This window comes from Xenopus laevis, chromosome 2L, assembly GCF_017654675.1.
Source record: "Xenopus laevis strain J_2021 chromosome 2L, Xenopus_laevis_v10.1, whole genome shotgun sequence".
Taxonomy (NCBI): domain Eukaryota; kingdom Metazoa; phylum Chordata; class Amphibia; order Anura; family Pipidae; genus Xenopus; species Xenopus laevis.
In genome coordinates, this window is record NC_054373.1 from 52616291 (window position 1) to 52688379 (window position 72089).

Consider the following 72089-nt stretch of genomic DNA (forward strand, 5'->3'; position numbering starts at 1 on the left):
GTTCATATCTCTGATTTGAGTGAAAATATTAAATTCCAAGCAAACACTGACACATACAAATTTGCTATGACCAGGTGAATTCCTTGGTGGATCTTTGGACAAGGATATATTTTTTTAAATATTCTAATATTAACAGGCAACTAAAGCAAACCCAATCTAGACCATTGATCCTCAATAAATCAGCTGAGATAAGGCTCTCCTCATCTCTACTTAGGTCGTTTATATAAGCACCATCCCCGTGCAGATTTTATTTTTAATTATGTTAATTGTGTAAAGTAATTCTGTTTTCATTTGTAATTATAGTCTGTTTATCAGTAGTTCTCTTTTTGTATGGACTTTGAAAGAAAAAGTGTAATTTAGGAGTAGTTGCAAAGATATGAATAGGACTGAGGGCAGTGAAGGAGGCAGCAAGAAACACTCTAGTATCATTTACATCTGGATCCACATTGAGCATGGTAAGTGTGTAGATCCACATCGAGTTATCCATGCCAAACAAGGCCATGTACATTATAACCAACAAGATGACAGCTCGTGATGCCTTGTATTCAACTGTCCTACGTTGACCTTTGTCAGAACTGCGCTTGCCTTTCATCGATTTTCCATGGAGGAACAGAACATACACCATGTACATACTGGAAAGAGTCATCAGTCCAACAAATATAATTTCTCGTATTGTAGATAACAAACCATTTAACATGTAATATGAATAGTTCATAAAATCAACATCACAATATACTAAGCGCAGTGTGTACGGTGAAAGTGTTTCATTGGTTGTTGCCCTTCCAAACAAAAGTGAAAAATGGTAAATACCCATATTCATAGCCAAGAGTAAAAAAAGAATTAATGGTATAAAACGACTGACCATTACTTTGAGGTTTATCCATTTTCCTGTGGCCGGAGCAATAATTATACATTGGTGACAGCTAAGGAAACTGGTTATACAAATGGACATGGCTCTGCTTACTCTGAAAGTAAATATAACTAATTTGCACTGTTGGTTGTTGAGTAAATGCTTTAGTCCAATGGAAAACAAGGCTTGTGGTACTATACGAGAAATCAAAACAAAGAGATTTGCGAAAGAAAGTGAGATTCTTATTATGTTAGCTGGTAAGAGCCTTTTCTCTAAGAAACCAATGTGAGCAAATCTTAGGATAAGTGAAATATTGGCAGGAATCCCAATTATGATTAAACAAAGAAATCCAGCAGCTTTAAGTTGCGCATTTATGGCCATGGCACTTTAGGCACACTTACTGCACTGAGTATAAACGGAGTCTTCTTAGGATTTATGACATGTTGCTTTGAAAATTGAATGTGAGTTGTTGAAGTCTTTCTGCTTTAGAGTCCATCAGTAATATAGACAGATTAGCCAGATTCACTCCAAAGTATTGTATCACTAGGAGGAGAGATAAAGAACTTTACACAAACATTTTTTAGAATTTTTGATACTTGCTCCTTTAAAAAACATGCTATACAATAGAAGCTGGGGGGTATAGTAACTAAAGTGCGAGTATGCCACTGGGGGGCATAGTAACTAAAGTTTTACTTACTTGAAAACAAAAGTTTGCCTCAATTCTCAGGTGTATTTTGAAAACAATATCTCATATTTACCAAAAAATAGTAGTACACTGTTGAGAGAGAAAAGTGGTGAATTGACTGAAACAATTCATCAGTATACTTTCCCCATACATAAATAAATTGTAAAATGTCATAAAGAAATTACATATGTGGGATATTAACATGGAGGAGGTGACATAGATCATAAGTAGGGATGGCCGAATTTGACCTGTTTTGTTTCACCAAAAATTTGCTGACGCCCATTAAAGTCTATGGGCATCAAAAAAATGTTGTTGCGTGGCGAAATTTTTTTTGGTGAAACAAGGCGAAACAATTCGTCCATCCCTAATCATAAGTTGCAAAAGTGGCTGTTCTAACTTTGCCAGCCTGACAAAATCCATTCATGCTCTTGGTAAATTGAAGATTCACTCGAGAAATCTTGTCTGACAAAAAGATTTTAAATGTGAATGTGAAGAGAATGTTCACCAATGTGAATTTATTTTGCCAAAACTTGTGTCTTTCAGTAAATTACTGATGACATGGCAATTTTATATTTTTGGTGATAAAAACATCACATTTTGCTCTTTTGTAAATAAAGACTGTTGTAGTAACTAACACAAATGAACAGTACCGGTGACAAAACTAACAGTGTGTGTTATGTATAAATGTGAAAGCCAATTTCAAAACCGTATTTATGCAAAAAACAAAAACATAAATGCATAAAAAGGCTCTTTAGAACTCATGGGTGATGGCTCATTGGACATTTTATCACATACCCTAAAATTCTTTCAGTGCTGGTAACAAAACATCTAACATACCTTTGTATTTAAGTCAAAGTGAATCTCTGGTATTAAACCATTTGAATCACATAACTGTGTGAAAATACAGGAGAGGTCAATTTAGCAAGATTAAGCAATTAAAATGGTTTATTGTTAAAGATTTACATTGGCTTCAGTACAAAGTTCAGTAAGTGCGACATAACAGCCCTTGCGCCATCAACCTTGACAGAGTCTCTCACTGTTTATTGGTTTTTGTCTTTACAAAAGTACATTTAATAGTATAGTTATCCCCAAATGGTCTTCTATAAAGAGTCTAGGGCTAGATGAGAAGAGTATCTATACGGTAATAATACAAACAAGTGTATGTTTGTTGGCTGGGGCTCCCAGCTTTCTCACTAGAGCTCTTGAGATAAGGGTAATTGCACACTGGTCTTACTACTCAGTCACACTGGTTGCTGGGGCACTTGATTTTAAATGCACTACAAATTTAGAATGCTCACAAACAGTGTAGGTCGTACAATCCGGGGCATTGACGTGGCACACGAGCTTACATATTTTGGCCAAAGTGTGGTACTTACCCTCATTTTTTGAAATAATTATTTTTAAAGGCAAACCATCTGCTGCCAATTTTTCTCTTTCTCTTTGTGGCTTTTTATCATTGATAGCAGCTGGTCAACTCCAGATTGTGAGTTAGACCGAGTGCTGGCACAAGGGTGCTTCTAGCAGCTGGTCAAAATTTTTTTCTGTGTTTCATGTACGAATTGTAGCCAAATTGTGCCTATAGCTGCCATTCACCCTTTAAAACAGGAAATTATTTACAGGTGTATGTTAAGTGGCTGAGGTTTAAAAGCTCCCTACTTTCTCACTAGCACTCCTGAGTTAAGGGTAAGTGCACTATGGTCTTAATACTCAGTCACACTGTTTGCTGGGTACTTGATTTTAAATGCACTACATACTTTGAATGCTTGACGTGGCACGTGAGCTTACATATATGGGCCAAAGTGTGGTACTAACACCTAATTTTTTGTAATAATTATTTTTAAAGGCAAACCATGTGCTGGCAATTTTTCTCTTTTCTCTTTGTGTACAAATATTGGCTTTTTATCGTTGATAGCAACTGGTCAACTCCAGATTGTGGGTTAGACCAAGCGCTGGCACAAGGGTGCTTCTAGCACAGCATGGGTTAGACTAAACGCTGGGAAATTTTTCCCTGTGTTTTGCGTAATAAATAACTCAGTTATTCTGAAGAACCTTTTCACGGAGACATGTTCTATAATGAGGTTGTGGTAAGAAAATTACCAACAATCTTAGCACTTTATGTATCAATCACTGTATGTTCTATTGTATTGTTCTACTGAACAGTAGCTCTATTTAAATGCAAACATGCATACAAATGATTTTGGTCCTGTACATTTTTTAAAATGATGAGCTCACTACATGTGCTTAAACCTTGAACCATTCTTGATATACATTGAACATATAGTTTTATGGGTTTATTCATCAAAATTTAAATAGGTGTAATGCTAAAGGTTTTCTCTACGTTGAATAAACTCACATTTTTTAAATCCAACTCTATTAAACGTAAAAAATCCAAATATAAAAATTTGATTGAAAAAAATTGTGAAAAAGTTTGAATACCTCGAATTTTTCGTTTTCAGTGGCTTGAAAAATTTGAAAAACTGGCATTGAAAAAATTAACTCAGTTTGCCAAAGACAGTTCCCATTGACTTCTACATGAACGCAGCAGTATTTAGATTTTATTTTTATATTGGAGTTACACATTTTTTTTTGTCTAAATAAATATTGTACAAATGATTTTTTAAAAGAAGAAATTGAATTCTTATCATTACCACCAATAGAGAATTGGGTTCAAAGCAATCAAAAGCAGGTGTACATTTTGGAAATAAATGAAGGGGTGTTTTATCAGATCCCCTGTCAGAACTGTCCCTGCCACACTAAATCATGCCTCTCAGTGTTACAGAATAGTGGTGATGGGGTGGGGGTAAGTGCAGCAAATGTGCAGTAATGCTGCACAACAGAGCCATATACAAGCAATAAGTACACAGCACCACATCACCCTGCTGGTCCACCTTAACCTAATTTGCAAGCTAGTGGGCATCCAACGAGGTTCCCATGTACCACCTCCATCATTGTAAATACATTGCTGCCAAACACAGACATTCAAAAGCACAGGTGTTTGCATTTTGGAGTGCAAAGACCTGCTCTTATAGGTTCTAAGCACAGGCAGGGTGCCTAGTGAAAAACACATAGCTGTTTGTTGCTTTTTTTTTGCACTTTGCACTAATGGGGTTGTTAATCAAAGTTAGAATTTATCTCATTATTCTATTAAAAAAGTCTGACCAACTGGCGATTGGACATTATTTACCATAGAAAAAGCTTGCTAAAATTGGTTTGAGCAAAAAATCGGAGAAAACGGATTTTCCAGCCAAAAGTCTGATTTCCCACCAAAAAGTCTGATTTCCTGACAAAACGTCAGATTTTTCCACCAAAATTGGATGCTTGGCTCCAAAATTTGAAAAAAATCATATTTTTGGCCGAAACTCAGCGCTACCATGATATTGAAATGGGACCTTTGCCATTGACTTCTACAGGACAGCTTGGAGATGGCGGATTTTCAGATTCAGACTATTTTCAGCCTCGGGTATAATACATTTCCGAAAAAAATCTGATTTTTTTTGGTAAAAAAAATCTGAATTTTTCGTGATTTTTGTTTTCGGAGTTTGATAAATAACCTCCTAAGTATATAACCTGTAATATTTAGAATACAAGTTTCATACTTGCCTGTTCTTTTGGAAGTCTAGCAGATGCATTGTAGTTAATGAATGAATCTGCAGGTTTTTATACCTTAGTACATCCCTCATGCCTCAGTAATCTAAGTCATTAAAACTTTGGGGACATTTATTTTAATGAATGTAAAGTCTTTTTTTCAAAGCCATGGAGAATAGTGACAAATACAAATAGTGAACATAGTATTTGTACCTGGATAGAGAACTGGCTAAAAGATAGACTACAAAGAGTGGTGGTAAATGGAACATTTTCTAATTGGACCAGTGTTGTTAGTGGAGTACCGCAGGGCTCTGTACTAGGTCCCTTGCTTTTCAACTTGTTTATTAATGACCTGGAGGTGGGCATTGAAAGTACTGTTTCTTTTTTTTGCAGATGATACTAAATTGTGCAGAACTATAGGTTCCATGCAGGATGCTGCCACTTTGCAAAGTGATTTGTCTAAACTGGAAAACTGGGCAGCAAACTGGAAAATGAGGTTCAATGTTGATAAATGCAAGGTTATGCAAAAATAATATAAATGCAAGTTATACACTAAATGGCAATGTGTTGGGAGTTTCCTTAAATGAAAAGGATCTAGGTGTCTTTGTAGATAACACGTTGTCTAATTTTGGGCAGTGTCATTCTGTGGCTACTAAAGCAAATAAAGTTCTGTCTTGCATAAAAAAGGTCATTAACTTAAGGGATGAAAACATAATTATGCCTCTTTATAGGTCCCTGGTAAGGCCTCATCTGGAGTATGCAGTTCAGTTTTGGACTCCAGTCCTTAAGAGGGATATAAATGAGCTGGAGAGAGTGCAGAGACGTGCAACTAAATTGGTTAGAGGGACGGAAGACTTAAATTATGAGGGTAGGTGCTTGCGAGGGGACATGATTACACTTTACAAGTACATTAGAGGACATTATAGACAAATAGCAGGGGACCTTTTACCCATAAAGTGGATCACCATACCAGAGGCCGCCCCTTTAGATTAGAAGAAAAGAACTTTCATTTGAAGCAACGTAGAGGGTTCTTCACAGTCAGGACAGTGAGGTTGTGGAATGCACTGCCGGGTGATGTTGTGATGGCTGATTCAGTTAATGCCTTCAAGAATGGCTTGGATGATTTTTTGGACAGACATAATATCAAAGGCTATTGTGATATTAAACTCTATAGTTAGTATAGGTATGGGTATATAGAATTCTAAATTATAAGTAGGGAGGGGTGTGTGTATGGATGCTGGGTTTTCATTTGGAGGGGTTGAACTTGATGGACTTTGTCTTTTTTCAACCCAATTTAACTATGTAACTATGTAACTATGTTGCCTGTCTGTTTAATATATTTTGCACTGCTTTTATAATACTGCTGTTGTTTTCTGCAGTCCTATTCCTTGTAGTGATTTAAAATGTTCAGTCCCAGTCTCCCTTCCTAAGTTTCCTAGTGCTACTAAAGGGTGAAGTGGCCATCGCTAGTGAAAATTTGCAGGGACATTGGCAATTTACTAACAGGCATAGAGGACAAATTGCTAGCAAAAGAGATTGTCACTATCGCAGTTTTGCACCCTATCGACAGGCGCATTTTCACTCAGGCGAACGATTGTTACTCTGCAAATTCACATCTTATATGTATGCTTTATATGGGAACTTATGGCTGTAATTGCTATATAAAACCCTGGCTGCCCCCTTAAGTGTCTTCTGATGGCAGAAGTGTTGGGTTATTCATGGCAAGCATGGCCCTGCACATTGTAACACCTTGTAAACAAGATCACATGGCATAAAGCCTTATACTCAATAGTCATATATTCCTTGTTAGAATGGCAAATTGCCTTCAATGCATTTTCATGGTGGAAAAGAACACGCAACATGTTGAAAAGAGTCATCAGTCCAAAAAATATGATCTTTTGTACTACAGACACTAAGCCATTTATTAGGTAAGATGTATCATTCTGGAAATCAACATCACAAAGAAATCCACAGTGTGTGTGCAGTGTCAAGAGAGATTAGGTAGTTGTAATGTACAAGTGCAGGCTGTCATGATGTTCACACTTTGCAACCCCACCCTGTAGAGGTGCCCTAGTGAGAGGGGGTCTTTGTGCTCCAAAATGTAGAGCAGGAACTGCCCCTTCCTTATGTCACTGTCTGCATTTGGCAACACTGTATTTATGAGGAGCCGTGTAGGGGAAATATGTAGGCATCCTCTGTCCAACCCTCTAATGTGCAAGTTGCTCTGGTGCATAAATTAGAAAGTGCTGGGGGGGATCATGGTGCTAAGGAGTCTTGTCCTTACTGCTTAGGACAGGGTTGCCTTGTGTCCAACAGCACTACACCCTACACCTTGAGCAAATACTTAGTGCTCTGAATCTTTTGTAAATGAGCCATAAAGTGTTATATTAAAATATATGTAGGGATGTGATAATTTAGACACCCTCACATAAAATTGGCAGGCAAATCCTCAGTATTATAGACACCTAAATGGGTCCTAATGGGGACCTGTGTTCATGCTCTGCTTATGTAAGCCCCTGTAGTTCTCACATTGTACTCTAGATGGCACTGTGCTATAGTATAAGGGTCTAGGAAAGCATACAGGCTGGGTCCATTACTTTAGCCCTTACCCAGCAGGCAGGAAGGGATAGTGGAACCTAGCTGCTTTGGCCCGAGTAAAGTGGATAACTATACTCATTAATAGATCACTCTAGGAGTGATGGATAGGTTATTTTGATGAGCAGCTCAAGGCTCCGACGAGGAGAGTCAGAGGGATTAAGATCCCGGGTACTAATTGCCCAGAAGTAGGGATTATGGGGCAAATTCACTAAGATTCGTAGTTGCGCCAGCGTCCACTTCGCCGCACTTCGCCAGGCGTATTTTCGCCAGCGCTCCGCAATTTCACTAAAATCCGAAGTTGCGCTCAGCGGAAGCATAAGGTTGCGAAGTTGTGCTAGCGTTAATTCGCCAAGCATAGCAAAGTTACGCTAGCGATGATTAATTTGCATACGGCGCAAAATTGAAGTTACAATGGATGTATATGTAGCATCACTACACAAACCTGGGAAACCTTCAAAACAGCAAATAAAATTTTTATTTTGCCCTACACATGTGCCCACTGTATAGTTAAGGTGCCATGAGTTAGGAAATGTAGGGGGGAAAGAGGGTAGCCCCAAATTTTTTTTCGATCTTTCTCAGCCTATCACCCATAAAAAAAGAAAAAACACCAGCGTTTTTTGGCGAAGCAAGTCTGGCGTAAAAGGCAGCGTTCAGAAAAATTCACGCGTCAGTGAATTTGCGTAGTTATGTCCATTGTGCAAATTCGCCAGGTGTAAGGGTGTGAAGTAACACTATCGAATTTACACCAGCATCCATTAGTGAATCGGCGAATAAACGAAAATGCGCTACGCTAGCGAATTAACGCTAGCGTTAGGCGCTTCGTCCTTTAGTGAATTTGCCCCTGAGTGTACAGACACCAGGGATCTAGTAGGTCTCCTGGGTTCCACTTAGGGAAAAGGCTGAAAGCTGGGGGTACCTTCGAAATTGCTGCTTGTCTACTGCTGTAACTGTTCCTTGGCCTGCAGGGATCAAGTGTTCTCTGGTGCTGTGAGTATAATGCTACCCTTTGTACTATATGTTCTCTATATGCTCATTCATGGATTGACCTTGTAAATAAATAATTTCCTTGCTTAAGCATAAAGAATCCAATTCTTGTGCATTGGCACACTGTTACAGTTGTACTACACCCTGACTCCACACCGTTGCGAGGGCTCACTCCCTGAAGGAAAGGTCTAATCTGTGGCACAAATATATGAAAGTAAGCTTATAATAGAGATGGTGTCACTCAATTTATTATAGCGCTACATATACATATAGTTTGATAATATCTTTGGAAGCAAATAAACCCTTTTTGCAGAATGTTAAAAATGTATTTGAGATAGAGCAAGCAAATTCACTGAACATTCTAAATACATACTGTAAAAATATGAAATGTGATGCCTGTTGAAGGGGACATATAGCATACATTTTCACAATGCATCAAACCATGTAAAATAATGTAAAATAGAATAAATAGTTTTTATTTTAATACCTTTTGGATAGGGATGTAGCGAACTGTTCGCCGGCGAACTAGTTCGCGCGACGTTCGCCAATAGGCGTTCGCGTCAAAATCGTTCGACCATTCGACCATTCGATCGCTAAAATCGAACGAAAATCGTTCGATCGAACGATTAAAATCCTTCGATCGTTCGAATCGAACGTTTTTCGGATGTTCGAAGTTCGCAAACAGTTCGCGAACTGTTCGCATTTTTTGCCGGTGTTCGCGAACGGCGTTCGCGAACACATACTCGGCGGTTCGCTACATCCCTACTTTTGGATCAATAACGTCTGTATTCGCTTGAAAACTGTGCTCATCCCTCCTCCATTGCTACTTCCTGTCCTTGACTTTCCAGTATCAGACTTTGCAGCCACCGGCTCTTTCTGCCTAAGCTATACAGCAGCAGCCAGTGAGGGAGGAGTGGGCATGTTTGTGATGTCCCACTCAGTCCTTCCCTGCAGGCTTTTGTTAAAAATTTCTGCTTGTTTTCCCTTCCCTGAACTGCTCCTTTCCATCCCACTCTGTCCTGTTCCTTTCCCCCCTCCCCTCCCTGAATTGTTCATTTCTCTCCCTCTCTGCCCTGTTCAATTAACCCCTCTCTGTAGTGTTTGTTTCTCTCCCTCTCTGCCCTGTACATTTAACATTTCTCTGCCCTGTACATTTAACCCCTCTCTGCCCTGCTAGTTTTCATCCCCCTTCCTTCACTGCTTGTTCCTTTCCCTTGCCCTGCAATAATTGAGGGGAAAAAAAAAAAGCAAACTTCTGTATAAATAATACATAATCTGCTAATAAAAGTAATTTATTCTTTTCTGGGGGCAATGTGTATTACCAGTTAGTGTAAATACCATAGTCATTTTCTACACAGTATTATGTTGTATACCAAAAGCAATCAACTTGTTTCAGTTTTCCTTTGTAACTCCCTGCATCTGTTATTATGTTATACAATTCCAGAACATCAGCTGCATTTATTCCCTTGCAACTCCCTGCACCCAAACATAAATTGTTCCATAACAGCTGCATTTTTACCTTGTAACTCCGTGCACCTGATCATAAATTGTCCCAAAACAGCTGCATTTATTCCCTTACAACTCCCTGCACCTGACCACAAACTGTTCCACAACGGCTGCATTTCCCCTTGCAACTCCCTGCATCTGATCATAAATCATTCCAGAACAGCTGTATTTTACCTTGCAACTAATTGCACCTAATTATAAATTTTTCCAGAACATCTGCATGTATTCCTTGCAACTCCCTGTGCCTGACCATAAACTGTTTCACAACAGCTGCATTTTCCCATTGCAACTTCCAGCACCTGGTCATAAATTGTCCCAGAACAGCTGCATTTCTTCCCTTGCAATTCCCTGCAATTAAACATAAATTGTCCTATAGTGCTGCATTTATTCCCTTGCAACTCCTTGCACCTGATCATATATCAATATGAACAAGGTCGGACGGGGGCCCGGGGTCCACCAGGGCTTCTGTCTCACGGACCCCGTCGGGAATCCGAGGGCTGCTGCCTCACTTCCTCCTGTCCCTCCCCCTACGTGTGTGCACTCGCGCATGCATTTCAACGCATGCACTGTTTGGTTGTGGCAACAAGATGTGCTGACGCACATGTGCAAGTGTGCACTTGCACACATGAGTGGCAGCGTGGTTGCCGGACAGGAGGCCCTGAGGCAGTAGCCCTCAGGGTCTGGAGGGAAGCCCTGAGGCAGAAGCCCCAGGAACAAATCCAGGTGGCGGATCTGGGCTGGCGGGGCCACCGGGTTTTTTCCCCAGCATCCCGTCGGCCCAGTCCGACCCTGAATGTGAAGGAAAACAAACCTACAGCTGCTGTTATGGAATATTATAACAGTAAATACTAATGTACACTGTTTGTATAACTTTTATAATATAATAGAGGTAGAGAGTTGTACAGTGTATAGCAATGCATTATGGACTAAAGACTATGTCCAGCTAGGCAGGTATATTTGTGACTGACGCCTATTTGCTGTGGAACACAAGAGCATACTGTTGTACTTTAAATAAAAGAAATTATTACTATTACATTACTATTACAGTTTGTATTCACCTTCACATCTATTGCTTTATGTTGAACATTTAAGGTATATTGTTATAAGTGAATGATCAGGCAGCAACACAGTTATGTGCAGGATGGAAAAACACAGGACAGAGGGTGGGAGGTCAGGGTTTTCCCTGCAGAGTTCAGCCTGTCAGTCAGTGCTGTGATCACTTCCTGTAAGAGAACAGACACTCCCACTCTTCATTTCAGCCTATCTTCTGACCTGTAAACATCTCTCTGCAGCTCTAATGACAGTTTTAGGAAGTAAAATGCTTTCAAAAGTTTTTCTTTCTGCATCACTACATGTTTTGAGGAATGATGAGTAATATAAAGTATCTGAATATGAATGTTATATAAAATATCTCCTAAATATAAAACAACACAAGACTATTAACATGGGGTGGTAGAAGCCATAGGTTTGTAATACCAAACCATTCTGGAAGCCCTTAAATCCTGAGGATATTTGGAAGTTCAAGAAGTGCTTGCTATTGTGCTTCCTATAGAGAGAATTTTCAGAGAATATGTCTAGACTGTTCTGGTATCTAATCAAATTTTAATTTAACAACTCCTGATCTTGGCCAATGACCCTTTATAAATTAGCTCCTAAATGTTGTTTAGGAAATGTTGTTCAAACCACTAAAATTTGTGATAATCTGGTTCTTCCTATCTTAAATCATATTTGATAAGCACCACCCTTGCGCAGATTTTATACTCCATGTGAGTTTTGTGCAGTATTTCTGTTCTCAATTGTAATTATAGTCTGTATATCAGTAGTTCTCTTTTTATATGGCCCTTGAAAGAAAAAGTGTAATTTAGGAGCGGTTGCAAAGATATGAATAGGACTCAGGGCAGTGAAGGAGGCAACAAGAAACACTCTAGTATCATTTACATCTGGATCCACATTGATCATGGTTAGTCTGTAAAGCCACATTGAGCTATCCATGCCAAACAAGGCCATGTACATTGTAAGTTGAATTGGCCCATGATGCCTTGTATTCAACTGTTTTGCTTAAAGCTTGTGGTACTATACTAGAAATCAGAACAAAGAGATTAGCGAATGAAAGTGACTTCCTTATTATTTTGTCTGGTAAGAGCTTTTTCTCTAGGAAACCAATGTGAGTAAATCTCAGGATTAGTGAAATATTCGCAGGAATCCCAATTATGAGAAAACAAAGAAATCTAGCAGCTTTAAGTTGCACATTTATTGCCATGGCACTTTAGGCATACTGAGTATAGACGGAGTCTTCCTATGATTTATGACATCTGTTGCTTTGAAAATTGAATGTGAGTTTTTTTTTAAGTATTTCGGCCTCAGGGTACATCAGTAATATAAACGAATAAGCCAGAGTCACTCCAAAGTATTGTATCACTAGGAGGAGAGAAAGAGAACTTTACACAAACATTTCTTAGAATTTGTTAATTTATTGTTATGATACTTGCTCCTTTAGAAAACATGCTATACAATGGAACAGCACATTGGGGGCATATTAATGTAAGGGTGAACATTTTTCTACTTAACTCCATCAAAGTTTGTCTCCATTTTCAGTTGTCCTTATAAAAGGCTCCTAAAACTACAGGAAAAGGATGGGCCGTCTCAATATGGAGTTCGTCCATCAAAAGAATATTATGTTAAGTAAAAAGCAACCTTTCCTTTCCCTTGATGAACTCCATGTCAGTACTTTCTGCGAAATAGCAAGTTATTCTTTTCTCAATGGGAGGGCAATAGGCTCTACCAGGAACAAGGAATGCCATTTAGAAAGTCCACAATCCTGCAACTTCTATAAGTGAATACTGTATATCAAATGACTCCAGGTGGAAACTCAAGATATAGGAAAGTCTACAAAGACTTTAGGACAACCCCTAAAACTCCCAGTGACCTGATGTGCGTATGTCACTGTCTCTATCAGGTACCGTGCCATATGAATGTTCTTAGTATGACAAAAATGGATCTACATGGCACTCGCTTAGCAGTGAAATAAATCAAATGAGGCTCCAATCTGTCCAGCCGATAAAAGTCTCAAACATACTTTAAAGGAACAGTAGCACCAAACAATCAAAGCATGTAATGTACTATTGCACTTCACTGGTAAAACTGGTGGGTTTGTTGTATAAATACAACTATAGTTTAGAAATACAACTATAGTTTAGAAATACAACTATAGTTTAGAAATACAACTATAGCTGTCGTGTAGCCATGGGGGGCTACCATTGAAGCACAGGATACACGTTTTTCAGCTTTAAATGGCTGCCCCCATGGCTACACAGCAGCTTGTTTATATAAACTAAAGTAGTCTTTCTGAAGCAAACAGATCAGTTTTACCAGTGCAGGACAACAGTACATTATATTCTCATTGATTTAAAACACTTCAGTCTCTCTAATGCTTTATTTACCAGTAGATCCTTCCAGCAGACACAAGGGCATCCATTCTGATTAGAAGAGAGTTCCAGATAAATATTCGGAAAGGGTTTTTTACAGTGAGAGCTGTGAATTTATTGAATTATCTCCCTGAATCAGTTGTACTGGCAAAAACTAGTGATGGGTGAATTTATTCGCCAGGCAGGAATTCGCAGCGAATTCCCGCGATTCGCCGCCGGCAAAAAAATTTGTGAAACTGCCGCGAAAATTTGGCGACATCAAAAAAAAATGGACACGTCAGCCAGGGTCCATTTTTTTTAACACCGGCGAATTTTTCATGAATCAATACGCCCCAAATTCGCCCATCACTAGCAGAAACATGAGATAGCTTTATGAAAGGGCTGGATCACTTTTTAGCAAGTGAGACCATACAGAGTTATTGAAAATAGTACAAAGTTGATCCACGGACTGGTCTGATTGTCATCTTGGAGTCAGGGAGGTGTTTTAGAAAGATTTTAGGTTTTTTTTTTGCCTTCCACTGGATAAACTAGCAGTTAAGCAGGTTATATATAGACATATAGAGATAAGGGGTTGAACTTGATGGACTTGCATCTTTTTTCAAGTATCAGCCTTAAAAGATAGAGCAAAGCCAAAACACTGCATATACATACAGCAAAGAAAGTATGACACTGGACACAACTGTAGATTATAATGCATAATGTACTAAATGATAATATGGGTTATTACTATCGTTGGGTGAGCACTGTGCAAGGGTCCAAAAATTGCTTAAACACTCAAAATTAGAAGCATGTACAATATCTCACTTCAAAGATTTATTTGGCCAAATTCACCAAAGATAGTTACATCAGCATTCTCAAATTTACACAATCCATGTAAAAGTGTTCATGCATCACAAACCACATGGAAGTGTCTCCCCCCAGTCTGCATAACTTGTGTCAGCCACTCCATCCTGACGCATTTCGCGCCATTGGGCACTTCATCAGAGGAGTTTCATCGCGTTTTCGAGGTAATTTCTTTGGTCAAAAAACACATTGTCGGGTAAATAAACAACTTTCAAATTTTTCGAGATTTAATAAACCCTGACCCTGGAAATAGCTCTAATCGGAAAATACACCATCTAAAACCTGTCAAGGTCATGTCGAGGCATAAAAAGTTTGACCTTTGATAAATAACCCCCTATATAACCCCTATAGGCTGGTTTGGCTTCCAATAAGTTTTAATTACATCTTAGTTGGAAATTGTGGACACACAAGTGGCTTGTACTAGTAAAAATATAAATATATAGAAATTATGATGAGAATTGAATCACTTACATAAATTTGAGCAGATTAAATTTCTATCTGGGTATTTTTTATTCAATCATTCCCTGATTTAAAAGAAGAAATGTTTCTAGTCATAAATAAGAGACTGCAATCGGAATGGGAGAAGGCCTCAATAATAAGATGAGTAATAAAAAGTAATAATAACAATACATTTGTAGCCTTACAGAGCATTTGATTTTTAGATAGGGTCCGTGACTCTTTTTGAAAGATTCAGAAGAAGAAGGCAAAACATTTAAAATCTATAAAAAAAATAAATAATGAAAACCAATTGAAATGTTGCTTAGAATTGACCATTCTATAACATACGAAATGTTAACGTAAAGGTGAACCACCCCTTTACCACCACAATCTTGTTCACTAGATAAGTATTAAAATGACTGTGTATTTTAGCACTATTGTAAACTGTATACAGTATTTCCTTTCTCAAGTGAAATGCTAATTTGCATCTCTACAGTTTTCTTTCTCCAAGGATTTTTTAATAACAAGTGCAACTTAGGTGTGGTTGCAAAGATATGAATAGGACTCAGGACAGCGAAGGACGCAGCAAGGAACAATCTAGTGTCACTCACATCCGCATTCACATTGGCCATTGTCAGAGTGTAGATCCAAACAGCGTTATCCATGCCAAACAAGGCCATATACATTACAACCAATAAGACAACAGATTGCGAGGCCTTGTATTCAACTGTCTTCCGTTGGCCCTTGTCAGAACTGCGCTTGCCTTTCATTGATTTCCCATGGCGGTACAGAATATACAGAATGTACATACTGGAAAGAGTCATAAGTCCAACAAATATAATTTCTCGTATTACAGATACCAAACCGTTTATTATGTAAGATGCATAACTCATAAAGTCCATATCACAATATACTAAATGCAGTGAGTACGGTGATAGTGTTTCATTGGTTGTCGCCCTTCCAAACAGAACTGCAGAAGGATAAAGAGCCATATTCATTGCCAAAAACAATGCAATTATTAGTGAAACATGACGACTGATAATTTGTTTGAGCCATTTCCATTTTCCTGTGGCCGGAGCAATAATTATACATTGGTGACAGCTAAGGAAACTGGTTATACAAATGGACATGGCTCTGCTTACTCTGAAGACAAAAATAAATAATTTGCACTGTTGGTCATTGAGTACATTTTTTAACCCTATGGAGTACAAAGCTTGTAGTAGCACACGGGAAAGTAGAACTAAGAGATTCGCTAATGATAGTGCCATCCTTACTATGTTGGTTGGTAAGAGAGTTTTCTCTACACGCCCAATTTGCACAAATCTCAGAAAAAGTAAAACATTGGCAGGAATGCCAATTATGACCAGGGAAACAAAACCAACGGCTTTAAGTTGAAAATTTACTGCCATGGACCACGGAACTTTACTCCCTTTACTAGGTTTAATGTCATAACCATATATTTAGCAAATGATAATGCCGTTCTTTTTATATTGGCTGGTCACAGCTTTTACTCTAAACACCAAAATCTGTGAACAATTCAGAAAAAATGATCGTTGGTAGGAATTCTAATAACAACAACAATATTAATAACAAATCCAAAAGCTTTAAGTTGAAAAGGTGCCCCCTGGCACTGCAGATGTTTGCTTTTATAGTTTGATGCATTTACATGATTTCAACTGTTGCATATATTTCCAAAATCAATTTTTTTCTTCACTACAGTGAATATTATTTGCCCGTGGATTCCTGAAACTCTTTAACCTTGTGGTATCCAACTGAATGCAGTCCTCAAGGATTTTATGCTTTAGAGCTGGAATGGCATTGTCGAAATGTTTTTGCCTCAGAATCCAGTAATAATACACATACAGGAAACAAATTCATCATTTACTCTGTAGCTTGGCGAGACCACATTTTTGTCTGTCCATTCATGAAATGCTGTTTTCCTGCTAAGAACCATACCTTAGAAATAAATAGAAAAGCTGTATATTACTACTTGCAATAAGGATCTTTGATCATACATACTGCATGTGCTTGTGATGCCTCTAAACTTCTCTATGGCAAATACCCACAAGATATATCTAAAACCAAAGGGCAGGTCATAATTATAGGAAACGGACCACTTTGCACGAAATCATGAGAAAGCTGCATCAAAAATAGTAGGTGATTTATTAAATATCAAACTGGGATATAAGGATTTTTCGCCTCTCTGCTGATAACATTATTTGCTAACTGTATCATCTCTGAGCCTCAGCCCGGTCACATGATGCCGTATGTTTCTGATTCAGTTTGGAGGAGAGCCTTAGTCTGCTTATGTGTATTGGATGGTGTCTGTGTGTAAGAGAGACTGAGTCAAGTGGGTTGTGTGTGTGTGTATTGTTGTGCAGTAAGTGGTGGAGTATAGATACCTGTGCTGCTACACCAAGGCAACCCACCAAATCCCAGTCTGAGCTCATCTGTATTTATACATTTTCAGGAAAGTATGATTTATTGTGTGTATATTACCGTAAAGTCCCTTATATTCATTTTTATGTTCCCCCCATTGACTGACACCTCTGCCCATTGACTGCCAGCTGTGTTTTTGTTTGTCAGCCCTGCTTCTAAACTATCCCAAATAGACTCTCAATATAAATTATTTATTAAGTATCAAATTTATATTAAATAGTGGGTGACCAGTCTTCTAAGTAAACTCTCTCATATATCCCAAATACTGGACGTTTTTGGACATTTATATAAGTTCCAGGGAGGATAGAAACAAAAGTGAATGTGACACGTTTAAATGTTTTTAAAATAGATTTATAGCACCTGCTAGAATTTTAAAGAAAGAGATTGACCCCCTATGTTGTGCTCTATTAAAAAGCTCTACTTGACCCGGATCCTAATCCTTACTAACAACCCTCCCTTCCCCAATGGTGTACAGTACTCAGTAATGTGTAAAGAAATGTGTATGATGCATGAAAATATACTGTATAATTACTCATAACAGATATACAGTATCTGTATACACGTATATAGGAATAGTTTAAGACCGCAGAACATCTGTTTTCCATTCTAAATTTAACTATGATGTTTCTATTTGGAACTAGGGAAGAAAATCTATATGGTTATTTAGATTATCTTCCTAATAAACAGCCCCCTTAGGTAAACCTAAAATATATATATATATATATATATATATATATATATATATATATATATATATATATATATATATATATATATATATATATATATATATATATATATATATATATTTATATACGCTGATTTAGAAGGAATTTACTATTTGAAAGTAAACATTGCTGTAGGTAGCTGTAGTAAATGTATGACCTCTCCCCATAATTGTAGTATTGCCTTATATTTGGAGGCATATCTGCTGAAATGCTGCCATATATATTGAAAAACTATAGAATAACTGACATGCTTACCTGGTCTTGACTAAAATAATGCATCTGGGCTACAATACAATGGATATTTGTGAGTTTTATAGATGCTGAGTCCCTCAGAGTAATGTGCAAGGGAATAATTACATTGTTCTAATGCATAGCCAACTGCTTACTAAAGTAATTAAAACATTAGGGATCATATCGTTTGGGACATAACCAATTCTCTGCTAATTTTCCCAAGGCAGTAACTAATGCCTTAAAGGGAAGTTTTGCTGAGTATATTTGTTTTATATCATTTGAATAGAAGTTCGTCATAGTATAGTGTGTTGTCTGCACAAATTGCTCCTTCTGTCCATACACTGTATATTATGTGGACACAAGTAGGAGCTGACATATTTATTGTTAGAGCACTGGGGCACTGGGGCAAATGTACACTCAGATCTCATGGAGTGTAAGTGCTAGAAGAAAGTTGGTGCTAGGTCACAGCAAAATTGTTCCATGGGTGAAACAACTTCAGTGTTGGATTGCCCACTGGGATACCAGGAAAACTCCAGATGGGCCCAGGTGTTAGAAGGCCCTCTGCTAAGGTCATTTGCCTTGTGTGCCTATACCATGACCATTCCCCATTTCTATCAAAAGGCCAGACAATGACAAGTATGACGTTCTAAAACAACTGGACTTGCTAAGCAATCATTGAAGACATTTCACGACTCATCCGAGCAGCTTCTTCAGTTCAAATGACTGGTGTGGGAAGTCCTCGGCATATAAACTCTTCCACTAATCCAATCACAATGGAACATCGTAGCTCTTCAGAGAGGTGACATCTGAACTCCACAGAGCTGTAATTCTGTGATAGGATTACCAAAGTATCATGCAACTCCTAGAAACACGTGTTACTTGTGAGAGTTGCATGAATGGAAATTTGGCCTGTAGAGTTCATCTTCCTATGCTAACCCATTCGCTTGGTGAGCAATTGTTCTGTCTCCCCAATGTGTAGGTCAGTGTACTCCTCGCAACAATGGACTGCATATACCACATTGCTTTGTTTTTCATTAAGTGTTGGATCCTTTGGGTGTACCAGTTTTTGTGTTTTGCTAGGTTTGAAAAACACAGGGACGTGGTGTTTGTTGAAAATCCTCCTGAGTTTCTCCTAAACTCTAGCTACATATGGGATGACTATGTAGATATAGCATGACCTGGATGAATAAAAATCTTCATGGTCAGACAAGTATGAAGATTTCCAAAACAATTCTGAATAGTAACCCAGTGTAAAACAAAGTGCATTAGGCTTTAGGGACTTGCATAAATGTTCATTGATTATTACATAGTGAAAAAAACTCTATTGTAGTAAATTCATCTTACCCTGGTGGTCCAGTTGTGTGGCGGGGACGCCCGATGCGCCACCGGCGGGGACGCCCGCCACTCTGCTCCGTTTCAGATGCCATCTTGGATTCATAAGGGTGCGCACGCGCCTCCTCGCTATTTAAAGGCACAGGCGCGCTGGCGTGATGATGCCAGCGCGCAAAGGCACCAGATTTGAAAACTATAAAAGGCTTATTAAAGCCACAGCACCTTGCCTGTGATAGGATCTTGTTCCTGGTGCTTCTGTGCTTTAGAGCTTCTGATTAATCTGTATTTTGATTCCTGTTGTGACCCCTGCCTGGCTATTGACAATACTGAACTTCTGATTCCTGACCATTGACTACCTCTTCTGCTAAATCCTTGCTGATTGATTACCCGGTTTGACCCTTGCCTACCTGACTACGCTTATTCTCTGCCTGACCCGACCTGGCCTGATCTGACTTTGATTTTGTCTCATGCCTTGTACTGTGACCTTCAGCCCAAAGACTCTGCCTTACTGTTGTGCCCCTCTGCTTCTCTAGAACCCTTCGCCTTGCACCTCTCATTTTAAGACCTGGTGGCATCTGAGTAGCTGAGGGCTCCTCCCGAGGCCAAAGGCGACTGCTACAGGCAGAAGCACGAGCCGAGACCAGGGTGCTTGGCATCGGTTCTAGATTCAGGGTGCCAACCGTTACACCTATTTTGTAAAATATAAGGAAATTATAAGTCACTGAGGAGTTCAATGACTATATAAAAGCGCAAGGTCATTGAACTCTGAGTTGACTTCGATGGGCCTATTTATGAAGCCTTGATTTTTTTCTTGTCAACTTTGTTGTCGAAGTTTTAGAGATTTATTATGCCCCAAAGCTGCTAAAAATCGGCAAATACTCAAGCTAAAGCCTGTTCATGTAGAAGTCAATGGCAGATGTAACTTTTGAGGGGAGAGGGAGGGGGGTGCTACTTGCAGTACATGAGTAAAGAGTGACTGAAGTTCATCAGAGCAGAAGTCACATGACTGGGGACCCCTGGCAAACTGACAATATGTCTAGCCCCATGTCAGATTTCAAAATTAAATATAAAAAATCAATTTTATATTTTGAAAAATGGGTTTCAGCACAGAAGTCTGAAGGAGCAGCATTATTAACTGATAATAACAAGTTTTCCCATAACAGTATAACTTTATTTATTTTTTATACAGAATACATATACATATCTTATACATAAGATATGATGATCCAAATTATTGAAAAAACCAAACAGAACCGGAAGGCCTGATGGTGACAGATTGTAAAGTTGAGAGTGAACAATTGGTATTGCATTTGCGAATGTCCAAGACTGGTAAGGGGCAGGTAATTCGGCTGGGGAGGGCGGCGGGCACGGGTTGCTGCCCTCTAGTAATGTACCAGTGCTACCTGGAAGTTCGACCGAACTTGCCAGGTCCCCTATTGATGCACCAGGACGGAACATTCTTAACCAGGTTCCAATTCCAGGCTGCAGAGTTTAGGATGGGAGACAGTCTGAGTGCTTTAAACCACATTCGTTCCGCATAGGGCAGCCACGGAGGCAGCTGCACTGGGGTTACCGGTAGAGACCATCAAGGGCATTGGGAGGTGGAGGTCTGGGAGATACAAGCTTTATGTTCGCTCACAGTGCAAACTTTTATTATTTTGACTCACAGGTCCAGTGTCGATTTGGATTGCAGGTCACTCTTATGTTTACTGGGCTGCTCTGCATGCCGATGCCAGTGTTTACAAATGGCAGTTGGGATTTGATCGGCACAAGGCGACGGTGAGCTGACTGGGGTTCCGTGGTTTATGTTGGGGTAGGTTGTTGCAGTTACTGTCACGTTATGCAGACAAATACGGGTCCCCGCAAATTCTGGTTTTGCATGCTGGAGGGAATGACCTTAGCTCAGTCCCCATGAGGTTACTAATACAGGATATAAAATGCGATTGGTGGCGATTGCTCCGCCGCTTCCCTAGAACCTTAATAGTGTGGTCGGACATAGTGGACAGATTCACATGGAGAGGGGCGAGATCCAACAAGGCAGTAAGCAAAGCCAGGGTGAAGGTAAACAGGTAAGTGGGGAAGTTTGCAGTGAGAACAGGTGGTTTGGCCCTAAGACATATGGAGTTGGAAGCTAAGAAAATGGGAGTGTACAGAAGTGATGGGGTACACTTGAATAAGATTGGTTTAGACATTTTAAACATGTCTTTGCAGGACGGTTTGGAAAGGGCCTCAGCAGTGTGGGGGAGCAAAGGTTACTAAGGTGTCAGTACCCCTTTGCTGTGGCGGTGGTCCTGGGAAAGAAGGGAGTTAAAAGGAGGAACTATGAGGGGTTCCGGAGAGAAGGAGGAACATTATATATAACTAGTCAGCTCGGGCATGGGGACCCATGGTGGTACAAAAATTGAAAGTACCATTGAGTCGATGTATTGCGGCTGATGGGTAAACAAAATTCATGAAGGGTGCAGCAGTACGGAGGTACAATGCACAGGATGGTAATCCCTAGACCAAGGGAATCAGAATAGGTCATAAATAATTAGGATAACAAAAATGCTGTTATGGAATGTTATGTATAATAAAAATGTTAATTGTTTTATAAACAGTTCATTTTATTACAGTTATTGGTGGTTGAAAATGTTTGAACTTGGAAAAGATTAATAAATAAGCTGCGGCCATCATTATCCAACAAAAAATTGGTGTTGTCTGTTTTATTGGTGAGTTTAGGGGTGAGTGGTCACAGCAAGGGAAAGAGTGGATTGGTAAGTATGGTCATAATATCCCCTCCACTCCCGGCCTTTCACAGTCATGGATGTGGACATATTAATATTTTAAAAATTCCATATTTTACATACTGAACTTATTGCACAAGCCTAAAGTTTCAGCTTCTCAATAGCAGCAATAATCCAGGACTTCAAACTTGTCACAGGGGGTCACCACCTTGGAAAGTGTCTGTGACACTCACATACTCAGTGGGCTCTGAGCAGCTGTTGAGAAGCTAAATTTAGGGGTTGACACAAAGCAGAAAATTGGATTTTTCTGTCATATAAGCTGTTGCTACAATGCTTATTATTACATTATGATGCTTATTACACTGTTTGTTGAGCTGAAATGTACCAATAATATGTATTTAATCATTATCTAATCAGCCTTGTATTGTGACATTTATTTTCTGTTTATAAAGTATAATGTGAGTTGGTCCCTAAGCTCAGTTACTGACAGCAGCACAGAGCATGTGCAGTGAATCATCAGAAAAGAAAATGGAGAGCTACTGGGGCATCTTTGGAGACCCAAATCTTCCCTGCTTTAGGGAAGTACTATTGTTCCAGAGAAAACAACCTCAATTTAAATAGTTTTTTACATAGTTTAATTGTGTTAGTACTTTCTGGCTGGGACCCAAAACTGCTTTGAAAATTAAAGGTGAGACGTTACAAGGGATCTATAAAACGGCAACAATATTTTATTATCCATCAAATTAATGCTTTAGTAGTCACTGAATGATACTGCCTAAAGTTACTCATCATATTATCCACAACAATCCCCAAATCCTTCTCAATCAAGAAGCCCCACAACATTCTATCATTTAGGGGTTATTTATCAAAATCATAATTTATCTGATGTTTTAAAATAAAAAAAGTCCAACCAAACTAGAATCCACGATTTGACCTTATTTATTATTTTAAAAAAAGCACGATTTAATCAGATTGGCAAAAACTCAATAAAATCGAGTGAAAACCTGAATCGTACTATTTTTATGTATTTTTTTCCCGAATCGCTCGATGTTTTGGGCTTTTTCCAGAAAAGCCCGATATCAGATTTTTGCCCGAGAAGCCCCAAATAGTTGGATTTTCAGTCTTATTCCAGCACAGACCACAGAAACTTCCTAATAGGATAGGGACCTCTCTCATTGACTTATATACAACCTCGGCAGGTCTGAAATGGCCTCGGAGTATGAAAAATCTCGGAAAACTCGAATTTTCTTTCCCCACCAAAAATTATAAAATAAATTATAATTTTCTAGTAATTTTTCGAGTTTTTAGCATTCGGATGAGCAATAATTTTTCAGCAGCCATGGATTTTCAGCGACGCCCATTGACTTCAATGCTGATTTTTCAATGTTTGGCAAATTTGTTCGGAGTTTTGGATATCACTTTGAAGCAAAGTGGAACAGATTCACTCATCACTACAAGTAATGCCTTCTGCTCTGCTGCTTCTCAGTCTCAGTAGCCCTATCCCTTATCCTACTAATCTGCTGCTCCTCAATGCCACATGCCTATGCTTATGCACAGAACTGTAGGGCTATGGCAGAAGAACACAGAAGGTATGAAGGGTTTTGCTGGTGAAATCATCCATAATAATTAACAGGGTGTTGCTTGCGCTCAAAGAAATTGTTTTAATATGTTTTCTCCCTGCAGCTCTCCAGCTGTTGCTAAACTACATTTCCAGGACCCCAGCAGTTCTTGTTTTATGTAGATAAAAATCCTATATATTGTAAGAAAAGGGACAACCTGATGCGATGCTTTGCTTTTATTCTATCTTTTGCATTGTCTGTCACGTCCCCACTACCCCATACAAATATGTGCTGGACTTGGAAACAAGTGACATTATGAAATGTGTAATGCACAACTGCTATATATGATGGGTTTCACATTATTGCACTGTCATTTTCTTTCTTTCAAAGCTATACAAGATGCTAAAAGAGCAATTACAGACAAACTGAAAGAAGAAATGAATAGACAGTTGATATTTTTTAGAATACTTTATCAATTTGACTTATTCATTGAGTAATGTACATTAGTTTTTTAAGCAAAACTATTCACTGGCTGAGCTTTCTTTCACAACTCTTTTGTGATTTTTGTTCAATTATTCATTTCTTTGTACTAAACATTTCAAGTGTGGCTGTAACTTTGGGTTGTTAATGATAATTACTATTGGACTAAGTGCAGAGTAGGAGCAAGCCAGTGCTATCCTGGCATCATTCATATCATTTGTGACTCTGGTTAAGGTCAGTGTATAGATCCACATGCAGTTATCAAATCCAAATAATAACACATACAAAATAACCAACATAATGACAGCTCTAGAGGCCTTGTCTTCAGCTGATTTCCCTTGTGCTCTAGATGAACTTCTTATGTCCTTTACTGATCTTTTATGATTTATTAAAATGTAAACAATGTATGTACTTGCCAGAGCCATTAGCCCAACAAGAAGGAAATCCCTTGCAGCAAACATCGAGCCATTAGCAATATAATTATTATAGGTTCCAAATGCCATATTGCAGTAGACCAGGTTCAGTGTGTAAGGGGAGGCTGTAGAATTCTTTTTGGCCTGGGCATACAAGCCACTGCTTGGATCAAGGATGATATTTATAATTAAGAGGCATATTGTGATAGCCAGTACATTTGGGGTCACCTTTTGCTTCAGATAAGACCAGATTCCACTTGATGGAGCAATGAGGATACACTGGTAACAGCTTAGAAAAGTGGTGGTACAAATAGACATAGACCTGCTCACTCTGTATGTATACACAGAAAGTTTGCATTGAGGGTCATCCAGCAAATTTTCCACTCCTATGGCGTTGAGATACTGCAGGATGACTCGAGAAAAGACAATTAAAAGATTCATGAAGGCCAAAGCTGTCAAAATGATATTTGTAGGTAGAAATTTCTTCTCTACCATTTTGACGAAAATGAACTTTAATATAATGTAGGAATTTGCAGGAATCCCAATTATCACCAGTAATAAGAAAAAGACGGCTTTGCTAAGAAGCTGGATATCCATCAATTTTAATGGAAGAGACTCCTAAAAGAAGTACAAATAGAAATTACATATTTATGAAAATATAAAAATAGGACAACTTTTAAAAGGAGTAATACACCTTAAAATTAACTTTTATCAAGATGTAGAGATCGCTGTTCTACGACATTTTACAATGCCTTCATTTGTAAAAGATTTTTTTTCATATTTAAAACTCTGATGTTGAGCTGTTAAGAATTTCAATAAAATTTAATTTTTGCTATTGATCTGTGTTTTTTGGTTGACCACGGTATTTGGAAGTAGGCAGAAAAGAAATGCTACTAATTTAAAAATTTAAAGACTGTTCAAGAGTCTGTATGTGTGTGTATATATACTGTACTGTAGATATATAGATAAATAGATAGATAGATAAATATATATATATATATATATATATATATATATATATATATATATATATATATATATATATATCAATTACCAATGGACCAGCACCCCCTTTTTTTTAAAACGTAATATTCTTTATTGTTGTCTTGGTATCAAACCTAACTTGGCTGCCCTTTTATTAGACACCAGTGGGATCACCTGAAACTTAGTCCCTTTGTAAAAGGTATAATTAAGCAATTGAATTCTTAATGAATCAGATGAAAATTAAGCATAGGACTGGCCAGATATGGGATGACTTTGACGTAGTTGGCCAGCTTAAATATATTGCAATATATGGACAAACAATCCCTGTGTTGTTTAAAGGGTAAGGCATTTTTTAGTAGCAGTATGCACAAAATGTCTCTGTCTTAAATATATTGATAATGGGTTGAGTGCAGAGGACCTCTTGTAGTTGACTATATGTATTTTGTGGTCACACCCTCATTGCACCCCCGCCTAATGGTTTTAAAAAATAGTGGTGAGCACAACTTTCCCTTGTTTGTTATAGTTATACAGGAGCAGTGACCAGCTCCATGTTGTAGCTCCCACCCTTCCCAGCTATAGTCAGGTGATCCCACTGGTGTCTAATAAAAGGGCAGCCAAGTTTGGGAGTTTTACTTTGAAAGCAGCTAGTAAGTTGCAGGTAAAACTTAGTCCCTTTGTAAAATGTATAATTAAGCAATTGAATTCTTAATGAATCAGATGAAAATTAAGCATAGGACTGGCCAGATATGGGATGACTTTGACGTAGTTGGCCAGCTTAAATATATTGCAATATATGGACAAACAATCCCTGTGTTGTTTAAAGGGTAAGGCATTTTTTAGTAGCAGTATGCACAAAATGTCTCTGTCTTAAATATATTGATAATGGGTTGAGTGCAGAGGACCTCTTGTAGTTGACTATATGTATTTTGTGGTCACACCCTCATTGCACCCCCGCCTAATGGTTTTAAAAAATAGTGGTGAGCACAACTTTCCCTTGTTTGTTATAGTTATACAGGAGCAGTGACCAGCTCCATGTTGTAGCTCCCACCCTTCCCAGCTATAGTCAGGTGATCCCACTGGTGTCTAATAAAAGGGCAGCCAAGTTTGGGAGTTTTACTTTGAAAGCAGCTAGTAAGTTGCAGGTAAAACTTAGTCCCTTTGTAAAATGTATAATTAAGCAATTGAATTCTTAATGAATCAGATGAAAATTAAGCGTAGGACTGGCCAGATATGGGATGACTTTGACGTAGTTGGCCAGCTTAAATATATTGCAATATATGGACAAACAATCCCTGCTTTGTTTAAAGGGTAAGGCAATTTTTAATAGCAGTATGCACAAAATGTCTTTGTCTTAAATATATCGATAACGGGTTGAGTGCAGATGACGTCTTTTAGTTGACTATATGTATTTTGTGGTCACACCCTCATTGCACCCCCGCCTAATGGTTTTAAAAAATAGTGGTGAGCACAACTTTCCCTTGTTTATATATCAACTTCTATCTATTTTTTGCTGAGCACAGCACCCAGGCAATCTTGGACTTTTATTGAGTGCCGATATCTATCTATCTATCTATCTATCTATCTATCTATATATATAATAGTGTTAATTTCATCATGCATTAAAATTTTTTTTTTATATGAGATTAGATATTTTTCAGAAATGTATATACACTCTCCATTGCATCTACTATAATCATTTTTGCTGAATCTGAGAATCCAAATTATTACATTACTCTTTTTGAGCATCTCAGAGTGTCTTATATAAGCTTAGCTTTTCTCAAAATGTATACCGTGATGTTCAATGTGCTTGGGGTTCAGAGACTGTGGACTGAAATTTGTACAATTTATGTTTAAAAACATTTAGTAGCCTTAGTAAAATATTTACTTTTACCATTTCAATAATATTTTTGTATGCTTCCATGCGCATCTGGAGTTACCTATAAGTAAACAGTGCCTGAAACATTGTTTTAGTCAAGAATTTAGAATGTAAGCTCTACAGGGCAGGAATCAGTTTTGTGTGTCTGATTTGTTCTGCAAGATCAAAGACTGGGTTAATGTATTTTAAGAAATGAACGTCTACACAAGCAGTACTATATAATTAAAAATATAAGTACATATGCATAGGTTTATCACAAGGATATAGACTGTAAGTAGAATTGTGAGTGGTCTTATAAGAATTTCATTAGACTCACTATATATATATATATATATATATATATATATATATATATATATATATATATATATATATATATATATATATATATATATATATATATATATATAGAAACGTTGAGCAAGAATAAACTTTCACTTGGCTTTTGAGACACGAAGTCCTTGGAGTGTGGTTTGTTTGTTTTCTGCTATACTAATGTGTTGACCGGCACCCAGGCATTTGAGGACAGTTTAGAGTGCACCAGTTGTATGGGATATAGATATATATATATATATATATATATATATATATATATATATATATATATATATATATATATATATTTTTTTTTTTTACACCGTCAATTTTTCCTTCTATTTTAGCAATATGACTAAGCACAATCAGCCCAAGAACATGATGGTGCCACCACTTTACTTCTCTGTAGCTATGGCTCATTTATATCAAGTTTTGTGTAGAACAGGGGCCTATAAGGTTGGGTGGAACACAAAGTCATAACTTAAAGGAACTACATCAAAGCCTGTCTTGAGTTGTCTGAGAGTAACTGCAATATGGAAAAACATTAATTGTTCAAACAAAGACAGAGCTTTAAAGTAATATGTGTAACACTAATCTACCACTACTGAACTACAATATCTTCCTAGAACTCAAGTAGTGGTAGCATCATGCTGTTGGGCTGCTTTTCATTAGCAGTACCTGAGCATATTGTTAAAAAAAGGCTCAAGGAACAAAAAGATGAATATCCCGAAATGGTCCACTCAAAATTTCAATTCAAGTGAGAATCTGTAGCACTGTTGGAAAATTGAGGTGTACACAAGAGTCTTCCAACTAACCTGAATGCAATTGAAAAAAATCTACCAGAAGAAAGACAGCTAAAATGACTTCCAAATGGCATGCAAAGCTGGCATGTACTTACCTGAAAACTATTATGTGCCTCATATATGTGTGGACTAAATACTTCTGTAAACAGCATATTTCACACACAAACGCCGTCCCATGGAGGCAAATTTATGAAATGTACCTGTTTGTGGTGGTGTCTTTTGATTGCAGAAGAACCAAGTGATTTTCTTAATCTCTCTTCATGGGGAAATTTACTAAATGGCAAAGTGGCTAACGCTGGTGAAAATTCGCCAGCGTAATGTCATTTTGCCACTTCGCCAATTTACTAATAGTGGCCCTGGGGAAAATTTGCCATTGAATATGGCATCTTAACTATATGTGGGCACATGTGTAGGGCATTAGAACACCCCTATATACTTTTATTAACTTTCCCTGGGCTTGTGTAGTGAAACATGCGCTGCAGCATACACGTCCATTCATTTTTAAATTTGGCGCCGTATGCAAATTAGCCTTCGCTAGCGTAACTTCGAATGGCTGATCGTGCTATCACTTGCGCAACTTCGTAAACATTCAGAAACCTGTGCGCAACTTCGGATCTTCGTGAATTTGCGCAGCCCTGGCGAATCTATGCCTGGCGAAGTGCGGCGAAGTGCGGCGAAGGCAACGCTGGCCGATTTTCGGATTTAAATACATTTCCCCCCATGACTCTAAATCGCTGGCGATTGACATGAAAAAATTTGTGATTTTGTTTCCTACCAGCAGGTCTTTGGGAAAAATTAAAAGCTTGCCACCTTAAACCTGGCGAGCTTTTAATTTTTATCAAAAACGTGCTTCTGGTAAAGTGACATTCTAAATAAAATTAATTTAATTATACCTGCCTTTAGCAGTTGGCCTTTTGCTTCTGCCTAACTAAAACGTACCACCTTTATTGTTACACTTGATATTAATCTCCCAAAACTCACCTGTTCATACCTTTTCTAAAGTGTCCTTTGCTCCAGTTATCCCTGTTTAAGTGAAGCCACATATATTTATACATACTCATATCTGTATTTAGTATGTGTCTCTGACATCATGACACAGAGGATTAATTAAAATGGAGAGGTAATTAAACTTCACATTGTTATAAACAAGTAATTATAATAAGAACGTTGTTATTCATTTTATGTGTGTTAAGGTTTCCTCTTTACTGAATTTTAATCAGTTCAGATGTAGGCATTATGTGCACATACTTTTAAAGAATTATTTAAGCACTTTATGGGGCCTATTTATTAAACCCTAAAAATGTATATGGCTAAAACTGGCATATTATATTTATTGAATTTACTGCACCAGCCTAAAGTTTTAGCTTCTCATTTGCATCAATGATTATGGGCTTCTAATTGTCACAGGGGGTCACCATCTTAGAAAGTGTCTCACATGCCCAGTGGGCTCTGAGCAGCTGTTGAGAAGCTAAGCTTAGAGGTTTTTTCACAAATTTTCAAGTAGAAAATGAGGTTGGCCTGTAATATAAGCTGATGCTTATTAAATTCAGATACTAATTGCACTTATTTCTGAACTGAACGTAGTAATTATATATATATTAATTACTAATTATTGACATCAGCCTTCTATTGTGACATTACTATTGTATGTGTACTGTATATTGTGAGTGGGTCCCTAAGCTCAGTAAGTGACAGCAGCATAGAGCATGTGCAGGGAATCAGCAGAAAAGAAGATGGGGAGCTACTGGGGCATCTTTAGAGACCCAGATCTTTACTGCTAAAGGATTGTGGTTGTCTTGGGCTGATACAGACGTATAGGATTTCTAGCCTACGCTTTAGTTCTCCTTTAAAGGGGAATTTTTAAGGGGAAAAAAATCTTGAATTCTTAGATATTTATTACATCTCCAAATTGCTAAAACTCTAAATCTGAAAATATTCCATCTCAAACATTTTAAGGTCATGTAGAAGTCAATGGCAGATGTCGCTGAAGATGTCTCTTGACATCGTGACCTAGCTGTTTTTCGTCCAATAATCCGATAAATACAAGTTTTTCAGACGACAATTCAATAAAGTCTGGTTTTCTGAGCATGAATTGTACAATCCGTACAACACTCAATTTTGTTGCTACGTTTTTTCGCTCGGAATATTTGTAGAAGAATTATTGATAAATGAGTTATCTTTGTCAATGGGAATTTGGTCGACTTTACTGTAATTATCTTGAGTTATAAAAAAGATGTTAGTTTTTTTTTTTTGCAAGTTCAAAGATCCCTCACTCAATTGCATGACAAGAATAAAATGTATACTTAAAATGTAGGCTCTTTTCTCAAATGCAAACAATTATGAAGCTGTTTGAAATCTTCACATATTAAGTTCTGCTAACTGGCCTGTGTCACACACATGAATAATCACAAAGGGGCAGATTTACTGGCTAATGCCAGCGTCAATTCGCTAGCGTTACCGCATGCAGGGATATTGCTAGTTTACAAACGGGGGCACGCGCTAGCGAAATAGACAGCCGCTAGCGGCCATTCGCACTCTATCGCTAGCCTAACACTGCTAAAAATCATGTAAACTTTGAAAAAAAACATATGGGAGTGTAAGGAACGGTTACCCTGGTGGTCTAGTGGTTAACGCTTACCCTGGTGGTCCAGTGGCTTCATCCTGGGCATGCAGGGGCACCCGCCATGCCTCCGGTGGGGACGCCCGCCGCATGCGTCTTTCCTCTTCTGTGTCTGGTTTCAACATGGCACGCTCGCCCGCACGTTTCCATGTTTATGTGCCGGCGTGATGACGTCACGCACAAGGGCGTGAAATTCAAATAGCATAAATTCAGTATTCAATTCATTGCCCATTGTTAGGTTCTATTTGAAAGTTCCTAGGTGCCTTGTATAATCCTGTCTGTTATTACTGGTTTTGACCCTTGCTTTGCCTGTGACTATTCTAATTCTCTTCAATCCTGACCTTTGCCTGCCTGATTACTCCGACCTCTCCAATCCTGATCCTGCCTGCTTGTGACTACTCTGATCTCTCCAATCTGACCTTTGCCTGTCCTCCGACTATTATTCGCTCTCCAATCCCGATTCCGGCCTGTCTGACAATTCTCTGCTTGTGCTGGCCTGGCCTGCCTGTTCCTGGTAGTGTTTTTCCTTCCAGTATCCTGGCGAGACAATCGTACCCCTTTGCTCGTCCAGAACTGTTAACTTAGCTCCTCTCTCAAATAAGACCTGGCGGCATCCGATTAGCCGAGGGCTCCTCCCGAGGTGAAAGGCGGCGGTTAGAGGCAGAAGTGATAGCCAAGACCATGGAACTTAGCTTGGCTTCTGGATGTAGAATGCTGAACGTGACAGGGAGATGGCCTTCCTGTAATTGGAGCTTTCTGGATAATGTGTTTCTATATAGGGAGAGATTTAACATGATAGTGGCCTTTTCCTATAATTGATTTGTCCCAGTATAACTTTTGCAGAAAGGACACACTATTTTTTTAAATGTTTTTATTTGCACCATAATACCCAACATACATAACAAAGCAAACATGTTATTACAATTATGAATAAAACTTTCTTCTTGAGACTGGGCCTGGTCTACACACTTGAGGACACACTATTTTTTTTAATTAAATACCACTCCATCCCTAGTGACACCTGTGCCATGACCTGTTTCTTAACTTACCAGTGCACATATAGCATTATTATACTGGGATACTGTCATGGGAGAAATTTTTTTTTTTTTCCCAAAATGAATCAGTTAATAGTGCTGCTCCAGCAGAATTCTGCACTGAATCCATTTCTCAAAAGAGCAAACAGATTTTTTTATATTCAATTTTGAAATCTGACATGGGGCTAGACATATTGTCAATTTTCCAGCTGCCCCAAGTCATGTGACTTGTGCTCTGATAAACTTCAATCACTCTTTACTGCTGTACTGCAAGTTGGAGTGATATCAACCCCTCCCTTTTCCCACCCCAGCAGCCAAACAAAAGAACAATGGGAAGGTAACCAGATAACAGCTCCCTAACACAAGATAACAGCTGCCTGGTAGATCTAAGAACAATACTCAATAGTAAAAACCCATGTCCCACTGAGACACATTCAGTTACATTGAGAAGGAAAAACAGCAACCTGCCAGAAAGCATTTCTCTCCTAAAGTACAGGCACAAGTCACATGACCAGGGGCAGCTGGGAAATTGACAAAATGTCTAGCCCCATGTCAGATTTCAAAATTGAATTTAAAAAAATCTGTTTGCTCTTTTGAGAAACTGATTTCAGTGCAGAATTCTACTGGAGCAGCACTATTAACTGATTCATTTTGAATTTTTTTTTTCCCATGACAGTATCCCTTTAAGTAATGCTGGACTGGGGGGCACAATACCACTACTGGATGAAGTAAAAATGTAAACATTAATCCATCCTATATAAGGAGTTATCCCTACCTAGCTTAATGTTACTGATAGAACCAGCAACATGTGCACATATGCGGGATTTGGGTTTGGGTGTATTTAAAAAATAATAGTTAATCCATTTTATTATTAGTGATGTTGATATGATACTTTCAATGACATGCACCTAGAGTGGCCACCTTTCTAACATTCTTACCGGCTGGTGGGGGATGGGCACAAGTAATAGGGTAATGCAAAAGAGGCATAGCAATGATTTGTGGACAGATGAAAGCAGGTTATGGAGATGATTGGGGACGGGGAAGATTGGGGAGGGCCAAAGGCTCAAGATATTACAAATTTACTAGCAACTACATTTGCTAGAAAATGCAGGGCCAGATCTTGGCAGGTGTTTTAATGACTAGGCTGATAAAATAACGGCCTTGTGCCAACCCTTTAGGCACCTAAATTATCACTGTTATTAGTATATGTGATGGCTGCAATGACAAAGGATACATGTCTGGTTCCCTTAAAACAATTCCCTATGTACACTTTAAAGAGGAAGCAATGTAGACTATCCGGTCATGCCAAGTATGGAGCACTATGTATAGAGAAGGGCGGAGAAAAATGTCTTGGCTTTAACTCTTAAGTTATTGTATTTTTACAGAGAAAAAATATATATTAAAAAAATAATAATTTGTGTAAAATGGACTCTATGAAAGATGGAGTTCCCCTAATACTAGAATTATCATTACTATCTATTGGAGACTGGCAGATGATTCCCCGTGGGAGCCCAGCTTGAACATACAATAAACTATGTAAAATAAATCTTTGTATGAAACTATTTAATTATTTGTGTGATTGTGTAGCTGAGTGTAAAGTTCTGACCTAAAAAGAAATGTTGCTATGAAGAAGAAGATGTATAAATACTAGTGTTGGTTCCTCTCTTTTTGGTACCTGTTGGATTCTCTCATACATACAATGAAGCCTCCATTTTACATCCTCTAATTTTAAGTTTTTCCATATGTCATACCATTTTTGTGGTCCCACCAATATATTATGCATAAAGAATTTCCCTGACTTCACATTATTTTTTCTGGTCCCCTGAAAAATGTAAAATGGGGGTTCTACTGTACATAAAGTGGAGAAACAACAGCAGGAAGATGTTGTGCACAACAAAATTTCATAAGCATAGAATCTATGTTCAAACATTATATTTCAGTCTATGGGGAAAGCTGCTTTGTTCCCAGAGTGGCAGACAGGTTAAAAGATGAGCCATATAAAAAAAGAAACAATGAGGTGGATACAGGACAGGAGCAGGAGAGGGGGTGAGGTGCAAAAATATATATTATAATATTATAGATACTTCTATCTATACAGATATGTAGAGTAAGGCAGAAGGTTATTAGAGACGGAGAGGTGAGTGTCGGGGTAACTCAGCAGAATGAGACGGGAAAGGGTAAAAGAGGACAATGAATAAAGTGAGGCCATGGATAGGAGGGGGATTCAATAGGGCAACAGGGCAAGGAACTGTAGAGAGAATGGTTATAGGTAAAACCTACAGCCAACCTGTACCTATAAGATTCAATAATGAATGTAGTTACACAGATATACACAGGTTCATTTATAGTCTCTTTAACACACACGCAGTTTGTCCTTCTTACACACAGTTGCCCTTACACACATTTACACTAACAGTTAATTTTACACACAGACATAGATACACACACATAACTGACAGATTCACACATCGCTGTGAAATATGCTGGCGCTATATAAATAAATGTTAATAATAATAATAATAATCTGCCCTGGGAAAGAAGCTGCTTCATCCGGAGAAGATTCTGATTTTCTCCTCTGATTTTATCATTCCACACACAGTTGAGGAGCAGGAAGCGTCTCACAAAGGGAAGGGGCAGAGTTAAATCCGGACTGCTGCACTGAGCATTATAATAGGCATTGGGATGGTCCATTATTTGAAGGGGTGCTGACGACAAGATGTAAGCCTTTTACAAGCTTATTGCAGTTTTTTAATGGTAATTTTGAGAAATGTTCATATAAAAGAGAACAAAACAGCATATGTATACATATGGCAAGAGAATATCCTTTATTATCTAGTACAAGTCCAGGGGGGCAAGTTAAGCATAAGCAGAGAACCTGGCAGGGCTCCTTTGAACCCTGTGCCACAGTCCAGTCTCTCCACAGGATGGGGTATGTCCTATGGATATTTATTTTACTTTTGAGTTTTTCTATAACACGCTATGAAGTCTGGCAGTTTTAGGCTAAGGACATGTGGAGCTGTGCCTCAGCATTTCTCTGCCTGGGTTTTCTCTGCAGGGGGAAAGAAGCCAATGTGTTCCTCTCCACTCTTTTGTGTATCTGCACAGACAGGCATGGCATTGGACTGTGTGCCTTTTACACTGAGCAGATTTCAGTACAAAACCACAGCAGCAGTCTATGGGGTAGATTCACTAAAGGACGAAGTGGCTAACGCTAGCGACAATTCACCAGCATTGCCACCAGCAGGGACATTGGCAGTTCACTAACAGGCGCAGGCGCCAATTCGCTAGTGAAAGAGACCGTCACTATTGTTGGTTTGTACTCTATTGCCAGCTTACTTTTCGCTCTGGCAAAAGGTCGTTACTCCACATATTCAGTAAAGTGCGGATTTTACTGAATATTACCTTTCACCAGAGTTGACTTTCCCACCTCAGACCAGGCAAAGTGCTAAAAAAGCAGCCAGATCTTCCTAAATCTTTTGTCACTTACATCATATCCTGTGTGCCTGAAAATGCATTAAAGTTCCAAAAAACGCTGGCAACTTTTCCTTTTTTGAAGCGGGATTGCCTGCAAAAGTCCTAACAAAGTTTTTTTGGGTAACCAGTTTTCTCCAGACATTTCATAACATTTCATATCATATTAATTGTACAGTGGGCTCATGTGTAGGTCATTATATTAACTCTCTTGTCTTTATTAAGGTCCCCTGGACATTTGTAATAAAAAGTGGTAACTTCAAGCATTTATCACCAACATTTATAATAAAGACGTCCATACAACTTTAAATTACCCGCCCTATGCAAATCGGCCTAAGCGCTAGATCACTAGCGAATTTTCTCTAAGCACAAATGAACGCTAGCGCATCTTCACTAAGAAATGCTTGCACTGCCGAAGTAACACTAGCGCAAAGTCACCAGCGTTCGCCACCCAGGATGAAACTGCGCATATTAGTGAATTGGCGTAGTCGTAGTCGTATCGCATTTGCGCCTGGTGAACTGGTGTGAGCCGTGTGAAGCTGACACTGGCAAAAATATGTCCGCTACTGAATCTACCCCTATGGGTTGTAGGGTTTAGTCAGTCAACAAATTTAAATAGAACTCTACATAATAATAAATGACTCCCTAATTACAACTTATAGAATAAATTATGCCAACATACGTATTTGATACTTTTATGCAGGTCTTTTAAAGACTCAAGTGATAGTGTTAGTGTATGTATCATTTTGAATACTTTATTCTTAATGATATTGTGTGTGCACATAGGGCTGATTTTTCAATTATTGATCATGCAGGTTCCCAGACATTCTATATGGGCTGGATGTTTTATTTGACTGATGTGGTTGGCCTGTTGACTCTATTAATATTGATCAATATCATCCAAGCCATCGGGATTCATTATAGAAAGCTAGCCAACATAATAACGTGTCTGCAAATGCATAAAATTTACATAAGGCCATGGGTAATTTTTTTCAGTCTAGTATTTATAATCAACAATACAGTATTTGCATTCAGATGTACTGCCTCAATCCAAAGAACTGTTATATGCCAATACAGTTTATTTAGCCTTGCTATTACAGAAGAAAAACTTCCACCTCTTTAAAAATGTTAACAGCTGCTGCAATTTGGGGTTGGTGGCAATTATTACTATAGGACTTAATGCAGAGTAGGAGCAGGCCAGCACAATCCTGGCATCATTCATATCAGGGGTCACATTGGAGAGCGTCAGTGTATACATCCACATGAAGTTGTCAAATCCAAACAAAAGTACATAGAGCAAAACTAACATAATAACAGCTCTAGAAGCTTTGTATTCAACTGATTTTCCAGGAGCTCGGTCTGTGCTCCTTTTGCCTTTTATAGATTTTTCGTGGCAAAGCAAAACATAAACAATATAAATACTTGCAGCAGTCATAAGCAAAACAAACAGGAAATCCATACAGGCAGAAATTGCCCCATTAATTATGTATGCCTCGTATGTCAGAAAGTCCATGTCACAGTAAACTAAATGCAGTGTATATGGTGAAGTTGTAGAATTCTTTTTCACTATAGCATACATAAGGCTAGTGCGATATATGAGGTTGACTAGAAGAATGGCTGTAGTTATTAGCAATACATTCTGTGTCGCCTTTTGCTTCAGATATGCCCAGAGTCTTGTTTGTGGAGCAATGATGATACACTGATAACAGCTGAGCAAACTGGTGCTGCAAATGGACATTGCTCTGCCCACTCTATAGGTGTAGATAAAGAATTTGCACTTTGAGTCATCCATGAAATTTTCTATTCCAATGGCATTGAGAAATTGGAGGATAATGCGGGAAAAAACAATAAGCAGATTCATGAATGCCAGAACCATCAGGATTGTGTTTGTTGGCAAGAGCTTCTTTTCTGTAACTTTGATAATGGCAAACTTGAACAAAATATACACATTGCCTGGAATTCCAATCAGTGCCATAAGAAAGAAACCAACAGCTTTGAAGTAAAGAAGGATATTCATCAAGAATTTCTTATGTGGTACCTGTATGAAAACTTGTTTCAGATATGCTAATGAGCATGAGATAGACAACCAGCAATCAGTTTTCTTTCAAAGGAAACCCTTGGAAATGGGTCAAACATGACAGTGCAGGAGTTCACATAATTCACTAAACTTGGGTTAGTATGTTTTTTTAGTGAAGACGAGCAGCAGCTCCCCCAATGGATATGATTTTCTGGTCCTTAAAGTATGTTGTGGAAAGTACCAAAACACTGTAGGTTTTTCTGGCTCTCTCCTGCAAAGTCCTATCTGCCAAACAGTTGTTAGCATTCTGCAAGGGAAGTAGAACAGAAGTGAGGCAAGTGATTGAAAGAGAAGTTCCCCAAAAGGTATGTTGTAATAGTACTTATGTGGTCCTTTGGGTTACTTGTATTTAAATGTATTATTTAATAATGTAAAAAATTAAACTGACTGAATATCTGATGAATATAGATGAATGAAACATACCTACTGTATCCAGTCACCCTGGCAAGATCATTTCATATTGCTCTGGCATTTCCCCTGTATTTATGGGTTATTTTTTATTACCTAATCCCATTAGGGATTACTTAATTCACACTAAATATCTGTAATGTGATATATATTGACAATTGTTTTTTACATTTTTATTACCTAATCCCATTAGGGATTAATTAATTCACACTAACAATCTACAATGTGATGTATACTGACAAACTTTTTAATCTATTACAAGAATATATGACTGAACACATATGAGTCTGGATAAAAAATCCTTTTAGTTTACTTGCAAATTAAAGAATGAGGATCAACAGTAAAATGTCAGTTTTCCTTATAAATTATGGCAATCCCTTTTTACTCAAATTAGAACCAAAGTGTTCACTGACCTCAAACCCAGACTAACGAGTCAAAGAGTTTGCTTCTTACGTTTAGACTTTATGCAATTAACAGATAGACCTTGAATGGTTTCTTACCATCTATTTCTCCCCAATATGTAACAATATTATATAATCCCATGGAATTTCAAGAGATTCAGCAGTTGATAAAGTATCTCAAATTGAAAGTTCTAAGGCCCTGATGGTCTGGCTAGTAAATATTACAAAGCCTTTGCACCAAAAGTATTACTTTTTTACTAGTTTTTTATTATTTATGTAGCGCTATAGTAAATTGTGTGTTATTACACCACTATTGAGCTCCACTCCCACTAAATGTGCACCGGATGAGACCTGTAATCTTAGGGAGTGAGCCCTCGCAACGGTGTGGAGGCAGGGTGTAGAGAAACTGTAACTGGATTCAGGGTATAATAATTGGGCGCCAGTGGTTCTTATAACTTAAACATGAACTGGTTTATTGAACATACACAATCCTCAGTGGAGTATACAATAGAGCATGACAGGATTTAGCATCACATTGAATAGGCAATACTCACAGCACCATATGGTCAGTAATAGTCCCCACAGGCAAGAGGACCAGCTCAGCAGCAATAAAGGTACACCCATCTTTCAGCCTTTTCCCTAAGTGGAACCTGAGGGGAATCTATCTACCCTGTTCCTATACACTTAGTCCCTACTTCTGGGCTGTTAGTACCCGGGATCCTAATCCCTCTGACTCTCCTCGTCGGAGCCTTGAGCTGCTCAGCTAAATAACCTGTCTGTCTGTCACTCCTAGACCAATAATGGTGAGTAGCCTATTCTTACTAGACCTGACCTGTCTAGGTTCCACAGAGCTCTGCCTGCCTGTTCAGGTCAGAGCTAACACAAAATGGACACTGAAAGCATGGCTTCAGAGTCTTTTATTTCCCAGCACAATGCCATCTGCTGGTCACTGTGAGAAGCAGCAGGGGCCTAGCTTAGAGCAGAAAGAGCAAACAGTACCCCTCCCAACTGTATTTTAGGACCCAGTTAGGTGTCCATAACATGGAGGGACTGCCTGCACAAAATACTAGGGGTGGCTATTTTACACATCCCTACATTTACATGCAGCAAGGTTTGTGCAATGATGTTATGCAAGGTAACTGCAAATTTGTTCGGGAAATGTTTATTGCACTGAATAGCTATAGAGCTCAAGCCCACAGTCAGACTGGCCTGCCGGGCCCCGGGAAAAAACCCGGTGCGCCCCAGCCTCACTGGTTGAAGTGGAACAGCTGACAACCACAACTTCCACCTGACACCTTCTTGCACTCCCGTCACGTCCTGTAAAGTCATTGTTACTAGCAGTGGGAAAGAAAGATAAGGATTTCTTCACAATACAAAGATATTAAAGAGGAGGGGGTGGGGAAAGCAGGATGCACATTAGATATTTGTGAGTGATTGGCCGCTTGCTTTGGTGCCCTGTAATAGCAAACTTCACCACAGCTGGGACTGTGTTCTGGGCTGAGTTGTGTGGGAGGTGTAAATTCCAACTTTAATATCCAGGCACACTGTTTAACCATGCATTTGGCTTAGCACACAATCTCAGCTGTAGTGACATTTTCTATCACAGGACATGGGGGGCAGGGCATCACTCAGGAAAAAAACAAAAGTGGGCAAGATGAGCAATATAAAAAAGTGCTAAGGAGACATTATTGGTAAAGAGAAAAGGAACAAAGGAACAGAGATTAAACAGGTAGAGCGTTTGTACAGAAAGGGAGAGAAAATCAAAGTAGAGGGCACAAGAACATGGAGGAGAGAAGAGCAGAGGGTGGTAAGGTGGGTAATCACAGGAAGAGAGGAAAATATGAAGAGCAGAAATATGGCAAGAAGAAAAATGCAAATGGATAGTGAGGGGAAGGCAAAATAATAAAATGGGAGTACGTGAGTAAAGTGAGCATTTACATCTATACTGTTTTTGGTTGTGGGCCTCTGCTGCAGTTTGTGTTGGACTTGCAAATATCCTGCCTTGTGTTTGGTGAATGGAGCTCTGTGTTTATCCTATTTTCTTTTCTGGGGGATTGATACATAACACTTTCATGGCTTTTAGTCTACCAAATGTTCTGGGAGGATTATAAATTCAATTTGTAATGCATTTACTTTGTGTGCATCCTAACCAGCATTTTTCAATGCCCGACTGTGTATAAATTGTCTAGGGTGCCAGAACCCACTGCCTCTCACTATTCTTAAAGTGCAAGTGTCACTGCCTCTCCCTGTTTTGTTGTCCCTGAATCGAGTACCTTTGACTACATTATGTGCTGCAAATGCTGGAATGTTGCTGTATAATATAATTTTGGATCATATACAACCCCTACCTCAACTCTGCTTCCAGAGCTACTACTGCTCACACCAGCCGTTTCTGTCATGAAATACCAAGGGGCCATGCTGTGTCTATCATGAAATGCCTCTGGGCCACACAGGTGTGTTGTTGGGTGTGCCAGTATCTAGTAGAATTAAAGGAGAACTAAAACGTTACTAAAGAAGTAGCTAGAAATGTTGTACATTATGTTTTGGGCTTCTGTACCAGCCCAAGGCAACCACAGCCCTTTAGCAAGGAAGATCTGTGTCTCCAAAGATGCGCCAGTAGCTCCTCATCTTTTTTTCTGCTGACTCACTGCACAAGCTCTGTGCTGCTGTCCCAGTTAGGGAGCAACTCAAAATATAATGAATATATAGAATAGAAATGACACACTATAAGGCTGATTAGTAATTAATACAGATAATGACTCAATGTCAACACAGAAACCAATACAATTAGCATCAGAATTAAATAATCAGCCTTGTAGCATCAGCTTATTACAGGCCAACCTCATTTTCTGCTTGATAATTTGCTCCGACCCCTAAGTTTAGCTTCTCAACAGCTGCTCAGAACCCACTGAGCATGTGAGTGTCACAGACACTTTCCAAGACGATGACCCCTGTGACAAGTTTGAAGTCCTGGATCATTGCTGCTATTGAGAAGCTGAAACTTTAGGCTGGTTCAGTACATTCAGTATATAAAATATTGCATTTTTAGACATATTCATATTTAGGGTTTAGTTCTTCCTTAAGTCAACGGCAACTGAACTTTTAGTGGCTGCTTCAGTTCAACTGAGTAGTAGGGACTTCCCTGGCATTTAAACCCATGAGAGTACAGTCACAGACATCCAAGCACAATGGTTCCATTGAACTTTAATAAAGTGTTGCCAAATTCTTAGCAACTTTTCAATTGGTCTTAATTTTTTATTTTGTATATTTTTCAAATTATTTGCCTTCTTCTTCTGACCATTGTCTGGTCGCTAGGATAATTTAGACCCTAGAAACCAGATCAGCACTGAAATTCCAAACTGGGGTGTTGAACAAGATATTTTAATTTAATATTGTTACGGCCATTCCAGTTTCTTTTTTTTAAATAAAAATGTTAATTTTGACATTTATTTGTGGGCGCTATTTTGTGCTGGGTGGGCCCTTGAAATTAGGTTTCCTGGTTGGCCCCAGGCACCACAGTAATCTGAAAGTGTCTCTATTGATGTATGTATTTGGATATATAATTATATAAAAAGTTGTCTTCTAGGTTAAATAAATTTGTAGGCACGCTGATACATAAGGATCAATGAGTCTTAATTTCAAGGTGACAAGTAACAGATAATATTTGCAGAGTTCTCAATTTAATTCATTGGGAAAAAATTGACAAAACTCCCTCGCAGCTTTACTTAGCTATGGGGCCCGTTTATTAAACTTTGATTTTTCATGGAAAAAAAGTCTAATTTTTAGAGATTTATTAAACCTGAAAGCTGCTAAAAATCCAAATCGGAAAATAATCCATCTCAAACCCGTCGAGGTCATGTTTGGTTGAGTTTGGTCGGATTTGTTTTCATAAAACAATGACATTAATTTGAGTTTTAGTAAATGTGGCCCTAAATTATGGAAATGTGTATTAAGGGTTCTCAGCAGGCTGATTTCTGTCCTGTCTTGCCCTAGCCTAAGACTTTGAGTGGGGTTAATGGGTTTTAAAAAAAATGGGTTTCCATTTAGGGAAAGATTTAAAGTTATACTGACCTTTTCCTATTATTGATACTGTATGTCACTCTCAGTATCACTGTTCCAGAAAGGACGCACTATTTTTTTTAAATATAAATTCCACTCCACTCCACTCCTAGTAACACCTGTGACATGACCTGTTGCTTAACTTACCAGTGCACTTATAGCATTATGTAAGTAATGCTGGACTGAGGAAGCACAATACCACTACTGGATGGTGTAAAAATATAAACCGTAATCCATCCTATACAAGGATTTCTCCATACCTAGCTTAATGTTACTGATAGAACTGATAGAACCAGCAACATGTGCACATATGCAAGAGTTTTGTACATGTAGCTAGACTAGGTTTGGGGGTATTTAAAAAATAATAGTCCATCCATTTTATCAGTGATGTTGATATTAGAATTCACTGTAAATTCCCGCGAAGAGGCATAGCAATGACTTGTGGACCTGGATGATAGCAGGTTATGGAGATGATTGGGGGCGGGGAAGATTGGGGAGGGCCAGAGGCTCAAGGTATTACAAATTTACTAGCAACTACATTTGCTAGAAAATGCAGGGCCAGATCTTGGCAGGTGTTTTAATGACTAGGCTGATTAAATAACGGCCATGTGCCAACCCTTCAGGCACCTAAGTTATCACCGTTATTAGTATATGTGATGGCTGCTAAGACAAAGCATACATGCCTGGTTCCCTTAAAACAATTCCTATGTGCCCTCTAAAGAGGAAGCAATGTAGACTATCCGTATAGAGAAGCGAGGAGAACGAATGTCTGGGCTTTAACTCTTACGTTAATACTATTGTAGTTTTGCAGAGAAAAAATGTACATTAAAAAATTTAAAAATATATAATTTGTGTAAAATGGACTCTATGAAAGATGGAGTTATCCTAATACTAGAATTTTACTATTTACTATCTATTGTAGACTGGAAGCTGATTACCTGCGGGAGCCCAGTTTGAACATTGCCATGATACACTATGCAAAATAAATCTCTGTATGAAACTATGTATTTAATTATTTGTGTGCTTGTGTAGCTGAGTGCAAATTCCAGACCTAATAAAAGATGTTGCTATGAAAAAGAAGATTTGTAAATACTAGTGTTAAATTTGTGGCATCATAAATTATTTTGGTATACAGTAACAAAACAAAAAATAAATTTTTGTATTATTTTATATATCTTTTATTAATGTTCCCCATAAATTCTATCACCACTCTAAATACCACAATTAATAACATTTTGGTTGTAAACAAAGCTATGTTTTAATGCTTTGCCTTCAGTTATTTAGGATTATTTCCCCTTTCAATTTGTAATTAAAAGCAATAAGAATCTTGTGATATGCCTAAAGTGCCTAAAGTTTGCAGATTAGGGTTATTTAGTAATAAACAAGGGAAAGTTGTGCTCACCACTATTTTTTAAAACCATTAGGCGGGGGTGCAATGGGGCTGTGACCACAAAATACATATAGTAAAATACAAGAGTCCTCTGCACTCAACCCATTATCAATATATTTAAGACAGCGACATGTGTGCATACTGCTACTGAAAAATGCCTTATTTAGTAATACCCATTACCCCCCACACAAGTGCAATGCTGACAGTTAGTGATGGACGAAGTTATTCGGCAGGCGCGAATTAGCGGAATTCCAGCGATTCGCCACCGGCGAATAAATTCGCGAAACAGCTGTCCGTTTTTGACGCTGGTTTTTTGAATTTTCTGTCGTTTCGCGAATTTTTCGGCTAAGCAAAACACCCCAAATTCGCCCATCAATACTGACAGTCACAAGCCAGCCCAGTCCTTACCATAAGCAGAGGACCTGGCATAGGCAGGGCTCCTTTGAACCCTGTGCCCACCATCCATTCTCTCCACAACTTTCATAACTGGATAATAAACAAAACAGTGTGTCGGATAGGGGCCAGTAAGGGGGAGGCGAATGTCCTATGGATATTTATTTTACTTTTGAGTTTTCTATACCACCCTATGAAGTCTGGCACTTGTGGGGCTGTGCCTTAGGATTTCTCAGCCTGGGTTCTTTCTACAGGGGGAGAGAAGCCAATATGTTCCCATTCACTCCTTTGTGTATCTGCACTGACAGGCATGGTATTGGACTGTGTGCCTTTTACACTGAGCAGATTTCAGCACAAAAACACAGCAGCAGTCCATAGGTCATGGTCTTTTTCTTCTCGGGGGTTGTTCAGTCAACAGATTTAAATAGAACTCTACATAATAATAATTGACTCCCTATCTATTCTTATAAAATAAATTATGCTTAAATAGGTATTTAATAAATCAATGCAGGTCCTTTAAAGTGTTAGTAAATGTGTCATTTTGAATACTATATTCTTTACCGTGTTTGTCTTAAATAATATTGTGTTTGCGCATAGGGCTGATTTTTCAATTATTTTATATGGGCTGAATGTTTTATTTCACTTATATGGTAGGCCTGTTCTGTCATCCAAACCTTCAGGATTCATGATATAGCCAACATAACAACGCTTTTGCAAATGCATAAAATTACATAACATCATGGGTAATGATTATTTTTTTCAGTCTAGTATTTATAATCCACAATACAATATTTGCATTCAAATGTACTGCCTCAATCCAAAGAACTTTTATATGCCAATACAGTTTATTTCATTGTCTCTTTCTTCAGCCTTGCTATCACAATAGAAAAACTTCCTCCTCTTTAAAAAATTTAACAATTGCTGCAATTTGGGGTTGGTGGCAATTATAACTATAGGGCTCAATGCAGAGTAGGAGCAGGCCAGCACAATCCTGGCATCATTCATATCAGGGGTCACATTGGAGAGCGTCAGTGTATAGATCCACATGGAGTTGTCAAATCCAAACAAAAGTACATAGAGCAAAACTAACATAATAACAGCTCTAGAAGCTTTGTATTCAACTGATTTTCCAGGCACTCGGTCTGTGCTCCTTTTGCCTTTTATAGATTTTTCATGGCAAAGCAAAACATAAACAATATAAATACTTGCAGCAGTCATAAGCCCAACAAACAGGAAATCCCTACAGGCAAACATTACCCCATTAATTATGTATGCCTCGTAAGTCAGATAGTCCATGTCACAGTAAACTAAATGCAGTGTATATGGTGAAGTTGTAGAATTTTTTTTCACTATAGCATACAAAATGCTACCTGGGTAGAGTATGAGGTTGGCTAGTAAGATGGCTGTAGTTATTAGCAATACATTCGGCATCGCAGTTTGCTTCAGATATGCCCAGAGTCTAGTTTGTGGAGCAATGATGATACACTGATAACAGCTGAGCAAACTGGTGGTGCAAATGGACATTGCTCTGCTCACTCTATAGGTGTAGACAAAGAATTTGCACTTTGAGTCATCCATGAAGTTTTCTATTCCAATGGCATTGAGAAATTGGAGGATAATGCGGGAAAAAACAATAAGCAGATTCATGAATGCCAGAACCATCAGGATAGAGTTAGTTGGCAAGAGCTTCTTTTCTGTAATTTTGATAATGGCAAACTTGAACAAAATATACACATTGCCTGGAATTCCAATCACTGCCAAAAGAAAGAAACCAACAGCTTTGATGTAAAGAAGGATATTCATCAAGAATTTCTTATGTGGTACCTGCGTGAAAACTTGTATCTGATATGCTTGTGAACATGAAATAGACAACCAGCAATCAGTTTTCTTTACAAGGGAACCCTGGGAAATGGTTTAAAGATGAGTGCAGGAGTTCATATAATTCACCAAACTTGGGTAAGTGTGTTTTTCAGTGAAGACGAGCAGCAGCCAGGGACCCCACAATGGATGTGATTTTTCTTGTCCTTTAAGTATGTTGTTGAAAGTACCAAAACACTGTAGGTTTTTCTGGCTCTCTCCTACAAAGTCTTACCTGCTAGACAGTTGTTAGCATTCTGCAAGAGAAGTAGAACAGAAGTGAGGCAAGTGATTTAAAGAGAACTCCCCCAAAAAGTATGTTGTAATAGTACTTATGTGGTCCTTTGGGTTTCTTGTCCTTAAATGTATTATTTAATAATGTAAAAAATGTAACTGACTGAATATCTTTATTGAAAGCTTGCCACGTGAAACATACCTACTGTATTCAGTCGCCCTGGCAAGATAATATTGCTCTGGCATTTCCCCTGTATTTATGGGTTATTTCTTATTACCTAATCCCATAAGGGATTAATTAATTCACACTAACAATCTTTAGTGTGATGTATATTGCCAAATTTTTTTGTTATTTTTATTACCTAATCCCATTAGGGATTAATTAATTCACCCTAGCAATCTGTAATGTGATGTATAATAATCTTTTTTAATCTATTATAAGAATATGTGACTAAACGCATATGAGTCTGGAAGTAAATTCCTTTCAGTTTACTTGCAAATTAAAGAATGAGGATCAAAAGTAAAATGTCAGTTTTCCTAGTAAATTATGGCAATCCCCTTTTACTCAAATTATAACCAAAGATCGTTCACTAACCTCTCAACTTTTTTATTACTTTTTTGTTCAATGATGTTATGCAAGGTAACTGCAAATTTGTTCGGGAAATGTTTATAGCACAGAATACCTATAGAGATCATACTCAAGTCTGTTTCTATTGATTGTATTTGGATATATAATTATTAGATAAAATGTTGTCTTCTAGGTTAAATACATTTCTAGGCACTCTGGTACATAAGGATCAATCAGTCTTTATTTCTAGTTGATAAGTAACACATAATATTTGCAGTTATCAATTTAAATCATTGGCCAAAAGTTGACAACACTCCCTCTATGCAGCTTTATTTAGATCAAAAATTTTGACAATATGGGGCCCATTTATTAAAACTCAATTTTTTTCTGGTTGAGGTGTTTAGGGGGAAAACTTTTTTTTTTTTTTTTTAGACTTTTTTGAGATTTATCATACCTAAACGCTGCTAAAAATCCAAATCTGAAAATACTCCATCTCAAACCTGTCAAGGTCATGTTTGGTTGAGTTTGGTCAGATTTGTTTTCATAAAACAATGTGATTAATTTGAGTTTTAGTAAATGTGCCCCTAAATGATGGAAGTATATATTAGGGGTTATAATTAAATGTGGCATTCTTCTCCTTTCCTTAAAGGAGAACTAAAACTTAACTAAAGTGTAGCGCTAAAGTAAACTTGAATGGCACTGTCTCTACTATGAGAGCTTACTTTCATATATATTTGTGCTCCGGATGAAACTTTTCTCCCAAGGAGTAAGCCCTCGCAACGGTGTGAAGGCAGGGTGTAGTGCAACAGTAACAAAGTACTATACAAAAGAATTGGGCACCAGTGGTTCTTTATGCTTAACCAGAGAACTTAGTTTATTTAACAGAACAATCCACATAGGAGTTTATGGCAATTGACAGAACATAGAGCACAGAGGATAGCATATACTCACAGCACCAGAGAACAGCTTGGTCCCTGCAGGCAAGGGAACACACAGAGAAGCAGCAAAAAGAAGGTACACCCAGCTTTCAGCCTTTTCTCTTAGTGGAACCCTGGGGAATTTCTACATCCCTACATCTAGGCACTTAGTTCCTACTTCTGGACAATTAGTACCCGGGATCTTAATCCCTCTGACTCTCCTTGTTGGAGCCTTGAGCTGCTCAACTAAATAACCTATTTGTCACTCCTAGAGTGACCTATTATGGAGTATAGCTTATCCTGTACTAGGCCTAATGCACCTAGGTTCCACTGCTCATTCCCTTCCTGCCTGCTTGGTAAGGGCTAAAGCAATGGACCCAGAGCCATGGTTACCTAGACCTTTAAACTAGAGCTCAGTGCCATCTACAGTACACTGTGAGAACAACAGGGGCTTAGCTTAAGGCAGAACATTGACACAAGTCTCCATTAGGACCCATTTAGGCATCTAAAACACTGAGGATTTGCCTGTCCCAATATTAACTAGGGGTGACTATTTTACACATCCCTACAAAAGAATTAGGATAGAAATGCTGTACATTAGGTTTTGGGCTTCTGTATCAGCCCAAGACAACCACAACTCTAGCAGGGATGAACTGTGCCACTGAAGATGCCCCAGTAGACCGCCATCTTCTTTTCTGCTGATTCACTGAATATGCTCTGGGCTGCTGTCAGTTACTGAGCTTAGAGACCAGCTCATAATATACAGTACACATTGACTATAAGTTTTTTTTTACTAAACTCCAAATGCAGAAAATCCAAAAAAATGTGTGTTTTTTTAGTATAAAATCAAAATTTTAAAACGTGTATTTTTCTGAATTAATTATACCTTAAGGATGGGAAAAGAAAAAGTCTGAATCCGAAAATCAGGCGTCTCAGACCTGCCGAGGCTGCATATAAGTCAATGGGAGAAATCCCAAAGAATTTTTTATCTGTGCTGGCCGGGTTTCGTGCAATAATCCGAAGTTCTCTGATTTTTTCCCGAAAACAAAATTTTCAGGATAGTGTATTGATAAACACGGAGAAAAAAATGGTACGGATTTGGTCTGAGTTTTTTCAGATAATATTGAGATAAATTCGGACTTTAAAAATGGGCCTCTAAATGTCACAGTATAAGTCTGATTAGTAATTAATACAGATAATTACTACTTGTCAGCTCATAAACCAGGGCAATTAGCATCAGAATCGAATAATCAGCCCTGTAGCATTAGCTTATATTACAGGCCAACCTCATGCTCCGCTTGAAAACTTGCGACAACCCCTAAGCTTAGCTTCTCAACAGCTGCTCAGAGCCCACTAAGCATGTGTGTCACAGACACTTTCCTAAGGGGCACATTTACTAAAACTAGAATTAATCTTATTGTTTTATGAAAACAAATCCGACCAAACCCACATCCACGATTTTAACTCATCAAGCATTTTTCTTGAAAAAATTTTAGCGACAAAAAAAGTCACAACAAAATCGAGCGCCAATTTGATTAATATGATTGTCAGTCAGAAAACTCTTTTTTTTGAGTTTTGGCTGCAAAAAACTCAATTTTTTTGGATTATCAGACAAAACCCCCAAATTGTTTGGATTATCGAGTACAGATCACGATGTCAAGAAACAACTTCAGGGACATTTGCCATTGACCTTCAGTGACATTTGCCATTGACCTTCTAAATGACAGGTTTGAGATGGCATATTTTCGGATTTGGATTTTTAGCAGGGTTACGATAAATATCTAAAATTTGTAGGTTTTTTTCCCATGAAAAATTTAACTTTTCCCCCTAAAAACTTCGACCATAAAAAATTGAGGTTTAATAAATGGACCCTTAAAGTTTATCCTAGAAGATCTTGTAGTCTTTGCATACCTATTAAAGTAAGTAATTTAAAATATTTCATAGCAGTCCAATCGAATTTTAGTGGTTTTAGAGGTTTTTGAAACCACGGCTTCACTCACATTCTCTATAACTATAAATGTCATGACATTTATTAAAAGACCTGGATAAAAAAAATGTACAAACGGAAAATTTCGCTGAACGATCCAAAAAATACACATACATCTAAAAATTCAAGTTTTTCAGACAATTCCTAGCGAAAAAATCATAAAATCTCTAAATGTCCAAATTGATTTAAAATGGTTCAATAGGATCAACAAAGCTCCCATTGACTTCTATAGGACCTTGACTACCTGGCGAAGTTTTGTATTAGAGGTTTTTGTGGTTTTTATACTTAATAAATCTGGACTTTTAGAGCTTTTAAAAAAATGTGAAAACCACAATTTTTTTTTTGAGATTTGTGGGGGGAAAAAATTGAAATTCAATTGTTAGTAAATGGCCCCCTTAGTGTATTTGTCCAAACCAAAAACATTTAATTACAAAAAATAACAAATCTTTGTAGAATAACTTACCAAAGTAGACATGTGGCCCAGTTGCTCCTGCCCCAGGCCCTCAGCTTAAGGCAGCAGACAATCTGTATGTAAACAAACAAATGTTGGTGCAAGAAACTCTGGTAGGCCACATATAGATCTAACCAAAAGTTGGTAGATAAAAATAGAGAAAATATATTTATACAAACATCTCTCGCCTAATGCGTTTTGTGTCACTGGGACATGGCGTTGAACCCAATAATTTTACACTCCCTTTAGATACAGGGCAGATTGACCTGCTTTTAAACTTTGTCCTCCACATAAGCTAGTTGCTAGTTTTCTAATTAACCCAGCCTTCCCTCCAGGGAACTCCAGAGGGGCCTGTCAGAAGTGGGAACAAAATAATCTGACTTTTGTATATTCTCTAACTGACCTGCATACTATGGTCTCTCTACAACAGTTCTGAGATATGTACCATATTTCTCAACATGATATATTGTATTTAGATAAAAACACAAGGTCACTATGACGTGGAAAAAACTTTCCAATCCTACAGCAAATTAACCTATGTGCCTTCAAATACTTTCCCAAAGAAGGGAAATCTCAATTTTGTGTGACCACATAACCCATCTGACCCCACTAAAGGGAAAGACATTTGTGATGATGATACATAAGTGGACATTTTCAGAGATTCAATATAATGTTCCATAAATTTCACAAAAGGTGTTCCATCAATTGTTATTAGTCCCAGCTGAATTAGCAAAATGGTACCCATGCTCTTTACCACTTTGTTTTAGGAACTGTGGTCAACCCAGACCCTTTCTTCATATATGGTGGGAATGCCCAAAGGCAGTCAGGTTCTGGATAAGGATATTTACCAATGTAACTGGGCGTTCTCTGTGGAAGAATCTGGTAAAGGCTCTTTTAAAAAAATACATTTCTGGAAGGAATAAGTATCCTCAGAAAATGCTAGCAAATATTTTCTGCTGCAAAAAAAATTATAGCAAGACCATGGAGAACCTTATTCTTGGTGTAGGACACTTAAAAATTGAATATCCCCCACAATTACAGAATGCTAGGGGTACCCCACTACATAAATTACGAGCAAAGTGGCAGCATGACACTCCTGGGATCACGCAAGAAAATTGGGAAGAATCACTAACCTCCATCTTTGAGGGTGTGATTAGCAGTAAAGACAGGATGACACAAATTAACTACTTGCATAGGGTATACTTTACCCCACAAGGATTGCATAAAATGAACCCGGCTATTAGTTCAGAGTGTCCCAGATGAAAACACTCTGCGGACTTTTTCCATATGGTATGGGATTGCCCGGTGATAACAATATATTGGAGGGCAGTTGTGCAACTCATTGCAGCTAAGACTGGCCTCTTTGTGCCACTAGAACCGAGAATACTTTTACTAAGTCAGATAGAGGACGTGTCTCCAAGGAGGGCTCATCGCACATTACTATCCATACTCTGTATGTATGCTAAAAAAGTGATTGCAATAAACTGGAAATCTAGCGGAGGGCCTAAGGCTCAAGAATGGGTACAGTTAGTAGAAAAATCCTTACCATTGTACAAATTTACTTATATGAAAAGGGGTTGCCCTGAGAAATTTGATAAGATATGGGGCTTATGGATTGAAGAAGACACTGATAGGGATCCACCTTGACTCACTACCCACATATATGGCGCTCGTGTTGTTCTTTGCTAGTACATAATATGTGGATGTGTTGCGGGTATGTCATGGGCCTAACTATTGGACCACTACATCTTTAGAAGACTGCACTTAATATGGTCAGGTGACAAATGTATGTGAGACACAGTTAAGTCAGGTTTAGTACTATGTATTTATATTGAGTCATGCTGGAAAACCATGGCGGTATGCGATAATTATTACGGTTACAATCTATGGTTAACTTGACGTGCTGAGATAGAACTGCATGATTATAATTCTAAGGTTATGACAAGGAAAAACACAATCAAATGTAGACAAAAGGCAAGAATCTAAAGAATGACAATGACACCGTGTAATTGTTTTTTCGTTTATGTTTTAATTTTTTGTAACAGAAAGCATGCATGGAACATGTAAAAAACGGAACAAAATTGTATTTGTAATAGTGATGTTAACTGCATGTACGATTGTTTCAATAAAAAGAATTGTTAAAAAAAAAAAAAAATTGAATATCCATGCTCTTTCACTTTTCTCCTATGCTCCTAGGAGACAGGACCAGTAATGACAGTACCACATATTTCAGTTTGTTTTGTTTTACCCTTATATATTACTATTTAATTTGACTCAGGAACACTATTGTGCATTTTAAGCTTTTAGTACTGCCAGTGGTGTAACTAAGAACCCCACAGTGCGGGGGGTCCCCGGGTCCTGAATTTGTCAATCATTGCTACCTTATTTTTTTAGAACTTTTTACTTAATTTACTCATAGGCAGTCATGTGTTAAACTCTAATTAAACGCGAACTCTGGGTTCCAAACCAAAATTTGATAAAGAGGCTCACATAACACAGAAACCCCTAATATACCCATCACAGTTACCTGTTTCTTCAAAAAGTATGAATAAATGCCATTTTCTATGCTGAAATCCAGCTGTTTAACAGTTCTTCTCATTCTGCATCATTTGAAATCCTGGCAGGGAAGGAGGGACTAAACACTGATGTTGCAAATTGTAACAACTTCTCCACAGCTTACAGACAGCATGCAGGAACTACATAACCCACAATGCATTGCACTGTGATGTTACTTTCCTTATTGGAATCACGTGTGCAGGTAATTGTGGGGTTTGGAGGATTCAGGCAGAGGACAGCTGGCTGCTGAAACAAAGTAACAGTAGTCAGCCAGCTCAGCAAAGTAGTCAGATCAGTAGGAGAGCAGAGGGCTAGGCTTAGGGACTATCAGAAACCATTAAAAATCATGAAAAGTCTGCATATTTTTTAATTGATGTATATAGCAAAGTTGCTTCAAATTATGTTTACAAAAAAGCTTAAGTTGCATTTTTGTGGAGTTCCCCTTTAAATAATTGAGAGATAATGGTAAGCATCTTTTGGCTGCTGGGTTTGTGACTGATGATAGATATGATATTTGCTGTTTGTTCCTCATCATACAATATCTGGTGCAGTTTTTAACCCCTTCTCTTTTCCCTAGACTATACAATGTGTCTTGTAGTTGAGAACACATCCCACTGTTATAATACCTACTAAAATATTCGCTGAATTCCTGCAGAGAAAGATAAAATTCTGCTGTTAAAAATTTAAAGTTGTTAGCATTACTGATTCGCAGGAAAAATTTACATGCTGGTCTTTGCAGAAATTTATGGATTTCCAGATTCTCTCCCCACCTCAGGCAGGAGAAGACTTTTAAGAACTCCAGCCTTAAAGGAAAACTATACCCCCCAAACAATGTAGGTCTCTATAAAAAGATATTGCATAAAACAGCTCATATGTAAAATCCTGCTTCATGTAAATAAACCATTTTCATAATAATATACTTTTCTAGTAGTATGTGCCATTGGGTAATCATAAATAGAAAATTGCCATTTTAAAAAATAAGGGCCGCCCCCTGGGATCGTAGGATTCACTGTACTGTATGTTAGGTCACATGAGCCAATTAACAGATAGAGTTGTGTCTTTTGCTTCCACACTTCTTCCTGTTACAGTTAGAGTTGAAGTATTTCTGGTCAGGTGATCTCTGAGGCAGCACACAGACCATCACAAAATGGTGGCTCAAGGCAAGAGATGTAAAAGGGCAATATTTACTTAAATATATATTCCAGTTTGGTAAGATTCTTTAATATGCCACTTAATATGATATGAACTATCTGTTGCTTAAGTGTTCATTTTTGGGGTATAGTTTTCCTTTAACTCTTTTCTTGTTGTCTGCCATCACTTCTGAAAATGTAATGTTTATTTATTTTTATAAATGTGCTGAGGCTGTTGTACATAAAAATAACTGTTCAGTGGGTATTGTTTGTGAACTACCCCTGTGCCATCCTACTATGTATTCTGGGGGGGGGTGTTATATATGGAATTAACTCTTTGCCATCATACTATGAATGCTGGGGGGTATTTTACATGTAATTGCCTCTGTGCCATCCTGCTATGAATTCTGGAGGGTATTATACATGGAATTGCCTCTGTGCCATCCTGATATCAATTCTAAGGGTATCTGACATGTAATTGCCTCTGTGCCATCCTACTATGAATTCTGGGGGATATTAAACTTGCCACTATGCAATCCTGCTATGTATTCTGGGGGTATTATACATTGAATTGCCTCTGTGCCATCCTGCTGTGAATTCTGGTGTATATTATACATGGAATTGACTCTGTGCCATCCTGTTATGAATTCTGCGGGGTATTATTATACATGGAATTGCCTCTGTGCCATCCTGCTATGAATTCTGGGTAGTATCTGACATGTACTTGCCACTGTGCCATCCTATTATAAATTATGGGGGGTATTATACATGTAATCACCACTATGCCATCCTACTATGAATTCTGGGGTGTATTATACATGGAATTGCCTCTGTGCCATCCTGCTATGAATTTTGGGGGGTATTATACATTAAATTGCCTGTGTGCCATAATGCTATGAATTATGGGGGTATTATACATGAAATTGACTCTGTGCCATCCTGCTATGAATTATGGGAGGGATCTGATGTAATTACCACTGTGCTATCCTACTATGAAATCTGGAGGGATATAAGTGAGTACAAAGACGTGCAACTAAATTGGTTAGAGGGATGGAATTTGGATGATTTCTTGGACAGACATAATATCAAATTGTGATACTAAACTCTATAGTTAGTATAGATATGGATATATATAATTTATGTGAAGGTATGGAAAGGTGTGTGTATGGATGCTGGGTTTTCACTTGGAGGGGTTGAACTTGATGGACTTTGTCTTTTTTCAACCCAATTTAACTATGTAACTATTATACTTGCCACTGTGCCATCTTGCTATGTATTCTGGTGGGTATTATACATGGAATTAGCTCTGTGCCATCCTGCTATGAATTCTGGGGGGTATTATACTTGTAATTGCCTTTTATCTTCTATTCATTATTCCATTCTAAATGTTATCTATCCTGCTTTCTGTTTCTACATGCTCTCTGCTTCTTCATTATTTTCTATTTTGTCCTTTCACATTATTCACCCTTTGTCTCAATGCCCTCCCATTTTAGCCCTCTGCTAGAATGTCATTAGTTCTCTCAATTCACATTATCACCTTTCCTTCTATTCATACCCACTCATCCCCCTTTTTACATCCTGCTCACCTGTTCTAATTTTTGCTTAGTTCTACCTTTCATTTTTTGCTCTTCCTTTTTTCTAATACTCCATGAATACTTTGCCCAATTTATTGGCTTTCTTGCTTTCAGCATGCTTCCACCACTTTAATTTTATGCGTCCCCTTTCTTTTTTGCTAATTCCTTCTTCCCTTGCCCCATGTTATTATCATTTTCCATTTCTTCTTCAGCTTCCCTATTTTATGCTTGTCTATGTTTTTCTTTTGTATTCTCCTACCTTCTCTTTGTTTTTGCTGTTCCCCTTTAATTATATCAAATACACACACATGGATAGGATAAGTTGAACCCTAGTTATCTAGATAAAAGGCCTACTATTAGCATGGAGTCCCAACAGACAATAGGCTAATTCTATAATGATCATGTATATTTTCATGTTTCTTCAGGGGATTAATATGAATGATCAAATTCTTCAGCCTTGTTTAATGTGGTTTTCATCTAATTTACTTATCCATATATTCCATATATATGTTATTCTTAATTCAAAAAGAAAAAAATTATATTTAATATCGCCATTGCCATGGACTAATATAAATCGAGGGGGCATCTGAAAGTTCCTCTGCAGGGGGGCCCCACAAACTCTAGTTACACCACTGGGTACTGCTATTGCAGGCTGTGGAATAACCAGCAGTTGCATTTCCTGTATGTTGCATTTTGTTTACAACAATAACTAAATACTTTTCAAAAAAATATCAGTTTTTCAATGTCGCTATACAGTACATGTATTCTGCTTTCCTGATTTATTTTTCCTTGCTTCATTGGTTAGCTTTGCATCTATGGGTCTCCCTGTTACTTCTTTTCTTTGATTATATAATGCTGGTACATTGTGCAGCCTTATCTCTACAGGACATGTCTATTACTTAGACATTATGATGTGGGAAGCAAACATTTGTGTTTTTAAAATTGTTACATATATTAAAGCATACTTACTGTCTTGTTTATCTGCATTCTACTAGGTGCGTAATTGTCTGATCTGATAATTTTTTATGTGAAGCTTGTTTGCCTTATAGCTACATGACCCACAGTGACTTCATGGCAACATTAACATTTGTAGAGTCTGACCTGAGATATATTATTTATATAGCCCTCTTCTGCTACTGCACAAGATATAGCATTAGTTTCCTTGCGTGTGGCACTACAGGAGCCCTGTGCCTCTGCTTTATGGGAGAGCACATACACTATAAAATTGTGTGCCTCTACCCAGGGTCAGGACAGACTGAACTGTAATACCCCTCCCTGGGAAACTTCTCTCTGATCCATAATCACACAAACACAGGGATAGAGATTTATTTGCAGAACACCATAACTTGCAGACATGTGGGTCTCTTTATAATGTCTGTTAGGTGGTTGCTGTTTGTAGTTACAGAAATGATTAGCAATTCTTTTCAACAAATAGTCATCCAGTATATACTTACAACTCTCAGGTTTAGTGTTCCCAGCACCCCAGTTGTAGTATTGCCTGCATTTGGTGCACATTCCCCATTGAAGGTGAATCTCTCAGGGGCCCCACATTCCATACAAGGATCTCTCTATCCTTGAGCCTAACCGATTGAGTCCCTAACCTGGCGGCCCTGTCACATCAGGGTACTAACCCTCCTGGTCTCCTCGTTGAAGCCTCTGGCTGCTCACTAAATAACTCCTGATCCTGTGTTTTACGCCTAGAGTATATATAACAGAACAGCCATTTGTCACGCAAGTTGGGAATGGAAAAGTAAAAATTTTTTCACATAGTTATAAAACAGTATAAAAAACAAGTTGGTAATATGTACCAACATTCCCACTTTAATGCCATAGTACACCATGTAAATTTATGTATATAAAAAACTAAAAAGTGATGTTACCATGAAAAAAGGTCTATAGATACCAGTTCTAAAAATGTTTTGCTACCTGAATCTGCACTATTGACTTCAAGTAGTTACACTAACTTCAAGTAGTTACACTAATTCTAAAATAATGTCATAATTTTATTGTAATAGTGTGATCTAAAGAAAACTAAACAGAACAAGAACTGAAAACCCAACACTTTTTATTGAGCTTTGCAATGGTTGTAACAGGACAGAATTAGTAAAATAAATTGCAACACTAGGAGAACAATATCATGAAAAGTAAATAGAGGGCTATGGAGGAGTAAGGGGGGAGTGTAATTAGGGGACCATCTTGGAAAATGGGATGTGGAAGTGTCACTATGAAGATGCCACCTGCTCAAAGCTGAAGTATCACACTCAATTCATTGTATATCTACATAGTAATATAGACATGTGTTTATCTTACATTATAACTGAGCAGCTCAACAGTCTGATAAACATATCACTAATTAATTCTAGTAATTTCCATGCAAATCTATTCTTCATTCAGGCCACAACCCTCTATTTTGCCTTGAGAACTTTGTGTCAAGAGCTTCTTCATACAACATGGTATTTTTCAGCTTTTTAAGGATTAGAAGAAGTGACAGAGCAGAGATTGAACTCCACATTTTAGCTATTGTCATTTTATCAGTCTCTTAGTTAGTAGGAGATATTTGGAAGAGAACGACCATTGGGTTGTGTTGCTGTTAAGTTTAGTTCTTTTTGTAGGAAATGAGAGACTTCCAACCACAATAATCTGTATCTTAGTTCAAGAAAATATGACTTTTTTTCCACTAAAAAGGCAGTAGGCAAAATAAGCTAGTATTTGAGAAAAAAAAAGTTCCTACCTGCCCACCCGTCATCCAGCATTGAGGGATTAACTGTGCGAATGTAAGACAATTCCTGTGGAGTCATACACCATCTGAGCAATATTTAACTATAGTTTATATTATTGTTTTAACATCTAGTTGATTTTCTGATTCCTTCTAAGCCTGTTGACCAGTCATCCAACACATTGGACTGATGTGATGAACTGATTTCCCATTTGACCATTTGTTTATTTTTTGATGGATAGATATGGGATAGATATGGGAAATAAGCATTGCTATTAATTGTGAGCTGATGGGGTTTTCCATATAAAAAAAGGTAAGTAGGTAGTCACTAGAAATAAATGATGTAAGTTAGGAATTGCAAATTCCTTTGTTAATTCTTGCAGGGATCTCATGGAACCATTGTTGGAAAGTGAATTTACTGACATAATACCTTTGTACTCCCAGCAAATGACACTTGTTATTGATGCATGATCTCCATTGATGTGTAAGGGTAACTGCAAAGTTTTATTAATTTGTAATTTACTCTTTAATCTTACACAAACATTTATGCCAATTTACAAATTTTCCTGATGCAAGTGCTAAGGGGTTGCAATATTACACCCTAAAGGTGACCATACACGGGCATACTTTTATCGTTCTGCGATGAATGATTGTATCGTTAAACAATCGTCTGACGATTATATTACCATACGATATGCCATCTACGGAGAGCGATTATATGAACAGATATAACCGTATCATTAGCTTCGTGTACTGACGAACGTTGTGTAAAAAACAAGGAGTGGTGCTAGCATTGTGTCACTGTCTCTAGTATATAGTCAGTTTCTCCTTCTCTGCTCCATGCAGACATATGGATTTATGTCTTGCTATGGCATAATAAACTTCTTTTACATATGAGATGATAGGGTGATATTCCTGCACCAATTTATTTCTTTACATAGTTCATATAGTTACAAATAAAGCTTTCAGCAAAGAACGTTAGGGTCCATCCGCATATGTTCGATGTTCCGAATATGTTCGCTGGCTTGTGCTACAATCTTGACATGCGCAAAGAGGGATTTTATCACTGAATGACTAAAATTTTTAAACTCATCCGATCGATTTTGCGAACGATAATGTCGAGACGATCATTCATATACCATCAACCATCTGGTTATCTGGTTATCTGGTTATCGATATTATCGGAATCGGTCATTTGGAAGTAAAAATCTGCCCGTGTATGGCCACCTTTAGATATGAGCATAAATGAGGATATTTACCCAGCACTAAACACCAGCACTCAGGGATAGTGATGGGCGAATTTATTAGCCAGGGATAAATTCAGGATAGATTCGCCCATTACTACTCAGGGGCAATAAAAAATGTATCCTAAAGTGCTGAATATAGGGGCAGAGGGTTACAAGGCAGTTCTGTTATTACTACCTGCCTGGTAAGGTGGTAAAAACAGGTCTCCTTTGCACTCTGCTTTTTCCAGCATTTCCTGCTTGCATGGGGTGTATTGGATCCAGGATGGGGGAAAGTTATATTTCTCCCAAAGCTTTCCCGTCATAAATACATTGCTGCTGAATACACTGTAGGTCATGCTGAACTTGAACTTGTGGGGAGCCCCCGGTAATGTGGCAGGGTGCAACATATGAAAAACATGATGTCTTGCCCCTTTTTTGCATTTTGCTCCATCAAACATAGGGGGTTTGCTTCATATGTGTTTTAGTTCAGCTGTGCAAACCAGTGATCAACTGAAAAACAGTAATATCCCGATATCTATCGATATTTTTGTATTTGTTAAGTCTAGATCAGAGAACACCACATAACATTATTATGCATTATTTTGCACACACTAGCAAAGATAGATTTATGTCTGCTTTAACCCATTATTATAGGCTGGAAATGTATTTAATTGATTTCAATTGGTATATTGATCAATAAATATTGGTCGAAATTGTGTAAGCTTTTAGGATCCAAAACCATCCAACCTATTGACTCGTTTGCAGTGTGGACTAATATAATTATTTCTTTGTTGATAATTCAATAAATATTGATTGGTTGCAGGCTTCTGGCTTCTACCATAAAGAGAAGACTGCATGAAAGTAAATACAGAGGGTGCATTGCAAGGTGCAAGCCACTCATAAGCCTCAAGATTGGACTTTGCTAAAAAACATCTAAAAAAGCCAGCACAGTTCTGTAAAAACATTCTCTTTGGCAGATGAAATCAAGATCAACCTCTACCAGAATGATGGCAAGAAAAAAGTATGGAGGAGGCGTGGAACAGCTCATTATCCAAAGCATAGCACATCATCTATAAAACATGGCGGAGGCAGTGTGATGGCTTGGGCGTGCATGGCTGCCAGTGGCACTGGGACACTAGTGTTTATCCAAAATGTGACACAGGACAGAAGCAGCCAAATTAATTCTGAGGTGTCAAATCTGAGGTGTCAAATTCAGCTAAATGCAGTCAAATTGATTGGGAGGCGGTTTTATAATACAGATGGACAATGACCCAAAACATACAGCCAAAGCAACCCAAGAGTTTATTAAAGCAAAGAAGTGGAATATTCTTGAATTGCCAAGTCGCTCCCCTGATCTGAACCCAATTGAGCATTCATTTCACTTGTTGAAGACTAAACTTCGTACAGGAAGGCCCACAAACAAACAGCAACTGAAAGCCGCTGCAGTAAAGGCCTGGCAGAGCATTAAAAAGGAGGAGACCCAGAATCTGGTGATGTCCATGAGTTCAAGACTTCAGGCTGTCATTGCCAGCAAAGGGTTTCAACCAACTATTAGAAATTAACATTTTATTTTCAGTTGTTTAATTTGTCAAATTACTTTTGAGCCCCTGAATTAAGTGATTGTGTTAAAAAAAGGCTTTAGTTTCTCGCATTTTTATGCAATCTTTTTGTTCAACCCACTGAATTAAAGCTGAAAGTCTGCAGTTCAACTGCATCTGAGTTGTTTCATTTAACCCTTTAAGTGCCACAGAACGTAGAATCTACGTTCTGTGGAAAAGTAACTTGAAATGTCACAGAACGTAGATTCTACGTTCTGCAGCACTTCCGGGTTCTGGAGCGGAGGAGCGGCTGTTAGAGCCGCTCGCTCCGTTCCGCTTCGATCCCCTGCCCCTAGGCAACGAGCAGAGCAGGGGATCGAGTGGCCCCTGGGGCGCGATCGCCCAGGGGCCCAAAAACAGCAGCAGGCACGTGTTCCTTATGTGTCCTGCTGCTGCAGCCTGCACTGCGCCATCCAGCTCCGCCCCCACAGCACAGAGACACGCAGATCGTCGCAGATGTCTTCCTGGGACCCCTCCACATCGTGTGCAACAGTCTTCAGCGACTTTTTCAGGTTAGTGCAACAATTACACACACAAACACACCAACACACACTTATTACAGTAATACACACTTAGATTCACACTTACACACACTTACACATACATTTTTGGGGATTGGGGGGGTCACTTACACTCACTGCACTTACACACACGTGCACATGCACACACGCGCACATAACATGTAATTTACCATTTGTACACACGCACACGCACATACATGGCATTGTGGCTTTTATTTTTTTTTTTCTTATCGCATCGTCTCTTTTTTTTGCTGAAAAAAATGTTTTATTGCCATTACGAATAGCGTATTCGCTAACCGTACTGTGCAATATCTTTTGTATGTTATTTCGGTGATTATATTGCAATTTTGGGTATTTTGGTGCATTTTTAGCCATTTTATTGAATTTTTAGCCATTTTATTGCATTTTCAGATCTGCATATGTTGTGTTCACTTGTTTCTAGCCGTATAACCTGTTTGGCCCAGCTAAAATATTCAAACTGTGATTCTGATGGCCGATAACACTATTCTGGAAAAAAAACATTGATTTTTGTGGTTTTATTGGATTTTTTTTCATTTCACTCTTTACTGCCTTATTTTGTTTTGCCTTGTAAATTTTATCTACTATATATCCATTTGGGGGTCTCTGTGCGCCACATAGTTTGGTATATCTATGCATATTGGGCATCAAAGTGTTCAGTAGACCCCTGGCGTTCATATTTAGGATGTTTTATGCTGATACGTTACGAAATGTGGGGCATATAATGGGGTAAAATTCAAGCTTTGTGACGATTTTCAGAAATTTGATAAAAACCGTTATGTTCAGCATTGCTTTGCAGTTTGGCATTTTGTAGTAGAAACACTTATTTACCCATATTGGATTCGTCAGAATGTGTACTTTCTGAAAATATATGGTTTTCTGGGGTCTCTGTACTGTTAGGGGGGTCTAATGTCGCATAATACACACACCAGGTGCTCATATTGCAGCAGCCAGCGCGTCAGCCGTGAAAATGTATATACACTATTGTCATTTGGTGGTCTCTGTGCGCCACATAGTTTGGTATATCTATGCATATTGAGCATCAAAGTGTTCAGTAGACCCCTGGCGTTCATATTTAGGATGTTTTATGCTGATACGTTACGAAATGTGGGGCATATAATGGGGTAAAATTCAAGCTTTCTGACGATTTTCAGAAATTTGATAAAAACCCGTTATGTTCAGCATTGCTTTGCAGTTTGGCAGTTTGTAGTAGAAACACTTATTTACCCATATTAGATTCGTCAGAATGTGTACTTTCTGAAAATATATGGTTTTCTGGGGTCTCTGTACTGTTAGGGGGGTCTAATGTCGCATAATACACACACCAGGTGCTTATATTGCAGCAGCCAGCGCGTCAGCTGTGAAAATGTATATACACTATTGTCATTTGGGGGTCTCTGTGCGCCACATAGTTTGGTATATCTATGCATATTGAGCATCAAAGTGTTCAGTAGACCTCTGGCGTTCATATTTAGGATGTTTTATGCTGATACGTTACGAAACGTGGAGCATATAATGGGGTAAAATTCAAGCTTTGTGACGATTTTCAGAAATTTGATAAAAACCGTTATGTTCAGCATTGCTTTGCAGTTTGGCAGTTTGTAGTAGAAACACTTATTTACCCATATTGGATTCGACAGAATGTGTACTTTCTGAAAATATCTGGTTTTCTGGGGTCTCTGTACTGTTAGGGGGGTCTAATGTCGCATAATACACACACCAGGTGCTTATATTGCAGCAGCCAGCGCGTCAGCCGTGAAAATGTATATACACTATTGTCATTTGGGGGTCTCTATGCGCCACATAGTTTGGTATATCTATGCATATTGGGCATCAAAGTGTTCAGTAGACCCCTGGCGTTCATATTTAGGATGTTTTATGCTGATACGTTACGAAACGTGGAGCATATAATGGGGTAAAATTCAAGCTTTGTGACGATTTTCAGAAATTTGATAAAAACCGTTATGTTCAGCATTGCTTTGCAGTTTGGCAGTTTGTAGTAGAAACACTTATTTACCCATATTGGATTCGTCAGAATGTGTACTTTCTGAAAATATCTGGTTTTCTGGGGTCTCTGTACTGTTAGGGGGGTCTAATGTCGCATAATACACACACCAGGTGCTTATATTGCAGCAGCCAGCGCGTCAGCCGTGAAAATGTATATACACTATTGTCATTTGGGGGTCTCTATGCGCCACATAGTTTGGTATATCTATGCATATTGGGCATCAAAGTGTTCAGTAGACCCCTGGCGTTCATATTTAGGATGTTTTATGCTGATACGTTACGAAACGTGGAGCATATAATGGGGTAAAATTCAAGCTTTGTGACGATTTTCAGAAATTTGATAAAAACCGTTATGTTCAGCATTGCTTTGCAGTTTGGCAGTTTGTAGTAGAAACACTTATTTACCCATATTGGATTCGTCAGAATGTGTACTTTCTGAAAATATCTGGTTTTCTGGGGTCTCTGTACTGTTAGGGGGGTCTAATGTCGCATAATACACACACCAGGTGCTTATATTGCAGCAGCCAGCGCGTCAGCCGTGAAAATGTATATACACTATTGTCATTTGGGGGTCTCTATGCGCCACATAGTTTGGTATATCTATGCATATTGGGCATCAAAGTGTTCAGTAGACCCCTGGCGTTCATATTTAGGATGTTTTATGCTGATACGTTACGAAACGTGGAGCATATAATGGGGTAAAATTCAAGCTTTGTGACGATTTTCAGAAATTTGATAAAAACCGTTATGTTCAGCATTGCTTTGCAGTTTGGCAGTTTGTAGTAGAAACACTTATTTACCCATATTGGATTCGTCAGAATGTGTACTTTCTGAAAATATCTGGTTTTCTGGGGTCTCTGTACTGTTAGGGAGGTCTAATGTCGCATAATACACACACCAGGTGCTTACATTGCAGCAGCCAGCGCGTCAGCCGTGAAAATGTATATACACTATTGTCATTTGGGGGTCTCTATGCGCCACATAGTTTGGTATATCTATGCATATTGGGCATCAAAGTGTTCAGTAGACCCCTGGCGTTCATATTTAGGATGTTTTATGCTGATACGTTACGAAATGTGGGGCATATAATGGGGTAAAATTCAAGCTTTGTGACGATTTTCAGAAATTTGATAAAAACCGTTATGTTCAGCATTGCTTTGCAGTTTGCCAGTTTGTAGTAGAAACACTTATTTACCCATATTGGATTCGTCAGAATGTGTTCTTTCTGAAAATATCTGGTTTTCTGGGGTCTCTGTACTGTTAGGGGGGTCTAATGTCGCATAATACACACACCAGGTGCTTATATTGCAGCAGCCAGCGCGTCAGCCGTGAAAATGTATATACACTATTGTCATTTGGGGGTCTCTGTGCGCCACATAGTTTGGTATATCTATGCATATTGGGCATCAAAGTGTTCAGTAGACCCCTGGCGTTCATATTTAGGATGTTTTATGCTGATACGTTACGAAACGTGGAGCATATAATGGAGTAAAATTCAAGCTTTGTGACGATTTTCAGAAATTTGATAAAAACCGTTATGTTCAGCATTGCTTTGCAGTTTGGCAGTTTGTAGTAGAAACACTTATTTACCCATATTGGATTCGTCAGAATGTGTACTTTCTGAAAATATATGGTTTTCTGTGGTCTCTGTACTGTTAGGGGGGTCTAATGTCGCATAATACACACACCAGGTGCTTATATTGCAGCAGCCAGCGCGTCAGCCGTGAAAATGTATATACAGTATTGTCATTTGGGGGTCTCTGTGCGCCACATAGTTTGGTATATCTATGCATATTGGGCATCAAAGTGTTCAGTAGACCCCTGGCGTTCATATTTAGGATGTTTTATGCTGATAAGTTACGAAATGTGGGGCATATAATGGGGTAAAATTCAAGCTTTGTGATGATTTTCAGAAATTTGATAAAAACCGTTATGTTCAGCATTGCTTTGCAGTTTGGCAGTTTGTAGTAGAAACACTTATTTACCCATATTGGATTCGTCAGAATGTGTACTTTCTGAAAATATATGGTTTTCTGGGGTCTCTGTACTGTTAGGTGGTCTAATGTCGCATAATACACACACCGGGTGGTTATGTTGCAGCAGCTAGCGCGTCAGCCGTGAAAATGTCTATACATATTGTCATTTGGGGGTCTCTGTGCGCCACATAGTTTGGTATATCTATGCACATTGGGCATCAAACTATTTAGTAGACCTGTATGTTTATATTTAGGATGCTTTATGCTGGTAATGATACATGGACAATACGATGCTGGAAAGTTGAAGCTTTGAGGCAATTTTCAGATATTTCACCAAAACCGCCAAATTTGGCAAAGCCTTGCGACTCAGTAGTTTGGAGCAGAAAAACATGGGTACCCATTTTAGATTCTGTAGAATGTGTACTTTCCAAAAATGTATGGGTTTGGGGGGTAAACATATATTTCTGTGTTTTTACCCCACAAAAATGCAGACTATGTGCTGATTTTTCATTAGCTGAAGTTACCCACAGGACAATTTGTATGTGCTAACTTCATTTTGGGGCCTCTAAATGCCATATACTTTGGTAAACCTATGCACAGTGGGCACCAAACTGTTTGGAGGACCCCTGGCAATCACAATTTGGGTGCTTTTTTGTGATACGTAATGATACATGGGCGATATGATGCTGGAAAGTTGAAGCATTGAGGCAATTTTCAGATATTTCACCAAAACCGACAACTTTGGGAAAGCCTTGCGACTCAGTAGTTTGGAGCAATAAGGCATGGGTACCCATTTTAGATTCTGTAGAATGTGTACTTTCCAAAAATGTATGGGTTTGGGGGGTAAACATATATTTCTGTGTTTTTACCCCACAAAAATGCAGTTAATGTGTTGATCTTTCATTAGCTGAAGTTACCCACAGGACTATTTGTATGCACTAACTTCATTTTGAGGCCTCTAAATGCCAGATACTTTGGTAAACCTATGAACAATGGCCACCAAACTGTTCGGAGGAACCCTGGCAATCATATTTAGGGTGCTTTTTCTTAGTACGTAATGATACATGGGTGATATAGTGCTGGGAAGTTGAAGCTTTGAGGCAATTTTCAGATATTTCACCAAAACCGACAACTTTGGGAAAGCCTTGCGACTCAGTAGTTTGGAGCAGAAAGGCATGGGTACCCATTTTAGATTCAGTAGAATGTGTACTTTCCAAAAATATATGGGTTTTGGGGGTAAACATATATTTCTGTGTTTTTACCCCACAAAAATGCAGTCAATGTGTTGATTTTTCATTAGCTGAAGTTACCCACGGGACTGTTTGTATGCGCTAACTTCATTTTGGGGCCTCTAAATGCCAGATACTTTGGTAAACCTAGGAACAATGGCCACCAAACTGTTTGGAGGAACCCTGGCAATCATATTTAGGGTGCTTTATCTTGGTGCGTAACGATACATGGGCGATATGGTGCTGAGAAGTTGAAGCTTTGAGGCAATTTTCAGATATTTCACCAAAACCGACAATTGTGGGAAAGCCTTGCGACTCAGTAGTTTGGAGCAGAAAGGCATGGGTACCCATTTTAGATTCGGTAGAATGTGTACTTTCCAAAAATATATGGGTTTGGGGGGTAAACATATATTTCTGTGTTTTTACCCCACAAAAATGCAGTCAATGTGTTGATTTTTCATTAGCTGAAGTTACCCACGGGACTGTTTGTATGCGCTAACTTAATTTTGAGGCCTCTAAATGCCAGATACTTTGGTAAACCTATGAACAATTGCCACCAAACTGTTTGGAGGAACCCTGGCAATCATATTTAGGGTGCTTTTTCTTGGTGCGTAACGATACATGGGTGATATGGTACTGAGAAGTTGAAGCTTTGAGGCAATTTTCAGATATTTCACCAAAACCGACAATTGTGGGAAAGCCTTGCGACTCAGTAGTTTGGAGCAGAAAGGCATGGGTACCCATTTTAGATTCGGTAGAATGTGTACTTTCCAAAAATTTATGGGTTTTGGGGGTAAACATATATTTCTGTGTTTTTACCCCACAAAAATGCAGTCAATGTGTTGATTTTTCATTAGCTGAAGTTACCCACGGGACTGTTTGTATGCGCTAACTTCATTTTGGGGCCTCTAAATGCCAGATACTTTGGTAAACCTAGGAACAATGGCCACCAAACTGTTTGGAGGAACCCTGGCAATCATATTTAGGGTGCTTTATCTTGGTGCGTAACGATACATGGGCGATATGGTGCTGAGAAGTTGAAGCTTTGAGGCAATTTTCAGATATTTCACCAAAACCGACAATTGTGGGAAAGCCTTGCGACTCAGTAGTTTGGAGCAGAAAGGCATGGGTACCCATTTTAGATTCGGTAGAATGTGTACTTTCCAAAAATATATGGGTTTGGGGGGTAAACATATATTTCTGTGTTTTTACCCCACAAAAATGCAGTCAATGTGTTGATTTTTCATTAGCTGAAGTTACCCACGGGACTGTTTGTATGCGCTAACTTCATTTTGGGGCCTCTAAATGCCAGATACTTTGGTAAACCTAGGAACAATGGCCACCAAACTGTTTGGAGGAACCCTGGCAATCATATTTAGGGTGCTTTATCTTGGTGCGTAACGATACATGGGCGATATGGTGCTGAGAAGTTGAAGCTTTGAGGCAATTTTCAGATATTTCACCAAAACCGACAATTGTGGGAAAGCCTTGCGACTCAGTAGTTTGGAGCAGAAAGGCATGGGTACCCATTTTAGATTCGGTAGAATGTGTACTTTCCAAAAATATATGGGTTTGGGGGGTAAACATATATTTCTGTGTTTTTACCCCACAAAAAATGCAGTCAATGTGTTGATTTCTCAGTAGCTGAAGTAAAGTCCTGATCAATTTGGATGTGCTAACTTCATATTGGTGTCTCTAAATGCCAGATACTTTGGTAAACCTATGCATAATGGGTATCAAACTGTTCAGTGGACCCCTGGCAATCATATTTCAGGTGCTTTTTCTTGGTACCTAATATAGTTTGGGATATGCGGAGCAGCAAAATAAAACCTTTGAAATGATTTTTCAGAATTTTGAATTTTTTTTTGAAAAACCGCTATGTTCAGACAAGCTTTTATGTTTGGTAGTTGGGAGTAGAGAGACATAGTTACCCATTTTGTAATCGGCAGAATGTGTACTTTTCAAAAATGTATGGTTTTCTGGGGTAAACCTACGGTTTCAGGAGTTTTTGCCTTGGAATCTAAAGCATGCCGTTTTCTGCCTTAGTGCTTTCAAAATTCGTTAATATACTGCCGGGAGTTTTTGAGGTACAGAAGTCCTAAATCTCCCTAAAACTATACATATCTGGTATTGGCACGTTCGAGAGACATAAGGCTTTCCAAATCAGTTGGATTTTCATCCGTAAAATGAAATATTTTTCTGGTATAAATTGATATACGATGAAAAATGGTAATTTTTCATTTTTTTTTGGTATTTAGCACTATAAATTTTTTTGCACAGGTGGAAATACATGAAAACTCAGGCAGATTTAGAAAGCTCAGTTTCTACCGAAAAAAACAATGTATAGTTTTCCTAGGTAAACTATAGGTTTCCCCTCAGAAAATGCCCCTAAAGTGAGAGAGCACAAAATGTTTCAAAAACGGCTGGCATTTCGCGTAACCAAAATGTGAAATTCTGCTGGCACTTAAAGGGTTAAAATTCATTGTGGTAATGTACAGAACAAAATTAGAAAAAAAGTTGTCTCTGTTCAAAGATTTATGGACCTAATTGTATGTATGTTATTGTTATTTTTTTCTCACATTTATAATTTTAGAGCCCTTGGTGCACAATATGCCCTTCCATTTATCATATTGGTGTGATACATTTATGTACAGAAAAGTGTGATATATGCAATAAAAGCCCAGAACAGTGTACTAAGCAGATGAAGCCCCCTTCTTTCTGAAAAATCTGGCAGTATCCATGTTCATAGGTACGCTGGGTTTAAAAATGTCTTGTACCATTTTCTAAGATTTACACAATATTCAGTGAAATAAAGTATAGTGTTTAGTATACTGTACAACCTTAATTCAAATAACTCCTATTTGTCAATATAATTTACTTGAATGTCTTTTTCTTCAGAACTTCTGTAACAGAAGAAAAACATTCTCCTCTTTAAAAATGTTAATAGTTGCTGTAATCTGGGGTTGGTTGCAATTATTACTATAGGGCTCAATGCAGAGTAGGAGCAGGCCAGCACAATCCTGGCATCATTCATATCAGGGGTCACTTTGGAGAGTGTCAGTGTATAGATCCACATGGAGTTGTCAAATCCAAACAAAAGTACATAGAGCAAAACTAACATAATAACAGCTCTAGAAGCTTTGTATTCAACTGATTTTCCAGGAGCTCGGTCTGTGCTCCTTTTGCCTTTTATAGATTTTTCATGGCAAAGCAAAACATAAACAATATAAATACTTGCAGCAGTCATAAGCCCAACAAACAGGAAATCTCTAGAAGCAAAAATTGACCCCTTTGTTATGTAAATCTCATATGTCAGATAGTCCATGTCACAGTAAACTAAATGCAGTGTATATGGTGAAGTTGTAGAATTTCTTCTCACTATAGCATACAAAATGGTACTATGGTATATTATGAGGTTAATTAGTAGGACAGCAGTAGTTATCAAGAATACGTTCTGCATCACCTTTTGCTTCAGATATGCCCAGAGTCTTGTTTGTGGAGCAATGATGATACACTGATAACAGCTGAGCAAACTGGTGGTGCAAATGGACATTGCTCTGCTCACTCTAAAGGTGTAGACAAAGAATTTGCACTTTGAGTCATCCATGAAATTTTCTACTCCAATAGCATTGAGAAATTGGAGGAAAATGCGTGAAAAAACAATAAGCAGATTCATGAATGCCAGAACCATCAGGATTGTGTTTGTTGGCAAGAGCTTCTTTTCTGTAACTTTGATAATGGTAAACTTGAACAAAATATACACATTGCCTGGGATTCCAATTACTGCCAAAAGGATGAAGCCAACAGCTTTGACACAAAGAAGGATATTCATCAAGACTATCTTAAGTTGTTCCTGTATGCAAATGTATATCAAATATGCCTGTGAAGACAAGAGAGATAACCAGACAGAGATACTTATAGATTAAAAATTTAATTAGTTTAAATGACAAAAATAGTTATGTTCACTTGCCAATTTTTTTGGGTTTCCCCACCCCTAGTGAATATAATTGCTTACTTCAATGAATATAATTACTTGGTGATGGGTAAATCTGACCTGGGCTGGCGAAATTTCGGCAAAGAGAAGCGGCAAACATTTTCCAAAAGGCATTGAAGTCTATGGGCAACAATTTTTTTCACCCATTAGGAGTCATTTTAGCAGCGAAACTTGGAGAAAAATTATGAAAAGGAGCACCAGCCAAGGACCCACGAGTGGATATGCTTTACTATAGGTTTATTTGGCTCTCTCCTGCTAAGTCCTATCTGCTACCCTGTTGATTCTGAAAGGGAAGTAGAATAGGGGCACAGAAGGAAGGTATCTTGTATCCCCTATCATATAAAGGGACTTTTTTCAAAATTCATAGTGAAAAATTGGAAAAAATCTGCCTTGATTTGCAAAAAAATGATCATAAAGAAAAATTAAAATCACATTGTTCAATTATTTTTCAAAAGTTTGACAAAAAAAACTTTGCTGAATATTTTCATTCATATTTTCAAGATTTTTTCCATTCATAAATCTTGAAAATTTTAATTTGGGGTCCTATTTTTATACAGGGAACATAGTGTTAAAAATAGGAGTGCCGTAATTCTGTACTAATCTTAGTAATATCACAATCATTGCTATTATTTATTTTAGATATTGGTCTTCCTCCTCTGGTCTCTTACTACTAAACATCAGAAGGAAGGTATCTTGTGATGTTTAGTAGTAAGAGACCAGAGGAGGAAGACCAATATCTAAAATAAATAATAGAAATGATTGTGACATTGCTTAGATTAGCACAGAATTACGGCACTCTTATTTTTATAGTATGTAACACTATTTTGGTCTAAAATAGGCTATGTCCAGCCTAACAGCTAAACAAGAGTTACACTTT

The 72089-nt window shown here is 38.2% G+C and overlaps 6 protein-coding genes across 6 annotated transcripts; all 6 read right to left on the reverse strand.

Annotated features, from left to right (window-relative positions):
* Positions 1–262: 262 nt before the first annotated feature.
* Positions 263–1231, reverse strand: LOC121399706 (olfactory receptor class A-like protein 1). The gene has a single exon (XM_041581245.1). It carries the CDS (start codon positions 1229–1231, stop codon positions 263–265), a length of 969 nt encoding a protein of 322 aa, XP_041437179.1.
* A 14117-nt stretch (positions 1232–15348) lies between these two features.
* On the reverse strand, positions 15349–16323 carry LOC121399707 (olfactory receptor class A-like protein 1). The gene has a single exon (XM_041581247.1). The coding sequence runs from the start codon at positions 16321–16323 to the stop codon at positions 15349–15351; it is 975 nt and encodes a 324-aa protein (XP_041437181.1).
* Positions 16324–24501: 8178 nt separating this feature from the next.
* LOC108707463 (olfactory receptor class A-like protein 1) lies at positions 24502–25419 on the reverse strand. The gene has a single exon (XM_018245467.2). It carries the CDS (start codon positions 25417–25419, stop codon positions 24502–24504), a length of 918 nt encoding a protein of 305 aa, XP_018100956.2.
* An 11448-nt stretch (positions 25420–36867) lies between these two features.
* LOC108707464 (olfactory receptor class A-like protein 1) lies at positions 36868–38215 on the reverse strand. Its single transcript, XM_018245468.2, has one exon. The coding sequence runs from the start codon at positions 37940–37942 to the stop codon at positions 37004–37006; it is 939 nt and encodes a 312-aa protein (XP_018100957.1). The 5' UTR covers positions 37943–38215; the 3' UTR covers positions 36868–37003.
* Positions 38216–45199: 6984 nt separating this feature from the next.
* On the reverse strand, positions 45200–46456 carry LOC121399639 (olfactory receptor class A-like protein 1). The gene has a single exon (XM_041581182.1). It carries the CDS (start codon positions 46454–46456, stop codon positions 45482–45484), a length of 975 nt encoding a protein of 324 aa, XP_041437116.1. The 3' UTR covers positions 45200–45481.
* A 23619-nt stretch (positions 46457–70075) lies between these two features.
* Positions 70076–71050, reverse strand: LOC121399708 (olfactory receptor class A-like protein 1). The gene has a single exon (XM_041581248.1). The coding sequence runs from the start codon at positions 71048–71050 to the stop codon at positions 70076–70078; it is 975 nt and encodes a 324-aa protein (XP_041437182.1).
* Positions 71051–72089: the final 1039 nt, after the last annotated feature.

What these genes read in the sequence shown, in the direction of transcription:
- LOC121399707 (XM_041581247.1), bottom strand. Translation starts at nt 16,323, where the DNA reads ATGGCAGTAAATTTTCAACTTAAAGCCGTTGGTTTTGTTTCCCTGGTC.
- LOC121399639 (XM_041581182.1), bottom strand. Translation starts at nt 46,456, where the DNA reads ATGAATATCCTTCTTTACATCAAAGCTGTTGGTTTCTTTCTTTTGGCA.
- LOC108707463 (XM_018245467.2), bottom strand. Translation starts at nt 25,419, where the DNA reads ATGGATATCCAGCTTCTTAGCAAAGCCGTCTTTTTCTTATTACTGGTG.
- LOC108707464 (XM_018245468.2), bottom strand. Translation starts at nt 37,942, where the DNA reads ATGAATATCCTTCTTTACTTCAAAGCTGTTGGTTTCTTTCTTATGGCA.
- LOC121399706 (XM_041581245.1), bottom strand. Translation starts at nt 1,231, where the DNA reads ATGGCCATAAATGCGCAACTTAAAGCTGCTGGATTTCTTTGTTTAATC.
- LOC121399708 (XM_041581248.1), bottom strand. Translation starts at nt 71,050, where the DNA reads ATGAATATCCTTCTTTGTGTCAAAGCTGTTGGCTTCATCCTTTTGGCA.